General features: G+C 39.2%; 1 protein-coding gene across 1 annotated transcript; it reads right to left on the minus strand.

Moving 5' to 3' along the window:
• Nucleotides 1-17,339: 17,339 nt before the first annotated feature.
• LOC126095718 (U3 small nucleolar RNA-associated protein 15 homolog) lies at nt 17,340-60,408 on the minus strand. Its single transcript, XM_049910471.1, has 9 exons — nt 60,240-60,408; nt 59,938-60,030; nt 59,660-59,844; nt 55,527-55,650; nt 54,477-54,657; nt 54,136-54,356; nt 37,416-37,717; nt 24,936-25,069; nt 17,340-17,606 (listed from the first exon to the last, which is right to left on the minus strand). The coding sequence occupies exons 1-9, from the start codon at nt 60,327-60,329 to the stop codon at nt 17,362-17,364; spliced, it is 1,575 nt and encodes a 524-aa protein (XP_049766428.1). The 5' UTR covers nt 60,330-60,408; the 3' UTR covers nt 17,340-17,361.
• Nucleotides 60,409-60,948: the final 540 nt, after the last annotated feature.

Raw genomic sequence — 60,948 nt, forward strand, 5'->3', positions numbered from 1 at the left:
AGCAGAGTTCATTTTTCATTGTACCAGATATTAGGGATTCTTCCAGTTTTATTCACCTGCGGAACGTGTAGCGATGCATCGTTAAGACGCTGTGCTACTACGTATGTAGTTTCTGTCCGTCCGCGATAAGGTGATAAAAGTTTATAATCTATTTTTCCAGCATGTTAATGAATGTTGGGTTACTAAGTCCTATTAACAAAAAACACAAAATGTTTGCTGGTGCTTTTATTTGCTGAATGCTCCATGCTTGGGTTTGGCGTAAGCTGACTGATTAACTGAGCACAGTACGAAGTTTCCCAAGTTGTCTGATCGCATACGTCCTAGACGACATTTGTTCCCCAGGTGCGTTTCCTTAAGTTCTGTCAATAAATAGACTGTTCTTTGTTAAATTTCGCAAAAACAAAATATTAATATAACCTTTGTATAGGTTTTGATTGATCTACCATCCTGACTTAAAGTTTTTAATACTTGGCGTATGTTGTACTCAATGATGAAAAAAATTAAGCTGAAGTTATTTACGTTGCGAATTTTGAAAGCAAATAGCATTGAGAAGCTCTATTTTCATCTGTATCGTCATGGTTATTTGAATGACGATTAACTGACTCTGAATAAGGAAAAAAATGGGAATAATGACTATTACGGCAACTGAAAACTACTAATCTCTCGTCTTGCAATTTATTATAGACAATTTTTATAAGTGTGTACCGTCGAAAACTATTATACTTAATAATTTCGCAAGAGACGATTCTTAAAACCAAAAATGAAACAGAGAATTATTAATACGTATCCAGAGGTTAATGCAAGTTGCGGTGTGGCAGTGTCGTCTTATCTGCAGTTCCTACAGCAACAGATAATCAACTGCACAGCCGTTACGAAAGTCTTGAATTGGAATTTTTACTAGATAAAGACACGAATCATTTGTGCCCAAAATCCACCTACGAGGGCTTGCTAAGGAGTAATGCCTCTAAATTTTTTATTATGTTATCGGTACATGTAATGCATATTACTCAGTCGACTTTTCCAGTTTGTTGACGCCAGATGCAAATCTCTGTCTCTAGAGGGCTCTGAATTGTAGCGTGTAACACCGACAAGAACAAGCCATTTGGCATGTCCCTTTTCATATAATATGAGGACCACTCTACTTAGGAGACAATGAGGGGGCAGAATATGATGATAATGTTTATAAAAGTGAACTGAACTGCAGTGACTATATGTACTGACTTCTAATTTCATATCTGAACTACATCCTAGGTGGTAAAGGTTTTTTTTCTGTTTACTTTCTGAGAGTGAGTGGCAACAGAGACTACGCTGGATGTGGGGCGGGCAAGGCAGTGTCCAATGTAAAGAAAGAAGTGGGGCTCAGCACCCAGCGGTGCCTCTGGCATTCGCATAGACGAGCCCCGGGAGACGGTGCTCTATTATGGGTTTACACTTGCCTCCAGCCTACCAGCTGAACAGTGGCGAGGGGAGGAATTTTATCAGTAGGTGTCCCGTTCTCTCCCGTGTTCTGAAGGGTGCCTCCAGCAGGCAGCAATCTTACGCTTTCCTAAAGAAACACGGCATGCCAAAATATATGGGTCTAGCCTCGGGAACCGTTTTTTTTTTTTTTTTTTTTTTTTTTTTTTTTTTTTTTTTTTTTTTTCCCCTTCTGAGGACATCTGATGCGAGGCTAGTTACTGCGCGCAAAAACACGCGATTGGTAAAACTGTTCGTGAACTCAGGACGTCGTAGCATAAGCAGTAGTTTCGTGAAACAGAGGGATGGATCGGAAAGCCATTGGAGTTTTAACCCTACCCCATTTTCTTGGCGGGATATTTGCGGAAGAAACTATCATGCTATTGGTCAGAGGAGTGTTCTTATTCAGGGATTGGCAATCATGTCTTGTTTGGCAGTCTGTAGGAGCAGCTAAAAGAATTCGGAAGAGTTCATCCGGAGATGGAGACAAGAGCAGATCGTGAAGTTTCTTCTGAGTCAGAGAGGTGTTCACATTTGGTGAGGATGTTAATAGCTCATGGGGATCCAGAGTTCGTATCTGTGGAAGCATGACCAGCGCCCTATACTTCAGAGACATAGCCACAATGGTACTATTCTGCAGGTATCATGCTGATTATTGATGGCGAGCAACACTGGCACCTTACAACAACCCTTGGTCTATATTTAGTCAGATCATTACAGTTATCTGTCTCAAGGCTATAATTACTTTAGTGGATGCTTGTGTTTCTCAGTCAAACTGTCAGGCCATGAGTCAGTCACCGTATTCATTTGATTAGAAATGCGCGGGTTATTTTTTGAACGTCAGTTGCTTCTGAAGGACAAATCTTCATTCATCTTCAGGTAACTCTGAAAAACCAGGAGGTTCACGTTGCGTAATTCATGCGGGCACATCTGTAACATTAGTTGAAGTTCTTTCATGGTCAGATGCGTATTACGTTTGTGTTTTAACTGAACAAATTAATGTGCTTCTTCAAAACCTGTTTCTATTAACATCTTCACTTAATAACATATTTAATATTATGAAATTACACAGTTTAGGATCCACAGCTAGGACCATAAATTCTTCACGTTAGTCATTTTGTTGCGCACAGTAATTTCAGCTTGGGTCTTAAAAATGTGTCCAGCTCTTAATTAATTTTCTGGGTCAGGTTAACCATTTCAAATATACATTGGGTTTTACATAAATTGGCTGACCCTGCCAGGATGGTCACAATATTGGAAATATGTAAACCAATCAGGTGTCATCTTTTATGTTCACGTTAAGTGACTTGGCATTGATGAATACAATGAACCACGATAGTTTGTAGTACTTTCCAAGTGCAAATAAAAAAACATATAGAATTTTATTTTTGTTTTCAACTTCATATCTATGGTTTCATGGATTTTGTTCCACATCTGAGTGTTTATTGGCGTCGAAATTCAGAACTGAAAAAAGTTTGGAAAGGTTCAATATGTGAGCAAATTTTATGTGAGTGTGATTTATTGGGTGCAGAACTTGATAGCAGATGCTTACATTCGTGAGCATGTTAGACTTAAAAATATGTCACAATATATAATATTTTGAGTCAGTTTAATACCTGAGACTGCATTACTGGATTTGAACCAGTTGAAGGGGAGCATAAGCGGAGCAGACAATCTGTGTACTACAAAGTGCACTAAGATAGAGAAAGCTGTTGACATGAACGAGAAGCATGTCAGCCAACTAAAAGACAAATATTAAGGCACGAGTCCATGAATCGCTTAAGGTCAAGTATCAAGCAGAAGCAACATGAAAGACACACGAAGGCCCGAAAAACTCGCACACAGTGTCGAAAGTAGAATCCAGAGAAATAGTCAATGCCTACACCCAAACAACAGCAGCACAAAGTCAATCATGTTGTAAACAAAAAGGCAGAGAAGCAGGTTCAGGATGCAGTGAGGTTTGAAATAGTTGGGGTGTGTGTGTTAGACAACAGACCAGACACTTTTAGAGCACGAAATTGCAGACAGGCCACGAGTAAGAATGCGCACTCAGTTGACAGTGAAAAATTGACCATTAACGATGCACAGAATAGCGTTGTCCATGTCGATGAGCTGGGAACAGGCAGGGATTGCGAGTCAGATAGAAGGGGTATGTAGCGAAGAAATGAAGATGTGGACGTCGAGTACTTCAAGTTAACAATCCATTCAAAGACTTTAAACGAAATGGTGCATTGATACATCTGGTGGTCTTGGTGTGGCACTTTGACATTGCTTTCCTCCCAACTGGTCCGCACGTCATCATTTAGATTTTATAATGAGTCACATTTACACAGAGACAGAAAATGGACTGTTTCCATTCCATTAGAAAATTTTGTCAGTTGTGGTATCCAGACAGAAATTTTTATCGATGTACTGGTCACATGTGAAACAAGATGAGATTAAGCAAGAACTGTTAAATTTACCGGTGCTAAGAAAGACAGTTTCTATAACCTGGTCTGATTACATGACGAGCTGGAAGAGGATAATATGTATCTTGATTAACCTTTCTCTCCTACACAAATCATGTGGTGACATGACAAGCTGCCAGAGAAATATCATTGAGCGTTAGTTGGTCAGAAGAAGCGTGAATGAATTTAAGAGATGACTGGAGGGTATGTGACGTATAGAGTGCCAAGAGAGGGAAGGAAGATGGCGAAGGAGAACTGACACTCATCAGTATGGCCCACAAACTTGACCAAATAAACTGTTTGTGCATGCCAATCATCAATGGAGAGAGCAGCAGTATGGGAAACAAGATGTAAAGAGTAGTAGATAAAGATATAATGGAAACCAAAGTGCTCGGCTGAGCAGAGTAGGTGCCCACTGGGGCACATCAAGGATAAGTCAAAGAACCTTATTATAATGAGACAAGTCCTAACAATTATTTATTTTACCCATATCAAGAACACATGGTTATTGGTAGAGAAGGGAGAACAGAATGGTGTGTTTTGCTTAGGATTAGATTTAATGCATGAGCCGTTAGGATAAGTACTATTGGTTGCAAGAATTTACCTCTGATGCTATATACACCAGGGTGCAGAATTTGAGTACTGTTTGTTGTGTTTAATATTAAGTAGAATGTAAGTAGGTTATCATGGCCATGACTTAGTGTGTATGTTTACATTCTTCATTTCCCACGAACCTGTTCTTCTCTCATCCAGTATAATTTTAGAGTAAATCGTATAGTATATGAATGTGTAGGAAAAGAGCTCAGAGATAAGGGTATTGTCAGGAGTACCCCAGGGAAATGTGGTAGGACTGCTGTCATTCTCCATACATAAATGCTTTGGCGGACAGGGTGGGCAGCAATCTGCAGTTGTTTGCTGATGGTGCCATGGTGTATAGTAAGAAGTCAAATTTGAGTGACTGTAGGAAGATGCAAGACAACTTAGACAAAATTTCCAGTTGGTGTGATGAATGGCAGCTAGCCCTAAATGTGGAAAAATGTAAGTTGATGCAGATGAGTAATGCTCAGATACAGTATTGATTGTGTCCTGCTTAATACAGTCATGTCATTTAAATATCTGGATGTAACGTTGCAAAGCCATATCGGGTGAAACGAGCATGTGAGAACTGTAGTAGGGAAGGCAAATGGTTGACTTCAATTTATTGCGAGAATTTTAGGAAAGAGTGGTTCACCTATATAGGAGACTGCATATAGAATGCTTGTGCAACCTGTTCTTAAGTACTGCTCGAGTGTTTGGGATCTGTACCAGATCAGACTAAAGGAAGACATTGAACCAATTCAGATGCGGGCTGCTAGATCTGTTACCGGTGGGTTCGAACAACATGTAAGTGTTATGGAGATGCTTCAGGAACAAAAATGGGAATTTCTGGAGGGGAGGCAACATTCTTTTCGAGAAACACTATTGATAAAATTTAGAGAACTGACATTTGAAACTGACTGCTGAACAAATCTACTGCCACCAACACTCATTTTGCGTAAGGTCTATGAAGATAAGATACAAGAAATTAGGGCTTATACGGAGGCACATGGCAGTCGTTTTTCCCTTGATCTATTTGTCAGTGGAACAGGAAAGGAAATGGCTAATAGTGGTACAGGGTACGCTTCGTCATGCACCGTTCAGTGGCTTCCAGAATACCGATGTAGATGTAGATGTAGATGTAGAGCTGTGTTTGAGGCCAACTGAAAATTATGATGTATTTTGGTTCACCCTGATGTGAAGATAAAGGTATGCTGTTGCTCTTACACTTGTACAAGGTGTGTGAGAAAAGTAATGAGACTGACAACACTGTGAGTGATCAGGCAATGCTTTGTTGTTCTTCTTGTATAGACAGGTGTGTTCATCCCTTCCAGATGTTCAGTCTGAGTTTCAGCTCCATACAGCCATCACATGATTTTTAAGAGCACCATCAGTGAAGCTATGTTCCTGTTGTGTGTTACAAAAATGAAACAGCGGAATTCGGAGGAACATTATGCAATCAAGTTTTGTGTTAAACTTGGGGAATCCATGAGAGTAACCCTTGAAAAGTTGAACTAGGTCTATGTGGAACATTCCTATTCAAGAGCACAAGTTTCTTGTTGGCACAAATCATTTTTGGAAGGTCAAGAACATGTTGAAGATTAACCTTGCTCAGGGAGACCTTCAACTTCAAACTCAATGAAAATGTCAAATGTGTGCAGGTTCTTGTGAGATCAGATGGATATTTAACAATACAGATGATGGGTGACCCATTGGTGCTCAGGAAAAGCATGAATCGAGTGAAACTGGACATTGCAGACATGTATACACTACGTGATGAGAATGCCCCACGTCACACAGACACCTCCACTACAGAATTTATCATCTCAAAAGGCATTACCATTGTTTCAAAGCCCCCCTATTCATCTGATCTGAGTCCATGTGGCTTATTTCTTTTCCTGAAATTGAAAAATATCAAGGGTGTCATTTTGGGACTCAGAAGAACATTCAAAAGAAAGTAACCAACATGTTAAAGGCCCTACCAGTTGAAGCCTTTCAGCGTTGCTATCAAAACTGGGAACGACCACTCCGCTTGTGTATAGCTGCTGAAGGGAACTAGTTTGAAGAAGACAGTACTGTTTTTTGAAGAAAAAAAAAGCTTTGGTAGATAAAAATCAGCTTTATTACCTTTCCCACACACCTTTTACTTATGTGTCATTTGTTTGTTTTTAGTAGCCTACAGGTGAGAGAGGAAGCATGGCAGATGGAAAATGAATAATGAAACAGAATGAAGACAGAGACAGATTGTTGATCATGCTGGAGTTCTAGCACAGTGAGGAAAATAAACTAAAGTGATGATTGCACTTATACAGGTATGTACTTCGTGTGGATTACAAGGTAATATTGTGAGCATTTCAGCTCATCTTCACATCCAATTTTAAAAGGGATAAAACGATTTGATGTGTGCATAATATGCAGTGCAATATTGTTTTTCTGTGTCAGTACCATCAAACCTGTTTGTATACAATAATCTTGAATGTTCTATTTATTATGCTTGCAGGATCTACATAACTAATGGGATACAATAATCATGCAAATAACTAACATTGTTCCACTTAAGCCATGGCATGAGAGGAAGACAGGTACCAATACTAATCTTCAAACATCTCCCATTTATCTTGTACTAACTTTATATCTGCAACAAGAAACATTTCCATGAGGTACAATAAGCAGAATAACTGACCTCTTACAAAATGTTCTATTTGTGAATTTGATTCATTATAGAATATCAACAAGATAAAAGACAACTAGTAATAAGAGTAAACAGAGATTCTGGAGAAAAGGAACTTTTTCTATTTTTGTATTTTCATTATACTTAGGACTACACTTGTTGTTGTGGTCTCCAGTCCTGAGACTGGTTTGATGCAGCTCTCCATGCTACTCTATCCTGTGCAAGCTGCTTCATCTCCCAGTACGTACCGCAGCTTACATCCTTCTGAATCTGCTTAGTGTATTCATATCTTGGTCTCCCTCTACAATTTTTACCCTCCACGCTGCCCTCCAATACTAAATCGGTGCTCCCTTGAAGCCTCAGAACACGTCCTACTAACCGATCCCTTCTTCTAGTGAAGTTGTGCCACAAGTACTATACTGTGCCAAGGACTATACTTGTGAACATGTAATTCATTTTTATAATTCATTTTATATTACAATATTTTTATATTAGAATATTTTTATATTTCAATATTATATTGTAAAAGGTTCTACTGGAACTAGTCCTGATTATGGTGCAGAGACAAGCACACGGGGAGTGGGAGCACAACAGCACTGCGTGCCATGGCAATCTGTACCAAGGAAAGCATGCAAGCGGCGGCCACCCCAGCAGGTGGCAGCCCAGGCAAAGGTTGCCCAGTTACATCGGGCAGGACACTCTCACTGGTAACATAAACATGACTGGCAGACCAACGGGTTTGGAGTCTCAGTAGCAGCTCTCCGAGGGGACAGGGGCACATGGGCAGACGGCAGCTCAGCTGTCACCCTACAGGGCGACAAAGGCGTTAATGTAAACATAGGGGCCTCATGTGCTATGAGTACCCTAATAACTGGACTCACTGCTACAATATCACAAAAAGTGAACTCTTTATCTTGAGGAATCCATAACACGAATGATCTATATTAATGTGGTATATACTCACCTCTTTTTCTCCTCTTGGAGGGTCATATGCATTAGTCTGCACCACAATGCACTTCTGTACTAAATAACCACTACCCAGGATTGGATTTTCTGTTCTTCTTGTGAAATACCCAGACACTATTGGTCGTATTGTTCAGTACTGATCAGTAAACCCATTGTCAAACAAAACCCCTCGATAGCAAGGGCCGACTGTCCAAGCAACTCCACAACTTGTCACTGTTTAGTTCAAGGGAGTGAGTTGGCAACATGCTGTCCTGACATAATCAAGTTGACAATAAATGACCAGCACTATTAACTGCTCATTGATCTGGGGGAAGTACCACAAACTGTTAGTTCCTGGGTTGCCATTTAGATGCCACTACAAACTAGAAGAGCCATGTCATCATTGGAACAAGTGATGTCTCACCTACCATCACTGACACCCCTCTCCTGACTATGACGAGAGACCTGGAGAATGATGTATATGTTACCCACTGCTGTTCCTACAAGCCAGTTGTGTCATGTCCATGTTGCCAGTACCAAACACAGGGAGATGCAACAAACTGAACCACAGCTCTTCCAATGTACAATGTGCACCAATGAAAACACCAACTACACTCATGTGTCAAAGTGAACCCCACAAATGTGCAAATATAAAGTAACGCTACCCTCAGATCAGGATCATACGGTGTTGTTTTGGAGTCAAGACAGTGGATCGTTAAGTCAATGACTATGTTCTATTTTATTGTCATGTACTCTGTTCTACACTGTATTTGCACAACTCACATCTTTCATTTGTCTTGCAATTAATTTTGAATTACCAGATATATAGATGTTCAGTTTTAACAATTCAATAACAGTTTAAGATTTTCACACAAAAAACTAGTTTAGTAAATTGTAACATGCTTTATGTCAAGATTAGATATAAACAGCTCAGACCAGAAAATTACACTTCTCATGTAACTGAAAACTAGATTAGTCATTACTGGAATCTCATATTTGTTTTGGGTATGTTTTGGTGTTATCTACTTTATCTTTTGCATCATTGTGTACAGCATATTGTTCGTATGTGTCTCTCGTTGAACTTGTCAGTGAGTTCATCTGTAGGATTTTCCAGTTCTTCACTAAAGCTAAATTCTTATCATCATTTGAACAGATATCAGTAGATCATGTACCATCTGTACACTTTTGAGTAACTGTATAAATATTCTCATATGAAATTTGGTATGGGAGGACTACCTGTCACCAGATGTTATCCTGGCATGTAATGAATGGACAAGAAACCACATTTGATACTAGACAGAATACCAGACGTAACCTGGTAATAGAATCCTTGTGTGTGTTTGAACATTCGGTAAGTGATCATGGATTTGCCTTCGGTATTCAAGACAGCATTAAATAAACGTTAGGGTGGTTTCCTTGAAGCTCTTTGAGGCCACCTCTGGTTGTCAATTGGTCGTTATTTACATGCGGTTGTCAGTGTTTCTTGTTCTACCCTACTGACAGTTACCAATGTTGATTGTCAAACTTAACATTCTCTCTAAATCAGATACATTGTGGGTCGTAAATTTTGCTTATTGCTGCTTCTCTACCTATCTTAAGAGGATCACTACTGGTACAAAATTTAATTGCTAAGGGGATGTTATGAAAATCAGTAGGCCACTTGGTATTTTGATTTTCTTTGAATACAAGAATCACCCTGTACTTAGATAATGATGGCACAGAATATGACCGGAATGTTTCATGAAAGTGAACTGGACTGCCCTGACGGGATGTACTGTCTTCTAACTTTATGCATTAACTGCTTTTAACATAGTGAAAGTCTTATTTTTCTTTTTACTTTCTCAGAGTCCATGGCGACAGTGTGCACACTTTATCCGGGTCAGACAAGGCAATGTCAAATATAATGAAAAACGTGGGGCTCAGCAGCAGCAGTGCCCCTGGCATTAGCACAGGCAGGTAGGGTCAGGTGTTGTCTCTGTGCAGGTAGCCTCACCAAGGGGACCAGCACTGTTGTGTTTACAACTTACCTCCAGCAAACCAGCTGAACAGTGGCAAATAGAGAAATTTTATCAGCAGGTGTCCAGCACTCTGCCGTGTTCTGGAGAGTGCCTTCACCACGTAACAATCTTATGCTTTCCTAAAGAAACACAACATGCCAAAATATAAGATCCTAGCCTCAGGCACAGTTTTTTACTTTTTGAGGACCTCTGATGTGGAGCTCGTGCGACTGGTAAAACTCTTCATGGTGTTAGGAAGTCAGAGCACAAGCGGTTGTTTCTTGAAAAAAGGGGTTGGATCAGAAAGTCATTGCAGTTTTAGTATGATCCATTTTTCTTGACGGGATATTTGCAGAAGAAACTATCATGTCATTGGCCAGATGAGTGTTATTATTCAGCGACTGGTGGTCCTTTCATGTTCGGCAGGCTGTAGGAACAGTTAAAAGAAACTGAGAGAGTTCATATAGAGATGGAGACAAGGGCAGATTGAGAAGTTCTTTCTGAGGTGGAGAGGTGCACACATTTGGTGAGCACATTAACAGCTGATCAGGGTCCAGAGTTCATATCCGTGGAAACATGACCTGTGCCCTGTACTTCAGAGACATAGACACGGTGTTCTGAGCCCTTAATTAATTTTTGGGGTAACAATAACCATTTCAGACACATGCACAGTTTTGCAACGTGGCAGTGTATACAGTAACAATGTCAGTGCATGAGAAACAACATGCCATAATTGATTTTTTAACTGCAGAAAATAAATTGAAAGATATCTTCCACACCTGGAGCACCCTCTCCTTCAGCATGACAATGCCAGACCGTGCCCAAGCACTGTGACATTTGCAACAATCCAACACTTTGGGTTTACTGTCATCAATTATCCTCTGTACAGTCCTGATTTGGCCGCATCCTACTTCCAGCTGTTTCCTAAATTTAAAGAACTTCTTTCAGGACTTCACTTTGATATTGACGAAGTGGTGCAAGGAGAAGTGAGGTTGAGGCTGTGTCAACAAAGTCAAACATTCTGCAGTGGCAGTATCAACAAATTGGTCTCTTGCTTGGAGAAATGTGTTCACCACCAGAGTGACTACACTAAGAAATAAAAATGTAGACAAGCAGAATAAAGATGTTAATAATGTTTGTTTTATTTAAAGTGCTTTAAGAGTGTTCCAAAAAAATCAAAAAATCTGAGGTATGGCTTTTCAGCATGCCCTCATAATAATCATTTAAGGTGAATCTGTAATCACAAATACTTTGAAAACAAAATGATTCTATGATCCCAATGCAGTGAATCTATTTAATTTTGAACACTGAATGCTAACTCAGTGTGATGCATAGCTATGCTTGCGCTGCTTGTACAGGTCATAGCACTTTAAATGCATGACGAGCCATTGCTTAAATGCCACTGTGCATACTTTACATAATCTAATCTTGTTCTCTCAGTTTATACGGGAGTGCTACATAGAGAACTGTAGTATACTCCTGGATTAATCATTTATAGTTGATGCTTGAAAGTTTGCAAGGTGGCCCTCTCAGGACAGTTTGTGTCTACTGAAATGTGCCTGTTACTTCAGCAGTTTCATTTCTTGCCATTATGTCTGCAGTTTGTGGTCTAGTGGCTAGCGTTGCTACCTCTGGATCACGGGGTCCCGGGTTCAATTCCCAGCCGGGTTGTGGATTTTCTCCTTCTGGAGACTGTGTGTTTCTGTTGTCCTTATCATTTCATCATCAACATTCATGAATGTGGTGAGATTGGACTGAGTAAAGATTGGAAATTTGTATGGGTGCTGATAACCACACAGTTGAGCGCCCAACAAACCAAACGTCGCTTGTCATCATCATCATCATCATCATCATCATCATCTTGCCATTATATGTTGTTTCTAGTGAATCACCAGAAGTACCTTCAAAATTATGTCATTATATGACACATAGTTCAGGAGACATGATGTCAAAAACAATGAGCTGCATGAAAACAAAACTGCAGGGCAAAATTCATGATATGTACAGGCGATATATGTGTACAAATAAATGTGAGTTGTGTTAAATATATGTGATTGTGTATGTGGGCAAAGCCATAGGTAAAAAGGCACACATCTTACTTATTATCTGGAAAGAATTACTGTGGGGGTATCAACCAGCAAGCTCCTACTGGGATGAGAGTTGTAACATGATGAGAGAAGGGGGGACAAGGAGGAGATGGATAGAGGAGGAGGAGCAGATGGACAAATAGAATACTGGAGTAAATACAGTATGTACCTGGGTTACACTGGTTGCTCACCTGGTTTTAACTAAAGTGAGGTTTCTCTCCAAGTGAAATCCTGCAGACCAGATACCTATTGCACAAAAGAAACAATGCAGTTACAAATTGTGCTACGAATCACAAAGTATTGTATTTTATTTTTGATTGTCTTCAGTTTCTATCAAAACCGCAACACAAAAATAGACAGGTCAGGTAATGACAGATGTATAAAACAAAAATGGGGTGAAAACAGGAGTAGTTACTGTGAAATAATGCTGAGACTGAAGGAATTAAAGTCAATTAAGGCCAGGAACCAAGACCATGTTGTAGTGCTAGTTCCCACCTGTAGAGTTCTGAGAAACTGGTGTCTGGGGGAAGAATCCAGATGGTGCGTGTTGTGAAACAAGCACCAACTTCATGACTGTCATGTTGTACAGCATGCTCTGCGGTAGGATGTTGTGTCTTGCCACTACACACCCTCTGCCTCTGCCCATTCGTCCTGACCGATAACTGGGTAGTTGTCATGCCGATGTAAACGGCAGCATAACGGTTACATAACAGTTGGTATATGACCTGTAGTTTCACATGTGGCCCTCCATTTGGTAGTATAGCCAACTACAGGGCTGGAATAGATGGTGGTAGGTGGGTGCATAGGGCAAGTCTTGCAGTGGGGATGAGCTCAGGGGTAGGAGCCATAGGTTAGGGAGGTGAGTGCAGAAAGAGCATAGGATCTGACAAGAATATTACAGAGATTGGGAGGGTGATGAAAAGCTATTCTAGGTGGTGGGAAAAATCTCAGACACAGTGAATCTCACATGGCATGATTTTAGGAAGTCATGGCCTTGTTGAAGTAGCTGCATAATACATTCAAGACCAGGATAATACTGAGTGACTAACTATGTGCTCCAAGTTGTTTTTTGGAGGAATCAACGGTACCGGGATTGGATGTGATGGCCGAAGAAATCTGCTTTTGAACTAGGCTGTTGGTGTAATTACGTATGGTGAAGGCTGCGGTGAGAATGGTTGTGCACTGCTGTAAAGTGTCTGCACCCAAACAAATATGTTTGCCTCAAATGGCAAGGCTGTATGAGAGGGAACATTTGACATGGAAAGGATGGCAACTGTCAACATGTAAGTACTGTTGTTTGCTAGTAGGTTTAATGTTGATGGAAGTGTGTATCTGGCCTTAAGTGAGGATAAGATCAATATCGAGGAAAGTGGCAAGGGGTTCAGAATAGGACCACTCCAAACTGTCCCCTCTTGCCATGATGAATCCCATCACACATAAAATCCGTTCTTTATGAAAACATGTTTTTGCACTATCAAAACTGAGGTCTCACATTCTGTTTCTTGAAATCTGCTTGTCCTTTGGAGTTACTCCCAAAGGCCTAATATTGGAAGTCCCTGTTTCTGGATATAACCCTACTCTATGCCTGGCTCTTTTAAAGGTTCAAAAACAACAATCTCTTGCACTTACCTTACTACTTCATGACCTGTATTGCTCATCTGCCAGTTTCCACTCCACCAGACTTCTCTTCTTCTACGAAATCCTACAGTTGTCTGCCCCTCATGTTGCCTTGGATGATATCATCCACCAAGCTAACTTCAAACTGCAACACCTCAAAAAGCTATCCCACCTTCTCCTAAACACCTCAACAATGGTGTTTCCTTTCTTGTCCTTCTGCAGCTCCCCAAACAGCCACACCACCAACCACCACTCCTCTCCTACAAACCAAGCTTGGCCAACCTCCTTAATATCCTACAGTCTTCACCACTGCCTCGAAGACCAGTTGTAACTCAAAATTATGAGAACCAGTCACAACAGCACATTGTTCTCAACCTCTTGTCTAAAGCACTCTCCCATCTTGAATTATCTGTTTTATCCAAGGGTCTCACTTTCAGCCCTAAACCTGCATTTCATCATGCTACTTTCCTTTGCACTTGAAATATCACTTTGCAACCCAACCGCAAAACCTTTCCAACAGCAAACCTGACATTCAATCCTGTCTTGAACAGTTCCAACTTGATCCGCCACCACTATCTCAAAATCATCCCTTAAAAGCCTCCCAATAATTCCTCACAGCCAGCATTGCTTCACAACCCTTCCTCAGGTCCCTACAACATGACCTTAACCTGTCCTCTGCAGAACTCCTGGCTCTACATTCCCTAAAAGCTGATGACTCCATTCATAATCCTCCCAGAAGACAAATGATCTACCACTGTGGTACTGATCGACAGGAGTATGTTGGTAAGGTCTATGCCAGCTGCCTGACACCTCTACATAGAACATCTGCCATCAAGATCCCATCCCTGTGATTCAAACTGACCTGCAATCCCTCCTAAAAACCTCAGGCCACTCACAATCCGTACAACTTCTTACATCACACAACCCCACCTTTTACCTTCTTCCTAAGATCCACAAACCCAACTATCCCGACAATTCTACAGCTGCTGGCTTCAAAGCACCCACTCAAGATATATCTGCCTTAGGTGATCAACACCCACAATCCACATTACAAAGAATTCCCTCTTACATTAAAAATACAACCATTTTCTAGATCACCTGAAATCCAAGCCCTCCCACTTCCCACCACACACCTTGCTTGTCACTAGTGATGCCATTCCCTCTATACCAACATCCCTCACATACATGATCTGTCTGCTGCTGAACATTTTCTCAGTGAATGCCCACCTGATTCCAAACTGTGACATCCTTCTAGCTCATCTTAATCAACTCTATACTTACCAACAATCACTTCACCTTTGAGGGGTAACCATACAAACAGATCAGGGATGCAGCCAAGGGAACCAAGATGGCTCCTTCCTATGCCAACCTTTTCATGGGTCACTTGGTAGGGGCTTTCCTGGGACCCGTAAGCCTTCACAGCCCCTGTTTCTTAGATACAGTGATGCCAACTTTGCTGTATGGACTCATGGTGATGCTGACCTGTTAAAATTCCTGGAATTTCTAAATACCTTCTCCAAATTAAATTTCACAAGGTCCTATACCAAACCCCATGCCATTTTCCCTGTTGATCTCATCCTAATCGAAGGCCAGCTATTCACTTCTGCCAACATTAAACCTACTAACAAACAACAGCACTCATATTTTGACAGTTGCCATCCTTTCCATGTCAAACGTTCCCTCCCACACAGCCTTGGCAGCTGAGGCAAATGTATTTGTTTGGGTGCAGACACTTTACAGCAATACACCACCATTCTCACCTCAGCCTTCACTGGACATAATTACCCCAACAGCCTAGTTCCAAAGCAGATTTCTCAGGCCATAATATCCAATCCTGGTACTGTTGATCCCTTCACAAAACAACTTTGGAACATACAACTTGTCACTCAGTATTATCCTGGTCTTGAATGTATTACTCGGCTACTTCAACAAGGCCATGACTTGCTAAAATAATTCCAGGAAATGAGATCCACTGTGTCTGAGATTTTTCCCACCACACCTAGATTAGCTTTTTGTCGCCCTCCCAATCTCCTCAATACCCTTGTAAGATTCTATGCTCCTTCTGCACACATCTCCCTACCCTATGGCTCCTACCCCTGTGACCATCCCCACTGCAAGATCTGCCCTATGCACCCTCCTGCCACAACCTATTCCAGCACTGTAATTGGTAAAACATGTACTACCAAATGGAGAGCCACCTGTGAAATGACACATCATATACCAGCTGTTATGTAAACACTGTTTGGCCTTCTACATCAGCATGACTACCACACAGTTATCAGTAAGGATGAATGGACATGCTGCAGAGCATGCTGTACAACATGACAGTCATGACGTTGGTGCCTGTTTCACCACATACGCCATCTGGATTCTTCCACCAGATACCAGTTTCTCAGAAATCCCCAGGTGGGAACTCGCATTATAACATGTCATTGGTTCCCACCACCCACCTGACCTTAATTTACGTTAATTCCTTCAGTCTAAGCATTTATTCACAGTAACTACTCCTTTCTTCACTCTATTTTAGTTTTCTACATCTGTCATTTCCTGACCTGTCAATTTTTCGCTGTCCCTCTTCCACCTCTGTTACATACAATGCACTTAACTTTTCATTCTTATTAACTCATGCATGATGTTTTAGTGATTATATCTGTCTTGCATATTACCCCTGTCTTGCACCGTAAGCTCTCAAGTTTTCAAATCTCGTCCAGTGTAGTCCCCAGCAAACAGTCTTCCCTTCTCATTCCATCCAATAGACCCCCTGAACCTGGGTTTTGGGTGACTTTTCTGAACTCTGTCCCTTTTCCTAAACTTCTCCAGTTCTTTTCCTTCACCCCTCTTCCTTCCCCTTCAGCTCTTCTGCCAGGAGGACCCACTGGCTTCAAAGCTTGTAAAAGTTAAACTTTTTTGTGTCTAAGTGTTCTCCTGCCACCACTTGTCAAGTAGATTTTTTATCTATCCGTTTACATTATTTTGTGAATATTTGATTATTTTCGTAGTTATAAAACTAAAACAGAGTTACACAAGCTGTGATGATAATCTTGGATGTGATTGCTTCCTCTCTCTTAAGTATTCACCACCATTTTGTACAAGCATTGTCCACTACTGACGCATAAATTCCTATGTGGTGGCTTTAGCACCCAATGAGATATAAATTTTAAAAAAATGGAATTGCCTCTATGGTGTGGCCCTACTTTGTCAACTGAAAGAAAGACATCAGATAGTTGGTGCAATGTACATACACATTACAGGTTAAGGTTGTAAACACGAATCAACCCCTCCATATCCCAAAAGGCAAGAGCCACATATTTCCTTTTCAATGACATATTCTGGGTTTCTCCCTCCTTGAAAAACTTTATGAGATTCCCTAGGCATCATCTCAGTGTCAGATCCAAAGAAGTAAATCAAAGTCTCATAATGTATCTTAAGGATCAACAGTGCGGTCACTTTGGAGTTGCTTCAAAATGTTGGTCATGTTCCACACAGAAATAATATAAAGTTAAATTTTCTTTAAGAAAATTCATATATTGAAAATATGTACAAAAGTAATTTACAGCACAATGAAATTATTCAATTTTAACATTAACAACTGGGTTAACTTGGGCATTCTCAGATGGATACAATTTTTCTGTTGTGAAGCGGGTTTCGATGTTCTGCTCTCCAACACTTGCTGCTGAGAGAATAAGCTGAAGTGCTCCTTGCACTTCTAAGAGTTGTTTAGTCAGCTCCTCCTCTTTCCTAAGTTTCTCTGCAAGGACACTGCACATTTTGCTAACCTCAGGGTCCTGATCTATTACATCCTCATAGACATCTGCAAATAAGATGTATTTGAACTTATTTCTAACAAACCTTAATTAGTTTCATGTTTATTTGCTTCAACCTCTCCTAATTATCTCAGCATCAGTCTCTCTCAACATCTGAAGCACTAGTGATACTGTATACCATGTCTACTGAAAAAATGTTTGTATTTTGCAACATGTCGGTTTTATACTACTTTCAAATTATGCACTGAATTATGACTGCTCCACATGAACACTTCCTGGGCAACATAATGGTGTAAGTGGGTAGTAAAGTTTTAATTATCACCTCAAAAAATACAGTTACATAATTAGTTTTTTATTTGTTTACAGGTACATCTGCAGTCCCGGTACACTATGAAATCCCCACAACACAGCATGACAGCATACCCTTAGATCAGCCAAAAGGTATGGTGCTGCTCACTGATAAATTGATGTAGTATATAGCCATTGGATTTGCCTGCCACAGCAGCAACATTTCTATTGCTGCTGGAAACTAATTACTGATGTGCTGCACCATATTGTTATAGCTATAGCAGCATGCTACAGTACTGTGGCATGGGGATTATAATGTGTAACAGGGCTGCAGACACATCTGCAAAACATTAATCGTGTAACTTTATTTTTTTAAGTGATAATTAAAATTTTGTGCCTACATCTCATATTATGCCAAACCTAGTCATTTAGCAAGTGTTTAGTATTTGAATAAGTTGGAATACATTAGAATTTCTCAGTGTCTTACACAGAGCTAACTGTGTCAGATCCGGAAGACAGATTCCAGAATCTTTCAAAGCACTGCAGTTATGGTGCACCACAACTGAAGAGTTTTGGGATAAGTATCAATCTGGGACACACACACACACGAGCCAAAACATTATGAAACCAGCTTAAGAGCAAATCTGGTTCATCTTCAGAATTCAATACAGCAGTGCTTCTCTACAGTATGGGTTAAAAAAGTCCTTGGTAAGTTTCCAGAGGACATTGTTGTTGTTGTTGTTGTTGTTGTTGTTGCGGTCTTCAGTCCTGAGACTGGTTTGATGCAGCTCTCCATGCTACTCTACCCTGTGCAAGCTTCTTCATCTCCCAGTAACTACTGCAGCCTACATCCTTCTGAATCTGCTTAGTGTATTCATCTCTTGGTCTCCCTCTACGATTTTTACCCTTCACACTGCCCTCCAATACTAAATTGGTGATCCCTCGATGTCTCCGAACATGTCCTACCAACCGATCCCTTCTTTTAGTTAAGCTGTGCCACAAACATCTCTTCTCCCCAATCCTATTCAATACCTCCTCATTAGTTATGTGATCTACCCATCTAATCTTCAGCATTCTTCTGTAGCATCACATTTCGAAAGCTTCTATTCTCTTTTTGCCCAACTATTTATCATCCACGTTTCACTTCCATACACAGCTACACTCCATACAAATACTTACAGAAACGACTTCCTGACACTTAAATCTATACTCGATGTTAACAAATTTTTCTTCTTCAGAAACGCTTTCCTTGCCATTGCCAGTCTACATTTTGTATCTTCTCTACTTCGACCATCATCAGTTATTTTGCTCCCCAAATAGCAAAACTCCTTTACTACTTTAAGTGTCTCATTTCCTAATCTAATTCCCTCAGCATCACTCAAGTTAACTCGACTACATTCCATTATCCTTGTTTTGCTTTTGTTGGTGTTCATCTCATATTCTCGTTTCAAGACATTGTCCGTTGCGTTCAACTGCTCTTCCAAATCCTTTGCTGTCTCTGACAGAACTACAATGTCACTGGCAAACCTCAAAGTTTTTATTTCTTCTCCATGGATTTTAATACCTACTCTGAACTTTTCTTTTGTTTCCTTCACTGCTTGCTCAATATACAGATTGAATAACATCGGGGATAGGGTACAACCCTGTCTCATTCCCTTCCCAACCACTGCTTCCCTTTCATACCCCTCGACTCTAATAACTGCCATCTGCCACCTTCAGAATTTGAAAGAGAGTATTCCAGTCAACATTGTCAAAAGCTTTCTCTAAGTCTAGAAATGCTAGAAATGTAGGTTTGCCTTTCCTTAATCTTTCTTATAAAACAAGTCGTAGGGTCAGTATTGCTTCACGTGTTCCAACATTTCTACAGAATCCAAACTGATCTTCCCCGAGGTTGGCTTCTATCAGTTTTTCCATTCGTCTGTAAAGAATTTGCATCAGTATTTTGCAGCTGTGACTTATTAAACTTATAGTTCGGTAATTTTCACATCTGTCAACACCTGCTTTCTTTGGGATTGGAATTATTATATTCTTCTTGAAGTCTGAGGGTATTTCGCCTGTCTCATAAATCTTGCTCACCAGATGGTAGAGTTTTGTCAGTACTGGCTCTCCCAAGGCTGTCAGTAGTTCTAATGGAATGTTGTCTACTCGGGGGGCCTTGTTTCGACTCAGGTCCTTTAGTGCTCTATCAAACTCTTCACGCAGTATCATATCTCCCATTTTATCTTCATCTACATCCTCTTCCATTTCCATAATATTGTCCTCAAGTACATCGCCCTTGTATAGACCCTCTACATACTCCTTCCACCTTTCTGCTTTCCCTTCTTTGCTTAGAACTGGGTTTCCATCAAAGCTCTTGATATTCATGCAAGTGGTTCTCCTTTCTCCTGTAGGTAGTATCTATCTAACCCCTAATGAGATAAGCCTCTACATCCTTACATTTGTCCTCTAGCAATCCCGGATTAGCCATTTTGCACTTCCTGTCGATCTCATTTTTGAGATGTTTGTATTCCTTTTTGCCTGCTTCATTTACTGCATTTTTATATTTTCCCCTTTCCTTTCATCAATTAAATTCAATATTTCTTCTGTTACCAAAGGGTTTCCACTAGCCCTCGTCTTTTTACCTATTTGATCCTCTGCTGCCTTCAATATTTCATCCCTCAAAGCTACCCATTCTTCTTCTCTTGTATAACTTTCCCCCTTTCCTGCCATTTGTTCCCTTACGCTCTCCCTGAAACTTTGTACAACCTCTGGTTTAGTCAGTTTATCCGGGTCCCATCTCCTTAAATTCCCACCTTTTTACAGTTTCTTCAGTTTTAATCTACAGTTCATAACCAATAGACTGTGGTCAGACTCCACATCTACCCCTGGAAATGTCTTACAATTTAAAACCTTGTTCTTAAATCTCTGTGTTACCATTATATAATCTATCTGATACCTTTTAGTATCTCCAGGGTTCTTCCATGTATACAACCTTCTTTCATGATTCTTGAACCAAGTGTTAGCTATGATTAAGTTATGCTCTGTGCAAAATTCTACCAGGCGGCTTCCTCTTTCATTTCTTCCCCCCAATCCATATTCACCTACTATGTTTCCTTCTCTCCCTTTTCCTACTCTCGAATTCCAGTCACCCATCACTATTAAATTTTCATCTCCATTCACTACCTGAATAATTTCTTTCATCTCATCATACATTTCATCAATTTCTTCGTCATCTGCAGAGCTAGTTGGCATATAAACTTGTACTACTGTAGTAGGTGTGAGCTTCGTGTCTATCTTGGCCACAATAATGTGTTCACTATGCTGTTTGTAGTAACTTACCCGTACTCCTATTTTTCTATTCATTATTAAACCTACTCTTGCATTACCCCTACTTGATTTTGTATTTATAACCCTCTATTCACCTGACCAAAAGTCCTGTTCCTCCTGCCACCAAACTTCACTAATTCCCACTATATGTAACATTAACCTATCCATTTCCCTTTTTAAATTTTCTAACCTACCTGCCAGATTAAGGGATCTGACATTCCACACTCCAATCCGTAAAACGCCAGTTTTCTTTCTCCTGATAACGACATCCTCTTGTGTAGTCCCCGCCCGGAGATCCAAATGGGGGACTATCTTACCTCTGGGATATTTTACCCAAGAGGACGCCATCATCATTTAATCATATAGTAAAGCTGCATACCCTCGGGAAAAATTACGGCTGTAGTTTCACCTTGCTTTCAGCCATTCGCAGTACCAGAACAGCAAGGCCATTTTGGTTAGTGTTACAAGGCCAGATCAGTCAATCACCCAGACTGTTGCCCCTGCAACTACTGAAAAGGCTGCTGCCCCTCTTCAGGAACCACACGTTTGTCTGACCTCTCAACAGATATCCCTCCATTGTGGTTGCACCTACAGTACGGCTATATGTATCGTTGAGGCACGGAAGCCTCCCCACCAATGGCAAGGTCCATGGTTCATGGGAGGGGGGGGGGGGGGCAGAGGACATGGGCTGCAATAATATACACATAGTCCACAGCTATCATGGTGTCTTAATTCCTACAACAGATCCCATGGAAGACCAGGTGAATCTCCCCCCATCAAGCATCCACAATTCAGTGCATGTTTCAAGCTGCTGTTCACATGGATAACAGTGTATTCGGGCATGACCATTAACCTGGTGTAACTGTGATTCACCTGACTGACACATTTCCACTAACGCATGGTCAAATCTCGAAGATCCTGAGCCTATTAAAATTGCAACAGACAATGTTGTTGGCTCATTATGGGAATATGCAGAGATCATCTGATGTGGAGCCTCATGTTCAACAATGTGTGCTGAAAGGTGTGCTCCAAAATACCTCTGCCATTTTACTGTGTTACTGGATCAGCCACAGATCACAGCCTGTCCTGCTTTACAGAGTGAGCAAGCATACACTCTCATACACTATGTGTCAATGTCCAACTACTTGTAGTCATAGATTCACTGTCCTTCAACAACTTTCCAGAACTTCTCATGCCAGTGGTAAGTGAACAACTAACCATTTTTGCCACATCTGAGATGCTTGTACCCAGGCACGGAACCTTAAGAATTTACCCTTGGTCAAAGTCCATTATGTCAATGGAATTCCTGATTTGCTGCACACATTGTCACTAGAATGATTCCTCATTCATCTCTCTGCTCAGTTTATACGCATTGCTTACCCAGTCAGATGCCCTCTACATCACCATGCATCATTCAGTCTTGCAGCGAGAAGTGGTTTAATATTTTGGCTTATCATTGTGTGTGTGTGTGTGGGGGGGGGGGGGGGGGGTTATGTGGAATGCTGTACACTGTCGTCTCATCAGCAAGTACAGCTCTCTAATGCAGCAGCTACTGTAAAAAAGTTATGTTCATTATTCATTTGTCTTATGGTATATCTTCCTACACACAAACATGGAGGACCTTACAGTCTGTGAACACATTATTTCTGTCCTCAAACAACTGAAACTTCTGGTTGTAATATCAACAATGTAAGGAAAATACAGACTGCTATTTACCTTAAGGACGACACATTAAATTGCAGGCAGGCACAATTAAGAGACACTTAAATATTAGCTGGCAGCCACAGCCTTCATCAGAAAAAAAAACACACACACACACACACACACACACACACACACACACACACACTCTTTCATCTTTCACTCATTCACACAAGCAAGCACTCTGTGCACACACACACGACCCCACCTCGAACAGTTTGGACCAGAATGCAACTGTCACGTGGAACGGAAGTAGCAATCCAAAGGGGGAGGGGGAGGGGGAGGGTGTGGTGACTAGACTGCCAACAGGTGCAGCATTGGAAGATTGTGGGTCAGAGAGATTGGAGGCGGGGGGGGGGGGGGGTGCAGTGAAAAAGGATGGAAGGATGCACTGGCAGAGCGTGGCACACAAAAAGGGTAGGAGACAAGAATAGGGAGGAGGTGGAAACTGTTGGGTGGAGGACGTGCAGACAGTATGTTACCATAGGTTGAGGACAGGATCATTTCAGGAGCAGAGAATAGGTTGTAAGGAGAACTCCCATCCATGCCTTTCAGAAAAGCTGGTGGTGGAGAGAGGATCCAGATGGCTCCAGCAGTGAAGCAGTCATTGGAAGCAAGCATGTTATGTCCAGCTGCATATTGTGCCGATGGGTAATCTACTTTGCTCTATGCCACAGTTTAGCAGTGGCTTCAGCCTGGTGGAGAGCTGGTTGATAATTATACCAGTATAAAACGCCATACATGGTTGCAGCAGAGCTGGTATATGAGATAGCTGCTTTCACAGGTGGTCCGGCCTCTGATTTGGATCTTCCACAGGAATATGACTGTTGTGGCAAGAGTCCCAGTAGCATAGGGATGACTGTTGTGGCAAGAGTCCCAGTGGCATAGGGATAGACTAGGATGTTGTGGAGACTGGAACATCACTTTCGGAGGGGGGGGGGGGGGTCTTGGGTAGGACATCACTCATTTCAGCTTTTGATAATAGGTAATCAAAGTCCTGGCAAATGATGTGGTTCAGTTGTTCCAGTCTAGGGTGCTAGGGTGATAATGGCTGACAAAGGGAGGCACTCCTTTGTAGCTAGCTGGTTCTTGGAGGGTGGTGGGAGGATAGGGAGTGTAAGGGGAAACGGAACAGGAGATCTGTTTGTGGACTATGTCTGGGGGTAGTGCCTGTGTGTAAATGCTTTGGTGAGACTCTCAACACACTGTGCAAGGATGTTCTTGTTGCTGCAGATACACAATCTCCAGATGGAAAGGCAGTATGGGAGTGATTTTTTGGTGTGAAAGGGATGATAGCTGTTGAAATGCATGTATTGTTGGTGGTTGGTGCATTTAATGTGGACAGAGGCGTGGATGGAGCCACCAGAGAGGAGATGGTCAACATCCACGAAGGTGGCATGCTGGACTGAGGAGGAGCAGATGAAGCAGATGAGAGAGAAGGTGTTGAGGTTGTGAAAGAATGAAGATAGGGTGCCTTGGGCCTGATTTCAGATCATGAAGATTTCATCAATGAATGTGAACCAGACTAGGGGTTTGGCATTTTGGAAAGCTAAGAAGGTTCTCCTCTAGATGGCCCACAAACAGGTTGGCATAAAAGGGTGCCTGCAGGTGCCCATGACTGTGCTGCAGATTCATTGGTATACCATCCCTTCAAAGGAGAAGCAGTAGTGAGTTAGGACAGAGTTAGTAGGATGAATGAGGTATTATGTAGTGAGTTTGTGTCTGAAGGACATTGGGAAAGGTTGTGTTCAGTAGGTCTAAGACCATGGGTACGAGGAATGTTGGTGTACAGGGAGGGGTGTCAACAGTGACAACTGCATTCTTGTCCAAGCTGCTGCAGACAGCAGTCATGAGCACGTGAGATGTGCATGAATGTGTGTGTAAGAATCTTTTAATTGTACCTGTATGCAGGTTAACAGGTCATCTTTACAGTATGTAGCAAGGCATGAGATTGTTGTTATTTTTGTCTTCATCATTTACTTCTAATATTTTAAAAGCTACAATGTAATATACTCAGAAAATCTCTAATATCTGATATAACAACTATAGTCAGCATATAAAATATTATATTAAGTACTAACCCATGAATATGTTGGTAACATCAATTAGTATCCTTGTAAATTTGTAGTCTCCTATATACTTAATCAGAAATCTTAGAATGGTTAGCAAAGATCTCCCTTCTCTTCCAGCAATTGCACTCCGCAAGGCCTTCCGCCTAAAAAGATGGTAAAAACAAATTGATTAAAAGATTTTTATACTGGTAACTAATGCACAGAACAAAAATTAGAAATTGGAGTGTTACAATAAAAGGATGTCAGACAGAGAACGTTGCCTTTTGCTGGGAATACTGAGCTGAGCTAGACAAGAGTGCCCGTCCTCACAGTTTAACCTATGTAAGCTCACAGGAGCTTTATAGCATACCTTAATGGACTAGCACTCCTGGAAGAAAGATACTATGGGGAAAAGGCTTAGAGAATTGTTTTTAGAATGAGGCTCATCACTCTGCTGCAGAGTGTGCACTGTTTTCAAACTTTCTGGAGGTAAACCCAGTTCACCAGTCCAGGATTCAAATTCAAAACCTCACCCTTTAGGGGAAATGCTTTCACTGAGTCATCCAGGCATTAGGACCTGACCCAGCTGCCCCAGACCAACACATAGTAAACTACCAGGAAATTCCAAAAAAGCACTCTGCTTAGATTGCAGCTAAGCCATTTCTCTGCAACATCATATCTTTCCAGACAGACAGTCAAATAATGTACGCAGGAGAGATTCTTACAAGTCTGGAAAGTAGAAGAGTGGTAGTGAGTCACAACTGAATAACTCAGTGATAGCATTGCCCATAAAAGGTAAGATACTAGGTTCAGGCCCCAGTCCACACAATTCCAGTCTGCCATGAAATTTTAATGTAATGTTGTCTCACTCAGCTGGCCGGTGTGGCTGAGCGGTTCTAGGCGCTTCAGTATGGAACCGCGCAACCGCTACGGTCGCAGGTTCGAATCCTGCCTCGGGCATGGGTGTGTGTGATGTCCTTAGGTGAGTTAGGTTTAAGTAGTTCTAAGTTCTAGGGGACTGATGACCTCAGCAGTTAAGTCCCATAGTGCTCGGAGCCATTTGAACCATTTGTCTCACTCAGTACATTTTTATGACCATTTCAATCACTTGTGGATGGACACTAACGGACAAGCCATCAAGAGCAAAACTCAGAACCAGCCCATCCCATTAACATCACAAAATCAATATTCTCCAAGCCAAGAAAGGCCAGGACATACTGAACACAGTGCAAAGTTTTCTGATAGAAAATCAGCTGTACAGTATGATGTGATCATGTATCTCAGCATAGTTTCTAGTCTTGAATGGTCATTATTCAACAACAGCAGTTCACATTGTCTGATACATCAGTGACAATAAGAAGGAGAACAACCAACAAGTGGCAACTATCCATCAAAAAGGCTGGTTAGTTTATTTGGGGGAAGGGACACCAAGAGCGAGGTCATCAGTCCCATAGGATTTGGGAAGTATGGGGAAGAAAGACAGACATGCCCTTTCAAAGGAACCATTCCGGCATTTGCCTGAAGGAATTTAGGGAAATCACGGAAAACCTAAATCAGGATAGCTGGACTGTTTTGAACCATCATCTTCCCAGATGCAATCCCAGTGTGCTAACCACTGTGCCACCTCACTCAGTCCATCAAAATGTGCTCAATATATTATTCTATGAAATCTCTACAGCATATTTGCAACATTGCATAATAAAAAGCAGTATTCACTGGTCAATAAGTAATTCATTACACATTAAATGGAAGGACTATATTCCTATGGATACTGAACATATTTATCAATTTAATTAAATAATGAAGGCATCAGGGTGAGAATCACATTTTTAGTTTTAGCATTACTATGGGTGTTCATTTCCTTCTCATTCTGTAATGTGGCATAGCTTATCAGTCCCTCAGCAGTGTACTCCCTCCAGTTCTTTCCTCTCTCTTAGTGACTACCAGTATCTGGTGTTGAAATTCTGCTGCTTCATACGCAGAAGTGAAATAAAATGGCAATATATGAAACTAACTGTTGCAATTATTTGTCATTTCCAATGCAGCCTCCCCGTGCAATCATCACAGTTTTGTTTCAAAATGTACTGGCAGATTCTTGCATCCCATCTGTCAGTGATGACTAAGAAAGATCTTCAAGTGAGCACATACATGTATCACATTCATGGAGATCTTGAATCACATTTTCTGTAATATCTGAATGTTTCTTCTGCCGCCTAAATGTTTTCCTTCAGTCCCTCACAAAAGGCTTGGTCATGTGCATGCATTACTTAGCAAGTAAATGGATTATAATAGGGTGGTAGTATCAGCATTACACCAACAATTATGTAATATCTTGCCACAACTGACATCCATCTTCCAGTAAAGACTCTTTTATAGTATCACTTAAGAAAAGTAAACATATTATTATTATTTTTTCTTTACTTTCTCAGACGTTAAGTCTGGTTAAAAATGGAAAGTGACGCGGACCTTGATCAAGCGTCACTTCCTTTTAACTGTACGGTGTATGTTATATTGCATTTAGGAACTTTCGGGTAATTGAATATGTATCAATAATTACGGATTTCTGTAATTGGATATATAAGTTTGGATGTAGCTGTATTGCATTGATGTACTGGTGGATATTGTGTGGTATGACTCCTGTAGTTGATAGTATAATTGGTATAATGTCAACTTTATCTTGATGCCACATGTCCTTCACTTCCTCAGCCAGTTGGATGTATTTTTCAATTTTTTCTCCTGTTTTCTTTTGTATATTTGTTGTATTGGGTATGGATATTTCGATTAGTTGTGTTAATTTCTTCTTTTTATCGGTGAGTATGATGTCAGGTTTGTTATGTGGTGTTGTTTTATCTGTTATAATGGTTCTGTTCCAGTATAATTTGTATTCATCATTCTCCAGTACATTTTGTGGTGCATGCTTGTATGTGGGAGCGTGTTGTTTTATAAGTTTATGTTGTAAGGCAAGCTGTTGATGTATTATTTTTGCTACATTGTCATGTCTTCTGGGGTATTCTGTATTTGCTAGTACTGTACATCCACTTGTGATGTGATCTACCGTTTCTATTTGTTGTTTGCAAAGTCTGCATTTATCTGTTGTGGTGTTGGGATCTTTAATAATATGCTTGCTGTAATATCTGGTGTTTATTGTTTGATCCTGTATTGCAATCATGAATCCTTCCATCTCACTGTATATATTGCCTTTTCTTAGCCATGTGTTGGATGCGTCTTGATCGATGTGTGGCTGTGTTAGATGATACGGGTGCTTGCCATGTAGTGTTTTCTTTTTCCAATTTACTTTCTTCGTATCTGTTGATGTTATGTGATCTAAAGGATTGTAGAAGTGGTTATGAAATTGCAGTGGTGTAGCCGATGTATTTATATGAGTGACTGCTTTGTGTATTTTGCTAGTTTCTGCTCATTCTAGAAAGAATTTTCTTAAATTATCTACCTGTCCATAATGTAGGTTTTTTATGTCGATGAATCCCCTTCCTCCTTCCTTTCTGCTTAATGTGAATCTTTCTGTTGCTGAATGTATGCGATGTATTCTATATTTGTGGCACTGTGAACGTGTAAGTGTATTGAGTGCTTCTAGGTCTGTGTCACTCCATTTCACTACTCCAAATGAGTAGGTCAATATTGGTATAGCGTAAGTATTTATAGCTTTTGTCTTGTTTCTTGCTGCCAATTCTATTTTCAGTATTTTTGTTAGTCTTTGTCTATACTTTTCTTTTAGTTCTTCTTTAATATTTGCATTATCTATTCCTATTTTTTGTCTGTATCCTAGATATTTATAGGCATCTGTTTTTTCCATTGCTTCTATGCAGTCGCTGTGGTTATCCAATATGTATTCTTCTTGTTTAGTGTGTTTTCCCTTGACTATGCTATTTTTCTTACATTTGTCTGTTCCAAAAGCCATATTTATATCATTGCTGAATACTTCTGTTATCTTTAGTAATTGGTTGAGTGGTTGATTGGTTGCTGCCAGTAGTTTTAGATCATCCATGTATAGCAAATGTGTGATTTTGTGTGGGTATGTTCCAGTAATATTACATCCATAATTTGTATTATTTAGCATGTTGGATAGTGGGTTCAGAGCAAGACAGAACCAGAAAGGACTTAATGAGTCTCCTTGGCATATTCCACGCTTAATCTGTATTGGCTGTGATGTGATATTATTAGAGTTTGTTTGGATATTAAGTGTGATTTTCCAGTTTTTCATAACTATGTTTAGGAGCTGTATCAATTTAGGATCTACTTTGTATATTTCCAATATCTGTAGTAACCATGAGGGGGGTACACTATCAAAAGCTTTTTGGTAATCAATGTATGCGTAGTGTAGTGACCTTTGTTTAGTTTTAGCTTGATATGTCACCTCTGTATCTATTATCAGTTGCTCTTTACATCCTCGTGCTCCTTTGCAGCAGCCTTTTTGTTCTTCATTTATAATTTTGTTCTGTGTTGTATGTGTCATTAATTTTATTATTATTATTATTATTATTATTATTATTATCTTATTATTATCATTACTGTGGTCATCATCTTCAGTCTGAAGACTAGTTTGATGAAGTTCCCCACACTAACCAATTCAGTGCAAGACTCCTCATTTCCGACACCTCCAAGTGTCTACTACAACCTATCACCATTTGAATTTGCTTACTGCATTTGCCCCTTGGTCTCCCCCTAGCATTTTAGCCCTTACACTTCCCTCCAATGCCAAACTGACAATTCCTTGATGCCTCAGAATATGCTCTATCACAATCTTGAGCATCACTATTAACAGCAACTGTGACTAAACTGCAGCTAATGAAGTAACCGGCCAGTCAGCTGCAGGAAGTCTATTCATTTAAATTTGACCTAGGTTTTAATATTACAATGAATATCTTCTTCAGAAGTACATGAAGTTACTTAAAAAATGTTGCAACACAAACAATAATTTCTAGCTACCAATTATAGAGTAAAATAATTAAAATCCCCAGCTGGACAATGAAACCATTACTTACTTGGCAACATATGAAAAATGAAAAAGTACCAAATAGACTTAAATGAAGTAACTATATTTTTTTGCAACATATCAGTATAAAAAGTCTTATTACTAAGTTACAGGTTTCTCTTGCGAAGAATTGAAAACAATGCTTTCGAAGAGAAAGTGATGTTGACAACGAGGTAATGTGGCAAAATATTTACACATGCACAAGTAACAGTTTGAAACCATCAAAGAAGTCTCTATTTCACAACTGTAGCTGTTATTTAAAAGATGATCCTCTATTCTTATATTGTACCTAAAAATCTCTAATTCTTTCTAATATATCTAATCTTCTTTATGCTAGATCTCAATTTATTCGACTATTTCTGGATTATCACCCAACAATAGTAAGTTTTCTGTGAATGTAGAATTATGCACATTAGTACCTTTTTCACCTAAAAGATGTTCTTCATATCTTATTTTGAATGCCCCTGCAGTTTGTCTGATATAAAATACTGGACATCTATCAGGTCACCTTATAAACACCTGAACTGCATAAAGGTTAGTTTGCTGCCTTAATACTATGAATTAAGAGGCTACTGTCAGCAGAGAAAGTTAATTTGCAGTTATATTTGTTAACCACATGTGGTCTAATCCTATAAGATACTGCATATTGCCTACAAAAGGCAGCAAAATGTACCACTCATTTTCACTCTTCTCATTTTTACAGTCACTTGAGGTGGTACCTAGATATCTTGTTTTCTTTTAAAAATTGTCTACTACAGATGCAACTACTGTCTACTATAGATGATGTATATCCATTATTATAGGCTACATCATCTCTTTCACTATTTTTTCTGTATTTAAAGGTGTTACTATTGCAGGATTTATGAATGAGTGAAAAATGCCATCTAGTGAGACTCAAGGTTTGTTGAGTCACGTGGTATAATATGATCTGTACTAGGGTTTTGTGAAAAATACTGAAAGTTATTCTGGCACCTATAATCACAGGTTTGAAATCTAAACAAATTAGTTCATAATTTACATTTTGTAACTCACTAGTAAATGTAATTTTTTCAACATACCACAAGCAAAATTGATCACTTAATTTTGTTTGTACCTGGCTTTTAAAAAAAATTTCTTCTAACACTTTTACAAAAATACACACCAGAATGCTGGCTAATGGGTTACCCGTTGTGAAGTCATCTGACTGTTGAAAAAGGTTTCCACTAAAGACAAAATAATTATGTTTTACTACTACTTTCAGCAGCTGTATTAATCCTGTAATCTATTCAGCTGTTACTTTGTTTTTATTAGCCTTCAGGTTCTATTCCACTATTTCTAAACCAATGTGAACTGTAACATTGGTGTAAATGTTCATAATGTCAACCTGTCTGTGACTGATACTTACTGAAACATTATTCTGAGAAACATGTGATTTTTCAACCTGATTGCATAAAATTTTGCTAAATCGTGGTATCCGCTATTTATACTGTCATCTATAAAATGAATTGGCCACCCTATTTTATGCACTTTAAACTGGGATTGTACCTTTGGAGACTTTGGGTTCATGTTAATAAATTGCTTTCTTTTTGAATAGTCTTTATCAAATGCTTCCTCAATTCACCTATAAAATCCTAATTTGTTTTTGCATATTTATAGTCGGAACTTCCTCTCATTTGGAAACATTATTCTCCTCAAAGAATTCTTTGGTTGGGCTACATATTCATTCTGACTGAGGATAACCACTGTATTTCCTTTACCTGATTTTGTTACAAGAGCCTCCCCTTTTCTACGTCTTTATTAATATTTTTAATCACCTGTAGATCTTTATTTTGTGAGTTATAAATTTCATGAGATACTCTGACCACTTTTGGAACTTCACATTCTTGTATTATCTAAAGCTGTTTTAAGGTCTAAAATTAAATTTTCTACTATAAATGAATATTTAATATTAGACATTGCATCATACTCAAGCCCTTTCCTCAAGAGTATCTTCCTCTTCTGTGAAATTTATTCAGACTTTACTAAACACTCCGTTGAAGAATATGTGGTCAGATTTTTGAAAACTATTTAAATTACGATATTGTACTGTACGGAATATATTTTCAACTTTTGCTAGTTTCCTCTTATGTCTTTCACAAATTTCGTCTTTGCAATCACTTAGCTATTCATTAATGAAGGCCCATAGCATGTCTATTTGAAAATTAAAATTCACATAAATACTGTAGTTACTTCTAAAAATAAATGATATGCCTCTTCAGTCATATTGTCTTTCTTTCTGTATAGCACATGTATTCTATCTGATATTTTTTGTTGATCTCATCTTTTGAATGGTTTTCGCATACACTGTTTAACGCCGATGAAAGATTTTATGCAGTTCAGTAGCAGTTCCATTTCTTCACATTTACTGAATTGGATAGCCATACCTATGTTAAGTATTTTTCTTCTGATGTTTTTTATAATTTGTTACAGCCTTGGATACTTGGGCAGGTAGGAATTTCACAATCTTGAATGTGCTCCATACTACTGTGAGTACATTCTCCAGAAATACATGATGTTACCAAAAAATTGTGACAAGACAAACACTCATTTATAGCAACCAGTTATAAAATAATTAAACTTCTCAACTGAAAAATAAAACTATTTCTAACTTGGTAACATTAATCAAAACATGTTACAAAAATCATGTGCTAACTAGCTCAGTACACATACAGTGACTGTAATTAATATTGGGAATTTTAATTGTTTTACATCATAATTTGTAATTAGATATTACTGTTTCTTTTGCCTCAACTTTTAGGTAACATCATCTGCTTCTGCAGAACACACTCACTCATAGTAGTATCAAAACGTAGGTCAAGTTTAAATAAATAAACTTTCTACAACTGATCAGCTGGATATTTTATTGATTGATGTGCACTATCAAATAACCCCTTCTTTTAGGCAAGTTGTGGCATGTATTCATTCCCCCTCCTCCTCCCCCCCCCCCCCCTGATTCAGTACCATCTCGTTAATTACTCAGTCTACCCATCTAAACCCCAGCATTCTTCTGTGGCACCACATTTCAAGAGTTTACATTCTCTTCTTTTTGTGCTGTTTGCTGTTCACACTTCACTTTCATCTACGGCTACGGTTAAGGCTACACTCCAGCCAAGTGAGTTCGCGATGTGCGTGAACAGATTCACGATGCTTGAGATAGCCACACTTGATGGTCTTTGGGGCTGAAACCAGTCACATATAAAATAAAAGTGCAACTGGTGACGGATCTCTTTCAAATTACAATATCTCTCTCCTCCAGCAAAGATTCTTTTGTTTATATTCATCTTATTACTTCTTTTCAACACATTAAACTGTTCAAGTGATTTTTCTTGTCCTTTGATTCCTCTCACCAGAAGACAGTGTCATCAGCAAACCAAAGAAGTTTTTATTTTTGCCACCTGAACTTAAATTCCTTTACCAAATATCTCATAGGTTTCTTTTACTGTTAGCTCTATGTACAGACTGAATAACATCCAGTCTAGGCTACAAACCTGTCACAAACTCTTTTCAATGGCTGCTTCCCTTTCACATCCTTTGAATCTCAGAAAGTTGAACCTAACTTATTACTCTCTGTATTCTATGCCTGCTAACATCAGGACTTCAAAGCACCTATTTTAGTCAACACTGTTAAGTGTTTTCAACATCTACAAATACCATAAAGGGAGGGTTTGGTTTCCTTCAACCTGTCTTGTAACGTACATTGTAGCATCAGTAATGCACTACGTTTGTCCAGTTATCTGAAACCCAAGCGAATCTTCCCCCAAGCAGGCTTCTAACAGTCCTGATCCTTTCTTCCACGTATAATATATGTTAGTAATTTTACATCATGGCTTATTAAATTAATGGTTTGCTACTTACTGTAAAGACGACACATTAAGTTGTAAACAGGAACAACTAAAAGAAACTTCACTCATTAGCTTCCAGCCACAGCCTTCATATGAAAAGGGAACTCACACATTCAGTCACACAAGCAAGCACACCTCACACATTCATGGCCACCAACACTATCAGCTTGTACTGGAATGCAAGTGTCACGTAGAATAGAAGCAGCAATCTGGAGTGCATGGGGAAAGGGAAGGGATAGCAGTGTATAGTGGGTGGTAGGGGAGGGGGGTGAGAAAAGTGCTGTCTTACAGATTGAGCAGGGGCTAGACTGTCATCAAGTGAACCGTCAGGAGGTTGTGGGACACAGATGTGTGGAGAGAGGGCAGCATACAAAGAGATCTGGGAGACATGAATAGGGAGGAGGTGACAGGATGGGTAGGGTGGACAGTGTTTTGTGGAGACTGCAGGGCCAACATGTTACCGAAGGCTGATGTAGGGATAATTTTGGGTTGCGGAGAATGTGTTGTGAAGATAACTTCCATCTGCACAGTTCAGAAAAGCTAGTGGTGAATGGAAAGATGTGGATGACTCCAGCACAATGACAGCCATTGAAATCCAGCACATTATGTTCAGCTGCATGTTGTGCCACAGGGTGGTCTGCTTTGCTCTTGGTCAAAGTTTGATGGTGGCTATTAACACTAGTGAATAGTACTTCCTACTCCAGTCCTGTCACAGGCTTATCCTAGCCCATCAGAGGTCAAGCCACCTGTGAAAGTAGGATGTCATATATCACCTCTGCCACAACCACAGCACAGCTTTTAATATTGGTATGACTAGTAGGATGAACAGCCACCACAAAACTGTGGCCAAGAGCAAAGTAGACCAACCTGTGCATAACATGCAGCTGAACATAACATGCTTAATTTCAATGACTGCTTCACTACCCGAGCCATCTAGATTCTTCCCTCCACCACTAGCTTTTCTGAACTGCAGAGATGGGGTTATCCTTACCACAAAAAGTGTTCTCTGCTCCAGAAATTATCCTGGCCTCAACTTTCGATGACATACTGTGAACACACTCACCAAATAATAGTTTCCATCCCATCTGTCCTATCACCTCCTCCCTATTCATGTTTCTCACTGTCTTTGTGTGCCACCCTCTACCAACACACCTGCCCATCTTTCCCTGCTCCTTTCCTTTTTCGCTCCCTGCTCCTGCCGAACCAACCCCCCCCCCCCCCCCACCGCCCCGCTCCCCCAACTTTCCTGCCCCACAACCTCCTGACGCTGTGCCTATTGGCAGTTTAGTCCCTGCTCACTCTGCCAGACAGCAATATTCTCTACCCCGACCCATACATTGTTACTCCTTCCCCTTCCCCATCCCGTCCAGATTGCTGTTTCCATTCTATGTGACTGTTACATTCCGGTCCAAGCTGCCAGAGATGGTGGTCGCATGTGCACGGGCGGTGCTTGCTTGTGTGAATGAATGTATGTGTGTTTCCTTTTCTGACAAAGGCTATGCCTGAAAGCTAATATGTAAGTGTCTTTTAGTTGTGCCTGTCAGCAATTTAATGTGTCATCTTTACAGTAAGTTGTAATCTTTCTTTTTCCTACATTGTTGATATTCCTACCTGGAGTTTCCCTTTGTTTAACAATTCCAGACCCAATTCTTTTCTGGAGGAAGGAAAATTTTTCTTTATGCTGTAATGTTCTTAGGTGACCTTTTTAATGATGTTAGACACAAGATTATTCAAAAACCTGTAACCATTTTCAAAACACACTTTGTAAACTTGGCTTCTTTGTATGGTCTAAAATAAACCATTCTGATATATTCACTGTTGTGACAAATAAACTGACCATTCAATAATTACACTGAAGAGCCAAAGAAACTAGTACATCTGCCCAATGATGTGTAGGGCCCCTGTGAGCACGATGAAGTGCTGCAGCATGACGTGGCATGGACTCAACTTATGTCTGAAGAAGTGCTGGAGGGAACTGACATCATCAATCCTGCAGGGCTGTCCATAAATCCATGAAAGTACAAGGGAGTTGAGATCCTTCTGAATAGCATGTTGCAAGACATCCCAGATATACACAAGAATGTTCATGTCTATGGAGTTTGGTGGCCAGCAGAAGTATTTAAACTCAGAAGAGTGTTTCTGGAGCCACTCTGTAGCAAGTCTGGGTGTGTGGGATGTCGCACTGTGCTACTGGAATCACCGAAGTCCATCATAACGCACAATGGACATTAATGGATGCAGGTGATCAGACAAGATGCCTATGTATGTGTCATCTCTCAGAGTCGTATCTAGATGTACCAGGAGTCCCATATCACTCCAACTGCACCATTATAGAGCCTCCCCCAGCTTGAACAGTCCGCTGCTGACATGCAGGGTCCCTGGATTCATGAGGTTGTCTCCATACCCATACACATCCATCCACTCGATACAATTTGAAATGAGACTCGTCCGACTAGGGAACACGTTTCCAGTCATCAACAGTCAAATGTCGGTGTTGATGAACCCAAGTGAGGTGTAAAGCTTTGTGTCGTGCAGTCACCAAGGGTATACGAGCAGGCCTTCAGCACCAAACGACCATATTAATTATGTTTTGTTGAATGGTTTACATGCTGCCACTTGTGCATTGAAATCTGCAGCAATTTGGGGAAGCGTTGTACTTTTGTCACATTGAACAATTCTCTTCAGTTGTCATTGATCCCATTCTTACAGGATATTTTTCCGGCCGCAGTGATGTCAGAGATTTGATGTTTTACCGGATTCTTGATATTCACGGTACACTCATGGAATGGTCGTAAACAAAAATCCCCACTTCGCCGCTACCTCGGAGATGTTTTCTCTCACCGCTCGTGCCCCGATGATAATACCATGTTCAAACTCGCTCAAATCTTGATTACCTGCCATTGTAGCAGCAGTAACCAATCTATCAACTGCACCAGACACTTGTCTTATACAGGCGATGCCGATCTCAGTGCCATATTCTGCCTGTTTACATACCTCTGTATTTGAATATGCATGCCTATATAAGTTTCTTTGGTGCTTCAGTGTGTAATGCAATATAACAATATTAATAATATTCATTTATATAGCAGAATATAACTAACCAGCCACTTCTGTGTATTCTGGGGATCACAAGCTCTGTGCACTGTTACAGCGACTTGATATTTTTCTATAATGCCCAACAGGTGGCATCACCTGAACATGTAAAATGTTTGAACATTCATAAATGTGTACATGAAGTTTCCAATGGGGAAAAATATTTCTGTTGCAACTAAAAGAGAGTAAAATTTAATGTGTACAGTTGTAGCCAGTGGGTCTAAAAGGGTTAAATTAATGGTTTGATACACTCATACCCATTAGATCTTCCATCTTTGATATTCAGATCGTTACATTCTTCCTTAATTATACATTTCTTCTCAGTGAACTTCAATGTCTCTTTTCCTGAGTCCTAAGTGAATGTCCCCTCTCCTCTTCACCCCAACCCCCTCCAAACATTCCTCTATTCTCCACAATGAATATTGTTGTTCTAGGAGTTAGCAATGTCATTATTTACTTTTTAGCGTTACTGTGGAGTGGGCTGAAGTTGCAACCCTCTGACTCTATCTGTCTCCCTCTCCATCCATCCATCCACAAACATAAAACATATCCAAGGTAGTACATTACCTCATTAACTCCAGAAGCACACTCACTGTTACATGAGGAGTCTTGTTGACAACGTATGGTTTAAGAACGCAGTCCAGTGCCTTTGAGTATTGGAATTTTCTTAAATGTACATCATGGTTCGACATCTGCACAAGTTTCTTTTCAGGTACAACAACATCCACAGACGCTGGCTGGTAGTTATCTGGAGCATAACGATATGAGACTTTGCGTCTTTCTTGTCTGGATGGTTGAATTTCATCTTCCCGTCTAGATATTGATATCAAACCATCCACCATACCAGCTACAACTGTTTCATCCTTGGCCTGAAATTTTGGAAATTATATACATACTTATCTGCAACTCACAACAAGTAACTCAGCTATAACTGTTTCATCATTGGTCTAAAATTGTGAAATAATATACAGGATGAACCGGAATTCCAGCAACAGACTTTTAGAGGGGTAGGGACCAAAACAAGAAAAAAGGTCAAATAAACACAATATCTGAAATGCATACATTAACAGTCATGAGCATCTCTTTGTCTTCATTACTGTGAGACATATCTCTTCTACTGAAAGCTCTTTGCTTCACGTATTTTGAGAGGTGGTAGTATGGACCAAACCAAGAAAAAATATCCACTAAACATGGACTCTAAAGCGCATTCATGAAGAACTGTCAGCATTTGTTCATCTTCACTGGCATGAAACATACCTCTTCTACTGAAAACATGCTCTCAACTCTTACATTTACTGGGAATCTTTTTCTTGTTTTGGTCCATACTATCGCATCTGAAAGTTTGTTGGTAGAGTTCTGGTTCACCCTATATGTACTTCTCAGACACTTACAACAAATAAACTTACAAAATAATGCAGTATGTAATAGTAATGGTAATAACTGTCATGTACATGCACCTTGCTCAACCAAATGCAACTATACAAGCAAAAGAGCTTTAAATTTCTTGAAGTTGATACTATAATTGCTACACATCAGTTTATAATCCAGTGTTAACAGGCAGTCTTTTAACCAGAACATACTTTCATCCAGTGAAATTTCACTGGGCATCACTATCCATCCATCTGTCCGTACATCCATCAATCAATCCACCCATCCATTCACTCACCACAATCTGTAAACCTCATCCTGAGAGACAATGAAACATCAGAAATGTAGAACAAGTCAAATGACAAGGGGTATTCAGAAAGTAAGTTCTGATTGGCCACAAAATGAAAACCACAGTAAAAATCAGTTAGCTACAACTTCCAGCTACTTATCTACATCTACATCTACACTTCGACTTAGACACCTGTCGTAGTGTTGTACCAGCTTTCCAATACCCTCCTCACAAAAGGCAGCCACCAGCGCTTTCTGTCTCTACATTGGTCTACAGCTTACTGTCTGTGCCAGAAAGTTGTCTTCGTAGCCAGTGGTTCATGCGAGCAGAGATGAAACTCAGAGGGAGTCAATTACGGAATGTATTGTGTGTGATCAAACACTTCCCATTGAAAATGCTGCAGGAGCATCTTCATTGCCCCTGCAGAATGCGGCTGAGAATTGTCTTGAAGAAGGAAATGCATGACAGTTTTGTTATTTGAGCTGTATTGCTTCAGGCGCAATTTTTCACCAGGCCCTCATGCTTGATTCGATACCTTATTTTCTGGTAACCTTTATGTGCTCACTGTGTGCACAGACCTGGAAAGATAAACATGATGCAATCGACAGGTGTACTAAAGACACTTTCCAACACTTGTGTGTAAAGCTTCTTCGGATTTTCACAGCGGTTTCCATTTCGTGGGCAATCAGAACTTACGTTCCGAATAGCCCTCGTATGTATCTCTACAGGGATGCAAGAATGATAAACAGCTTCTATGGACTAATTTAACAAGCAACTAGCATTAATGAGTGACGACACATTCATTATTGAGGGCATTTACCACTCTCTAGTATCACTTAAAAGTGCTGTAAATTAATGTCCTACAAATCTAGTAGAACAGCCACTACACTGAAAATCTGCTGCTATTCTCATTATATTAGTTAGCTGTGCTTCTCTACTTTCCATAAACATAAAAATTATACTGATTATTACAGTAGGCTAACTGAATGTAGTCTCATTTACAATGCCTACAATCCCCTAAAGTGCTAGGAAGAATCTGAAAATAACATTAGTCAGCAAGGTTTTGCCACACTGGTACTATGAAGCTATTATTTTTCCCCGAGAGCATGGAACTCTACTGAATGGTTAAATGACGGTAGTCTCTTGGGTAAAATATTCTGGAGATGAGATAGTCCACCATTTGGCTCTTCATGTGGGCATATGCAAGAGAATGCCATCAGGAAAAACAAAACTCGCACTGGAGCAGGAATGTTAAATCCTTTAACTGTGTAGATATACTAGAGAATTTAAGAAGAGAAATGGACAGACTGGGTTAAATGATGGTAGTCTCTTGGGTAAAATATTCTGGAGATGAGATAGTCCACCATTTGGCTCTTCATGTGGGCATATGGAAGAGAATGCCATCAGGAAAAACAAAACTCGCACTGGAGCAGGAATGTTAAATCCTTTAACTGGGTAGATATACTAGAGAATTTAAAAAGAGAAATGGACAGACTGAAGTTAGATATAGTGGAATTAGCAAAGCGCCTCAGCAGGAATAACAGGACATCTGGTTATGTGAGCGCAAGGTTATAAATACAAAATCAGATAGGGGTAATCCAGAAGTATGTCTAATAATGACTAACAAAATGGGAATGCAGGTAAGCTTCTATAAATGGCACAGTGAATGCATTTTCACAGACAAGAGAGACACAGTGCCATTGCTCACCACACTAGTGACTCAGTTTATATGGCAAGTAACTGTGGAGTTGTAGAGGGAGACTAAGGAATGAATATAGAAATCAAATTCAAATGTATGTAGGTTGCAATGGTTATTCTGAGATAATGAGACGTGCACAGGATAGGCTACTGTGAACAGTTTCATCAAATCAGTCTTCAGACTGAAGACCACAAAAACACGCTCAAATATTCAAATGGTATGTACAGAATGTGTTGCTAACAAGACATCATTTAATTCAGTTTCAAATTTCCAGTAACTTACTTAATACATGTGATAAGGTTCTTAAAAATTTTGCTGCTAAATAAGAATTTTACCCTATACCTACGGGCCTAAAAAATTCACGTCTGTGATGAATGCAGGTATAGATATGAATTCTGCCTCAAAAGGGTGAATATATGTACAAATTCTATTTCATAGCAGTTTGTAATCTGAGTAAATATTTTATCACAAAGTAAATACCAAAAAATAAACAATTTTTTGGTTAAGGAACTATAAAACATCTGGCGAAGCCCACTGTGGAAAGAGAGAGTGTGTATAAATGCATGTGCAAAATAAAGAGTGGATCTATGCATGAACATAACAACATATCAGTGAGCTTGTAAGTTATGCTCTGGGCAGCTGAGTGGTCTCTGAGATACACACTGTGTATGACAACAGCTGTGGGGCATAGCATTGTATAACACAGAAATGCCTACATTTGTCTGTTAGGTAACACTGGAATCAAGCGAAATTGTGGACAATTTAACATGGCAGTTTTACGTGCAGGATGTTTGCAACTGTGGTTAAATAAGACATCACTAAAGGTCAGGCCTGAACTGCTTCACTTACGATGCAGCCAATCTCAGCAAACAATTGCACAGTAGCCATTAACAAATGCTTTGTGCACTCTGCTTTACTTTGAATTGTGCATAGCTCATTATTTTCTTTCCTTATTTTGAAATGAATGAAGAGACTAATCCTGATCCATCATGTGGCTCAAGCATGAATTTTGAGACACCAGAAGGGTCCAGCCACCCTATGACCATGTGGCAGTTCTACTTTCACAGAAACACAGAACACATGTGTACTATGGCTGCCATGTGAGAGAGAGGCAGAGCTTGTTCCCCTGCACAGCTCCTTGCTCCTAGGGTGACCAAGTTTCTCGTTACTTTATGCTCGCAGCTGCCTGTTACATTGTAGTCTCTGCACCCGCAAGCGCGCGCGCGCCCACACACACACACACACACACACACACACACACACACACACACACATGGGAATTCATCCTGTAAAGTGTGAATAGATCTTTTCGGTTCTACTTCTACTCTTAAGTATTGGGTTTGTATATAAGTTCATAGTGTTTTTCCATAAGTTTAATAAAAACAACAGACACACATAACAGGGACTTTAGTCATCAATAATATATTCTCCTTCACTATTTGCAACAGTCTGCCAATGCTAGGAAAACTTTTGGATTCTGTGACTGCACAAATCATGCAATTTTCAGAAGAACTCATAGAGCCATGTTCACAGTGCATTTTCATCCAGAAAGGATGTTCCTTGAAGACTGTTCAACAGAGTGTGGAAAAGGTGAAAAGCTGAAGGTACACGATCAGGTGAATAACGTGCATGCGGAATGACTTCCAAACCCACTCTTATATAGTGCTTTTTGTCGGTCTAGCAGAATGTAGGCAGTAGTTATTATGGAGTAGCTTCACTTCACGCACTCTTCCTGGTCCTTGTTCTCAGACTGCATCTGCAAGGCATCTCAGTTGTTCACAATAAATGTCAGCAGTGATGGTTACGCCTCAGGGAAGCTATTCATAGTACATTACACCACCGCTGTTCCATGAGATGCCTGACATTACCTTTTGGGATATGCACAGGTCTTTGTATGTGGAGATGCTGCTTTGTGTGGGCTCAACTATTCCCTTCTTTACCTTATGTTAGCATAAAGACACCATTTCTCATCATCAGTAATGGTACAGGGTAGGAATGGTTGGTATTACTCATGAGCCAACTGATGACAAGCAAGCAGCAACCATACACCTGATTTTTGAACCTTACTCTTTGCACTCAAATGTCACACAATGGTGGAATGATCACAGCCCATGACATTTGCCAGTTCTTGAGTACACTGATGTGGATAATTGTGATTAATGCATTTAAACAATCTTCATCAAACCTTGAAGGTCTCCCTGAACATGGAGAATCATTCATGACAAAGTGATCCTCCTTAAAATAAGCCATCTATGTTGAAAATGTTTAGATTTCTTCACTTGGCACTCCATTTTGTAGCATCCTCAGCTCCACTAATTATCTCTAAATGACAAAATGACAACATTCAAACTTAAACATAGCAACAGTGAACTACAAATAAAAAAAAAATAAAAAAAACAACTGATAAATAAAACCACAGCAAGCAGAATACCAACATGCAAAACAAAAATGCTACAAACTTATGCACCAACCTAAACTTTGTTTGTTCTGTCTGTAGTATGGTTAACTATGGGTCACATAGTCCGTGAAAGAGCTCTACAATAAGGTAATTAGTGCTGATATGCTACAGATTTGAAATCATTGTTCTATGGATTTTGTAGTTATCAAGACGTGTAGGAAATGAAAGATAATGCCAAGATGCACGTCAAATCAGAGGAGCACTCTGTTCACCTGTGAGAAAATACTGCTGCTTCTCAACAGAAACATACATTATCTGAAAGTCTAAATAGGGCCAAAAGAAGCAAAGATTATTTTGGAAAAAGCACTTGAAGTTTTCCTAAAGCAAATACTATTTAATTCCTATTATTATTATTATTTAATCCCCAATCAATGTCTCTTTTCTTTTGTGTTCATTTTAGACTTCAGGCATGTAATGAGGCAAACTTTTAAATCTATATGTCCAATTACTTACAAAAACTGCTGCTTACTTTTGCAAAATAGCTGCTACATTTTCAGGTCCCTACCCTATATCACTGACAAGAATGTAAAATCTGCACAGAAATGTCCACAACAGATCAACAATTTTTATATCTTTTAGTATGGCTGCCACTGTTATTCGAAAATGTCTTTTATTATTGCCATAAATTAAGTAGTTAATGTAATAACATGTAAGAATAAGTATTCGAAGGTCAATAGTGCTGTTATTGATTCTATGTAATATTCTTTGTTTATTTTTGCAGATTTAATACTTTATTGATCTCAGCTGCATTCTTAGGGATGACTATTCCATAAGGCACCCAGAGAAAAAATGTGAAACATCAGTTAGCATTCAATGGTAGAGATGATGACTATGAGTGATACCTTGAAGAGTCAATCATGTTTAACTGAGATGTGTGTTCAGTTGATTAATACATTCATTTCTTTTTCATTTATTGTTCTTCTTGGCCAGAAGGTATAACATTCCCAGGAGAGTTAAATGTTCCTGTGATGAAATGTTCCATTGTCTGTTGGATCTTGCCTATCAGTATCATAACCCATATTCAGGCTCTGCAATATACACAACATGCAAGGAAAGCTCCATGTTCTACCCAGGGCAAACAGGCACAGGTTTCCATGCCAGCTATACAGAGCAGATTATAGAATACACACACTTCATCAACAATAGCCACAAACATACACAATTCCCATTTGAAAATCTAAAACAAAAAGCTGAACTACTCCAGCAAGTAAATCAATATCGTTAAACAGATCTGTTAGAAGAATTGGAGATTTATTCACATCACAAAAACATGAAGACAAAATATCAAATGAAAACCTAGAAAGTGTCTGAGCTTCTTCACACGCTTCGATAGTATCCTTAAGCAAGCAAACAAAATAGTTATAATAATAGAAGTACCTTTGTATAAAACAAATAGTTATTCAAACAATGGAAAATCCAGGATGGAATGTAACAATACCAGAGAAGGAAAGTTGCAACTCACCATATAGCGGAGATGTTGAGTAGCGATAGGCACAACAAAAAGATTCACACAATTATAGCTTTCGGCCATTAAGGCCTTTGTCAGCAGTAGACACACATCTGTAGTCTCAGAGAACTGAAACCACACTGTGAGCAGCAGCACCAATGCATGATGGGAATGGGGACTGGGTGGGGGTAAGGAAGAGGCTGGGGTGGGGAGGGGGAGGGATAGTATGGTGGGTGTGGCGGACAGTGAAGTGTTGCAGTTTAGACGGAGGGCAGGAGAGAAGGTGCAGAGGGGGGAGGGGGTAAGTAGTGGAAAGGAGAGAAATAAAGAGAAATTAAAAGACTGGGTGTGGCAGTGCTGGAATGGGAACAGGGAGGGGGCTGGATGGGTGAGGACAGTGACTAACGAAGGTTGAGGCCGGAGGGTTACAGGAACATAGGATGTATTGCAGGGAAAGTTCCCACCTGTGCAATTCAGAAAAGCTGGTGTTGGTGGGAAGGATCCATATGGTACAGGTGAGGGGTTTAGGATTCTGGGTTTTGCTAACCTAATCTAGAGGAAATCTTTCTAAAAACCCAGAATACTAAACCCCTCATCTGGTTCAGATTCACTGATGACATCTTTGCTATCTGGATTGAACATGAGGACACCTTATTCACATTCCTCCAGAACCTCAACAACTTCTCCCCCATTTGCATCACCTGGTCCTACTCAACCCAATAAGCCAGCTTCCTAGATACTGACCACCTCAGAGAACAGTACATCAGTACCTCCATCCATATAAAACCTACTAACCACCAGCAATACCTCCACTTCAACAGCTGCCACCCATTCCATACCGAGAAGTCCCTTCCGTACAGCCTAGCCACCCGTGGTCGTTGCATCTGCAGTGACGAGCACTCCCTCTCAAAATATACCGAGGGTCTCACTGAAGCCTTCACTGACCGTAATTATCCTCCCCTCCTTGTACAAAAACAAATCTCTCGTGCCTTATCTTTCCAGTCTCCCACCACCTCCCAAAGTCTCACAGTTTGGCCACACAGGAGCATTCCCCTCATAACTCAGTACCATCCGAGACTGGAGCAACTGAATTACAATCTCTGCCAGGGTTTCGATTACCTCTCATCATGGCCTGAAATGAGAAATGTCCTGCCCACTATCCTCCTCACCCCTCCTACCGTGGTATTCTGCCGTCCACCGAACCTACAAACTATACTCGTCCATCCTTACGCAACCCCCTCTCCCAATCCCTTACCTCATGGCTCATACCCCTGTAATAGATGCAAGACCTGTTCCATACATCCTCCTACCACCACCTACTCCAATCCGGTCATTAACATCACCTATCCCATCAAAGGCAGGGCTACCTGTGAAACCAGTCATGCGATTTAAAAGCTAATCTGCAATCACTGTGCTGCATTCTATGTAGGCATGACAACCAACAAGCTGTCTGTCCGCATGAACGGCCACCGACAAACTGTGGCCACAAAACAAGTGGACCACCCTGTTGCTGAACACACTGCCAAACATGATACCCCTCATCTCAATGACTGCTTCACAGCCTGTGCCATATGGATTCTTCCCACCAACACCAGCTTTTCAGAATTGCACAGGTGGGAACTTTCCCTGCAATACATCCTATGTTCCTGTAACCCTCCTGGCCTCAACCTTCGTTAGTCACTGTCCTCACCCATCCAGCCCCCTCCCTGTTCCCATTCCAGCACTACACAGCTGTCATTTTACCACCACACCCAGTCTTTTAATTTCTTTTTATTTCTCACCTTTCCGCTACTTACCCCCTCCCCCCTCTGCACCTTCTCTCCCGCCCTCCGTCTAAACTGCAACACTTCACTGTCCGCCACACCCACCATACTATCCCTCCCCGCCCCAGCCTCCTCCTTACCCGCACCCAGTCCCCACTCCCATCATGCACTGGTGCTGCTGCGCGCAGTGTGGTTTTAGCTATCTGAGACCGCATATGTGTGTGTAAGTTGCATATTTGTGTGTGTGTGTGTGTGTGTGTGTGTGTGTGTGTGTGTGTGTGTGTGTGTGTGTGTGTGTGTCTACTGCTGACAAAGGCCTTAATGGCCAAAAGCTATAACTGTGTGAATCTTTTTGTTGTGCCTATCGCGACTCAGCATCTCGGCTATATGGTGAGTAGCAACTTTCCTTCTCTGGTACTGTTACAAATAGTTATTCAACTTACAGAAGAAAAAGTACTCTTGGCATGAAAGAATATTATATCACAATGTATGGATGACATGTAGCATTGTATCTACTATGTGTCAAAATATCTTTGCAACTATTTTGTTTTTGTACTTTTGCTATTTTCAATATGTACTATGCAATGAAAATTATGTGAGTGACATTTAAAATGCGACAGTTTTGGCGTAAGTGGACTACAGGAAAATAATAAGTAAGAGTTTTTTCAAATTTGCCACTAACTCTATATAAAGACTGATCATTAATTACAGAATTGTGTGTGTAAATATTACACCAAAGGTAGCAACACAATGTAGCACCTCACATATTGGAAACAAATGAAAAGTGAGAAAACGTGAAAAATGTACTTGAAAATGGGAATCATTTCTTGAAAAAGGACATGCAAGAGATAAATAAAAATAAAATCTTGACCAATAGCAGAAAAAATTTAGTTTATAAACACACCCATTATAAAATTTTAGCTCTTTGACAGTTTCACTTTGAAGCTCAAATATGGCTCTCCTTGTAGAAAAATATTTACATAGGGCAAATTGCAAGTTGCTCTCAGAAGAGTAGAAATGTATCCTATGACAAGTCAGCTTCTCAGAATCTTTGAGGAAAACAGAAGTATGGAGATGGTCATGAAATTAAATTTCCTTGAGAAAAAAAAAAAAAAAAAAACAGTTTATGAATGGGTATTCTTACAGTATAATAAAAACTTTGGATTATTGACCGACTGCATTTCTAGAGACGTCTAACCAAGTCAGCTCACAGTTTCGGTACTCTGCTGGACAGACACACATAATACGAATAATGGGTACTTTTCAGCAATTTAATGGTTTTTCAAATTAAACAACTTACGAAGTGAGGCTATTTAGAAAAGCATAAAAGTACAGTTATTTAAAAAAGGTATTTGTGTAAACAGCAATAGATGTTGTACGCACAGAGAAAGCAAAACAAAAAGAAAACCTCAAATGAAACTAAGAAATTAAGAATACAGTGAGAGTTTCAATCAAGCAATGATAGAATATGCTGAGTGAAGCAAAACTATTTCAAAATAGCTCTGAAAGTATGTGGGTTGAGGCAGCAAAATTTTGGTAACTTAACATGCCAAAAACAAACAAACAACCTGAGTAGACAATGTGTTTCATCAGTTAAGATGGCAGGTAGCATGGCACCAGACTACAGGGTGAAAACTGTACAAGCAATGAAAGATATCCTTAAATCAGAAGAACAGAAATTATAAATACTAAAAATAATGAAATCCAAAAGTAATGCTAAATGAGATAGATAAAGCCACTGCGTGAAATGTATATGGATGTGAACAATAGAAAGGTTTAACATGGGAGAAAAGGAATTTTTTAATTATTTACAGAGTTTTTGTGGAAGGATACAGAAACAATTAAGTAATTCTTGTTCACAAAAAAAGAACTATACACCTAATAGCCTCTTCATTGTAATATACAATACTGAGGTGATCAAAGTCATCAGATAGTGAATATAATAGAGGGAAACATTCCATGCGGGAAAAATATATTTAAAAAGAAAGATGATGAGACTTACCAAACAAAAGCGCTGGCAGAGTTTGGGCAGAGATTTGCCTTTACAAATGTCTGCTTGTGTCTGTGTATATGCGGATGGATATGTGTGTGTGTGTGCGCGAGTGTATACCTGTCCTTTTTTCCCCCTAAGGTAAGTCTTTCCGCTCCCGGGATTGGAATGACTCCTTACCCTCTCCCTTAAAACCCATATCCTTTTGTCTTTCCTTCTCCTTCCCTCTTTCCTGACGAGGCAACCGTTGGTTGCGAAAGCTAGAATTTTGTGTGTATGTTTGTGTGTCTATCGACCTGCCAGCGCTTTTGTTTGGTAAGTCTCATCATCTTTCTTTTTAAATATATTCATCAGATAGTGATACGCATATACACAAGAGGGCAGTAATATCACATATACAAGGTATAAAAGGACAGTGCATTGGCAGAGCTGTGATCCGTGGTAATGTGATACTCAGATATGCAATTCAAACAGTGGAAAATCCAGAGTGGAATATCAACACTTATGAAACAGTAAGTAATCTATATTTCTCATAATTGTTCACATATGTAATTGTTGACCAAAAAAATTCTGCCTTAATGGTCAGGAATAAATTATTGAGGACTGAATTTGAGAGTAGAAAGAGGGAGGGGGAAGGGAGAGGATGAGAAATGATAGAAACAGGTTGAGGTGAGGGAAAACCAACAGATGTTCATATTTGACCCAGAATTTTCTATTATCAAAGGGATGTCAGTAAATCATAGCCATCAGCACACTTTTACAGAGAGACTAAAGTATGTTAGTGTTAGATCCCTCTAGAAGAAGGCATTATAGACAACTGTCAGCCAGTATAATCACCAACACTCTTTTAAAACAATCCAGAACTAGTAATGTGAGTTCGAGGGTGGCGCAGGCCCCACGAAGGCATGGGCCCATGTTGTCAACAAGGCACTGTGCAAGCTGGTGGTGGCTACATAATGGTGTGAGCTGTGTTTGCATGGAATGGACTGGATGCTCTGGTCCAACTGAACCAATCACTGACAGGGAATGGTTATGTTCGGCTACTTATTCCCAAACAACAATGGAATTTTTATGGATGATAACTGGCCACGTCACTGCACCACAAACATTCGTAACTGGTTAGAAGAACATTCTGGACAATTCGCGCGAATGATTTTGCTGCCCAGATTGTCTGACATGAATCCCATCGAACATTTATATCAAGAGGCCAATGCACAAAATCCTGCACCAGCAACACTTTCGCAATTATGGATGGCTACAAAGGAAGCACGGCTTAATATTTCTGCAAGAGACTTCCAATGACTTGTTGAGTCCATACCACATCGAGTTGCTGCACTAGGTCAAGCAAAAGGAGGTCTGACACAATATTAGGAGGTATCTGCAGACTTTTGTCACCTCTGCATATACTAACTAAAACTGTTGCCACATACAGAGAAAATATATGGGTTTTCAATCAAGCAAATGGAGGAGCTTCTTTTACAGGTGGATGTATGGCAATGTACCACTTGCAAATTACAATCAAGATGATTAAAAGGAGCGAGGAGTGTGATGTACCACATGTATTGAATTCACAATCATTTTAAAACTTTTGAGTCAGCTTTGGTGTAATCTGTACTAAAAGAACCTATAGAAACAAAGTATAGATGAACTTAAGCTAGTATACTGAAGAACACGCACATCATTGTTACAGATTCCATCAGTCTTTAGCAGTGTAGCAAACAATACAGAAATTACACAGGAGAGAGTGTGAATGAATGACTCTATTTACTAGTTAATGTCCATGATCAAGGTGCCACACACTAGTCAGGCATACATAGGCCAGACATCAAAAATGCAATCCCTGCAGACACAGGAGGCCTATGACAGAGAGAGTACATGAGATGACCTTTGTAAGCATACTGAAGCATCGCTCATATCGATATTTACAGTTGAGAGTGTGAATAGTAAACATTATTATTATTATTATTATTATTATTATCCTTTTCTCAGACGTTATGTCTAGTTAAAAATGGAAAGTGACGCGGACCTTGATCAAGCGTGACTTCCTTTTAACTGTATGGTATATGTTACATTGCATTTAGGAACTTTCGGGTAATTGAACATGTACCAATAATTACAGATTTCTGTAGTTGTATATACAAGTTTGGATGTAGCTGTATTGTGTTGATGTACTGGTGGATATTGCATGGTATGACTCCTGTAGTTGAAAGTATAATTGGTATAATGTCAACTTTATCCTGATGCCACATGTCCTTGACTTCCTCAGCCAATTGGATGTATTTTTCAATTTTTTCTCCTGTTTTCTTCTGTATATTTGTTGTATTGGGTATGGATATATCTATTAGTTGTGTTAATTTCTTCTTTTTATTGGTGAGTATGATGTCAGGTTTGTTATGTGGTGGTGTTTTATCTGTTATAATGGTTCAGTTCCAGTACAATTTGTATTCATCATTCTCCAGTACATTTTGTGGTACATACTTGTATGTGGGAACATGTTGCTTTATTAGTTTATGTTGTATGGCAAGTTGTTGATGTATTATTTTTGCTACATTGTCATGTCTTCTGGGGTATTCTGTATTTGCTAGTATTGTACATCCACTTGTAATGTGATCTGCTGTTTCTATTTGTTGTTTGCAAAGTCTGCATTTATCTGTTGTGGTATTGGGATCTTTAACAATATGCTTGCTGTAATATCTGGTGTTTATTGTTTGATCCTGTATTGTAATCATGAATCCTTCCGTCTCACTGTATATATTGCCTTTTCTTAGCCAAGTGTTGGATGCATCTTGATCGATGTGTGGCTGTGTTAGATGATACGGGTGCTTGCCATGTAGTGTTTTCTTTTTCCAATTTACTTTCTTCGTATCTGTTGATGTTATGTGATCTAAAGGATTGTAGAAGTGGTTATGAAATTGCAGTGGTGTGGCAGATGTATTTATATGAGTGTTTGCTTTGTGTATTTTGCTAGTTTCTGCTCGTTCTATAAAGAATTTTCTTAAATTGTCTACCTGTCCATAATGTAGGTTTTTTTTGTCGATAAATCCCCTTCCTTTCTGCTTATTGTGAATCTTTCTGTTGATGAATATATGTGATGTATTCTATATTTGTGGCATTGTGATCGTGTAAGTGTATTGAGTGCTTCTAGGTCTGTGTTACTCCATTTCAATACTCCAAATAAGTAGGTCAATATTGGTATAGCGTAAGTATTTATAGCTTTTGTCTTGTTTCTTGCTGCCAATTCTATTTTCAGTATTTTTGTTAGTCTTTGTCTATACTTTTCTTTTAGTTCTTCTTTAATATTTGCATTATCTATTCCTATTTTTTGTCTGTATCCTAGATATTTATAGGCATCTGTTTTTTCCATTGCTTCTGTGCAGTCGCTGTGGTTATCCAATATGTATTCTTCTTGTTTAGTGTGTTTTCCCTTGACTATGCTATTTTTCTTACATTTGTCTGTTCCAAAAGCCATATTTATATCATTGCTGAATACTTCCGTTATCTTTAGTAATTGGTTGAGTTGTTGATTTGTTGCTGCCAGTAGTTTTAGATCATCCATGTATAGTAAATGTGTGATTTTGTGTGAGTATGTTCCAGTAGTATTACATCAATAATTTGTTCAGATCAAGGCAGAACCAGAAAGGACTTAATGAGTCTCCTTGGTATATTCCATGCTTAATCTGTACTGGCTGTGATGTGATATTATTTGAATTTTTCATTACTGTGTTTAGGAACTGTATTAATTTAAGATCTACTTTGTATATTTCCAATATCTGTAGTAACCATAAGTGGGGTACACTATCAAAAGCTTTTTGGTAATCAATGTATGCATAGTGCAGCAACCTTTGTTTAGTTTTAGCTTTATATGTCACCTCTGCATCTATTATCAGTTGCTCTTTACATTCTCGTGCTCCTTTGCAGCAGCCTTTTTGTTCTTCATTTATAATTTTGTTCTGTGTTGTATGTGTCATTAATTTCTGTGTAATGACTGAAGTTAATATTTTGTATATTGTTGGTAGACATGTTATGGGGCGATATTTTGCTGGGTTTGCTGTGTCTGCTTAATCTTTAGGTTTCAGATAAGTTATTCCTTGTGTAAGTGTATCAGGGACTGTGTATGGGTCTGCAATGTAATTGTTAAATAATTTAGTTAGATGTGAATGTGTTGAGGTGAACTTCTTTAGCCAGAAATTTGCTATTTTATCAATTCCAGGGGCTTTCCAATTGTGCGTAGAATTAATTGCTCGGGTGACTTCATGTTGCAAAATTATCACTTCAGGCATTTGTGGTATCATCTTGTATGAGTCTGTTTCTGCTTGTATCCACCGTGCATGTCTGTTATGTTGTACCGGGTTTGACCATATGTTGCTCCAGAAGTGTTCCATGTCTGTTATGTTTGGTGGAATGTCTATTTTAATGTGTGTGTTATATGTTATGTTTGGTGGAATGTCTATTTTAATGTGTGTGTTATCTATTGTCTGGTAAAATTTCTTTTGGTTTGTGTTGAATGTTTGGTTTTGTTTCCTTATATTTTCACTTTTTTTGTATCTTCTAAGTCGTTTGGCCAATGCTTGTAATTTCTGCTTCTTTTCATCTAATTGCTCTATCGCTTCTTGTTGTGAGATTTTACCTAACCTTTTTCATTTTTTGTCTGATATTTCATTTCTTATAAATTGTGTTAGCTGTCCGATGTCTTTTCTCAGTTTTACTATTCTGATCTGTAGCCTGTGTTGCCATGCTGGTTTTGTGGGTTTCTTCTGTGTGTTGGTTGGTTCTGATCTCTGCCTAGTGTGCATATTTAGTGTAGCGAGTGCTCCTACATAAACCAGTAGTTGTAACTCTTCCATAGTTGTATTTTCATTGATTTTGTTGTGTATGACTGTGTTGATAGTTGTTATTGTTGTTTCGACTTGTGGGTTATTTGGTGGTCTATGCAAGAATGGTCTAATGTACGTATTTGTGTCTTTGTATTCTATGTATGTCAATTGAAATTTTTCTTCTATATATAACATGTGTGTTACTTCATGTTCTATTTGTGCTTGTTCTGGTGGCTGTCTTAAGATTTAGTTTTCCTCTGATTGTTTAATTGATGCATGTTGTTCTTTGTTTGTTTGCTCTGGGATGTTTGAGTCCATTACTGTATTTTCTTCTTCTTCTGATTGCACATTATTTTGTTCCAGTATTTGTTGTACTTGTTGTTTGATGATTTCTAATTCTGACTAGGGTATCCTGTTATTTTTGATTATTACACGAATCTGATCAGCTAGTCATTGTTCTGTTAAAAATGTTAATTCTGGGTATCTGGTAATAAATGTTGTGTATACTTGTGATCTGTATCCAGTTGTGTTGGTTCCTAAGTTTGTTGTTTGGTAATAACAGAACATGAGGTGTCGGTTAACTTCATCTGTCCATCTCATCCTCTGTCTTTGTTTTCCTTCTAGAGTGGTTGCAGGAAGCATATCCTGCAAAACACCTCTATTTGGATTTAAATCATTTGCCGTGTGGCTAGCAGTGTCGTTACCATTGTGGACAGGCACAGGGTTCAAGTGTCGCCCCCGACCATGACAGCGCTTGTCCGAGGCTTCATTAGTTCTGTCCTGAACCAACTAATCACACTAAACGGGGGGCTAGCCCTATTAGTGGTTTGTTCTTTTCATCGCCTTTTACGACTGGCAGAACATACCAGAGGCCTATTCTTTTCCCGGGCCTCCACAGGTTTTTCTTCTTCTTATTATTATTTGTTATTGTTTTCTATTTTTTAACAGAGTTGAGAATTTTACAGTATAACTTGTATTACAGTTTCATTCCTTAGTCACAAACGGTCTTCTAAATTTCTCGAAAGTGTTTCCTTTTGGTACACAATAGTTGTATTCCAGATAATTCACTTTTGATTGAATTTAAACTCAATATTTTTAATTGGAATCTACAACTACAGAACCATAAAAATATGTTCAAAATATAATTAAATCTCTTCTCTGAAATGTTATTGGGCATGTCATCCTGGATATGACGAACTACTAGTGAACATCCTGAAGGACACACTTCTTGTACAAATTTTAATAATGACTAAATCAGTGGCACCAAAGGACAAAAGACATACAAAGGGGGCATTTACTTTGCATGTACAGAAGCCAATATACCCATTTCTACAATGACAAAAGAAAACACCCACAAATGTTGGAAATACTTAACAAACAAGTGCAATCAAAAACTTAAATCTCAGAAAGGATAATATCAATCTGCATAACTATTTATATATATGTACTGTACACTTACACTGACTCCAAAGCTTAATACAGCATTGGGGTAATCAAGGGTATGAACAACCTGGTATGTTGCAACATCATATATTTTGACATGGCGATCTAGAGAGCTTGAAAGAAGTCTCTTATTTTCAGAACACAATTTCAAACATGTAATTGTCTTGTGGTGCTGCGACACTTTTGCTAGCAACTTTCCTCCAGCAAGAGCATCCCAGACACGAATTTCTGTTCCTCCTGTAAAATATTATTTAAGTTTATTAGTAAACTCTGATTTGCCAGTAGGCCATTCAAAAATAATAATGAACATATGAGCATAATATCTGCACCATGGCAACAATAATCTAATTTAATTACCAGCAGATAGAAACACTCCTCCACTTGGGAGAAATAATGTACTTTCAACAGGTGCACCATGGTCCACTTGGAACACAGCAGTTTTTGCGCGTGTATCATACATGCGCACAATATTATCATATCCTCCAGACAGTATTATGTCTGCAGATACCGGTGAGACAGTCCCAGCTCTAACATAATCCTGCACAAATTAGATAATGAATTAACATGCCATTAGAACTTTAAATAATTTTCAGAAACACATTTGCAGTAATTGGTTACAATGTGTTATACATTGGGTAGGTATCCTGCAGTAACAAATCGTAAGTAATAAATATGAGATTAGCATACATGTTAAAGTTGCCTCACATATAAGCTAATCTCATGTTCTGGATTAATTTAATTATGATGGGACAACTCTGACATTAAAAGTTCTGAGGCAACTCAGAATACTTCAAGGAATTTCCGCCAGTAAAGCAGAAAGTCAGCAGACATACCTCTTGAGAAACTGTGCCTTGCAGCAGATAATGCACTTAAATTTTGTTTAAATACGACAAAAGAGAAACAGATGTGCTCATATGGCATAAAAGTAAATGGTAAGGTACTTCTTGATAATTAAGAAAATGGGAAAAAAGAAAACAGATATTACGTCATTTATAGTAATGGAAACTTGATTAGTGGGTATGAAACTGGGTTTAAATATTATACTCTTGGTGAAATCATGACAGATGACAGAAAAATTAATGAAACTTGCAAAATGCTCAGGCAGACTTAAACTGCAAAGTATAAAGAAGAAACCAATTAATCGCTTCATAACATTCTTTTCAGAAAATTAATATACATTACTTCAGTTACAATATCAATCATACTAAATGTTTTCAAGTATTAGAAATGCAAAGATACATAAATAAGCCATGTTACACAATCTGTCTGAATTAAGAGCAGAGGATCTGCTAACACATCATATCATGGCACTGCGTGATTCTTTGTATCACCTATACTAAAAAATGTTCAACTGTAAAGGTCATAGTATCCACTTTATTAATGATTTTATCAAGTTTTAAAACTAACCGTGTGCTCACTGAAGCTGATAACTTCCTTCTCACTAGGAATATCCCACAAGCAAACACTTTTGTCATCGGAGAAGCTAGCAATATGCGTTTTATCTGCTGTAAAGAAACAGCGATGCACAGCACTGGAATAAATATTAGGAACAACATTATAGAAAAAAAGCAAACACTTAATCAAAATAAAATTTAAAAAACTTTATTACAATGAAATTTAACTGCATTAAATTTATAGGTTAATCAGTATACTTTTGAGGAATTTTCATGTTGACTGAATAGTAGCAAATTGTATTTTTATAATACATCACAAAATATGAGTAGGAAAAAACATCAAAAATATGAGGAAAATGCAACACAGCAAACTGTAATGAAGTATCAACATATCACCAAAAAAAGAAATTAATAATGAATAGAAACCTAAAGGAGATGCTAATCGTCACTGAGGTTTCTTTTCCACCTTTACTATTAATCTTTTAATATCTGCTGCCAGTTAAAGTTTCATTTGATAGTTAAACAAAGTAAGCACTTAATCACTACATTATTGCCTGTCACACTAAGACAACACTTAGACACAGTTTTTCAGTGACTATGTTCCAATCATTCTTTGAGCACAATAATGTATTTTTGCTATAGAGAGATTCTATTGTCCATTACATTACAAAGGACACAGCAGCTCAACTTATGAACTTGTATTCTGCAGCGCACATAAACTGATGCTGGGAAGTCTTTCATGGAATAAATATAACAGAGGAGTACAGGTAATCACTGACAAAACAATTGAGATGTTGGACAGGTAAGGTCTTGAAGAGTTTTAACTATTATAATTCCTTCAATAGTTTCAGTGATAAAACGGTTTTTTTCATCAATCCAAAGGGAATTCACAATTGAAAATACCCTTTCCACGACAGCATTTGTGCCTGGTAAAGCAAGAGCAAAACTCACCAGTGTCTCTATATCTTTACATGAACTGCCTGTACTTTTGAGTATACGGAATACATCACACCATCTCTATCTGTTTCCAAATTAGCTTATCCCTATTCCTCAAGAATACTCAACAAAATGTTGTTCACGCACCCTATCTCATCAACAATTCATCTTCATCTATTTGAAATGCTGCACCTGAATCTACTGTCTTAAGAGGTTTCAAACAATTTAAAAGTTCAGAGTAAGAAACAGAATTTTTCAATGTTATATAATGAACTGATTTTCAGAGGTTGTAATGGAGAAATCCACTTTTCCAAATAAGGCACAAAAGTGTCCTAAAATAAGTTGGTAATTGTCTTGCATTTTGACTGATTGAAACTATCTACGTTTTCCAAGTTAATTAAAATTAAAGACATAAGTGAAGCTTTAAATTTACTGAATTTCCTGTTACTGATTTTTTTTCTTTAAGGAGCTCTAACTCTTCAGCTGATTCTGTAGCTGAAAACGTGGTTCTTTCCAACTTTTGGATTGAATTTGAAAATTTTTTCAAGTTTTGTGTGAAACGAAGCCAAGTGACTGTTGCTTCTCAAAAAACTGTTTCAGAAATGTAGGACACTTACCCTGAGACAGAAAATAAGATTTCAAAGGTTCATAAATACTGATAACTCTTGTAATTCCTGGCAACAATGACAACCATGTAGTTTTAATACTACCTAGAACTTACTTGTATTCTGTAGCAACAAAATCACAGAATGATTTCAGTTCCTACACATGCACAGTGTAAATGTGAAAATATTTAAAAAATTTATTCACTATTGTTTCTATGTCAATAAGAATGTCTGCCCTTGTTTGAACTCCATTATTACCACATGCCTTGAATGTTCATCTTGAGAGCACTGTTCAGTTTGGAATAAACATCGCTTGTTCCTGCCTCTTGTACTCACCAAAGTTGGTATTACAGTTATCTGCACAAGCTGCGACAATCTCATTAACTATCTCTTGCTTTTTTAAAAATACTCACAATATAGCTTGCTAACAATTCTGTCGTTTGTCCACCTGTGTTCTGAAGATAGATTACTTTGCACTGAACACCTTTGGTCGGAATAAAATACCTACATAGAATCAGTACTAGCTTTAAGCTTTTGTGATTTGATGCATCAACCATCACAGACACATATTTAGCATCTTTAAGTTCTGACTGAACTTCATGCATTGCATACACAGATAACACATTCACTCAAATTGACTCACATTTTGTCCTACATGTGAATTTCTTCTCAGATAGGAGAGTCATGCAGACCATTGGACAGAAAGAATGATTGTGTTTTGTGGCGTGTAATGCAAACAGCCCTACTTCTGTAGTGATATGTTTATCCTCATCTATTTTTATTTATTCATACATACAAAGGAAGTTACACTGCTAGAGTTTTCACTGAAAATGCCAACAGGCACTTCTTTTTCTTTACGTGCTGTGTTGTATCGGCATGTCCTCCGTGTTCAATAGCAAAAACTGAATGACAATGCACATTCTATCTTCGTGCTCGTGGTTTCCTTCAAGAAAGGGGACTCTCCTTTATTGTTTTTCGAGGAAGAAAACTTTCTTTTCCCTATATTAACGGGCGTGTGTTAGTTTCAAAAAGATCAAACAACAGACAATGGACTGCACTAAAGCAACTGATAACGATGTCCTCTTGAGTAGCCCCACCTGGAGATCCGAATGGGGGACTATTTTACCTCTGGAATATTTTACCCAAGAGGACACCATCATCATTTAATCATACAGTAATGCTGCATGCCCTCGGGAAAAATTACGGCTGTAGTTTCACCTTGCTTTCAGCCGTTCGCAGTACCACAACAGCAAGGCTGTTTTGGTTAGTGTTACAGGGCCAGATCAGTCAATCATCCAGACTGTTGCCCCTGCAACTACTGAAAAGGCTACTGCCCCTCTTCAGGAACCACACGTTTGTCTGGCCTCTCAACAGATACCCCTCCATTGTGGTTGCACCTACGGTACGGCTATCTGTATCGTTGAGGCACGGAAGCCTCCCCACCAACGGCAAGGCCCATGGTTCATGGGGGGGGGGGGGGGGGGGGGGGGGGGGGGGGGGGGGGGAGGATTTACAATTATGTAAACTGAAGATGGAGGGGGCAGAATGGGAAGGAAATACTGATGTCAACTACATTGGGAATCAGTGGCGATAACTGAAAATATGTGCCTGAATGGGATTCGAGCCTGGCATCTCCTGCTTACTTGGCAGTTACGTTAACCACTGCACTATCTGGACACAGTATTTATCAGAACTGCACGGATAACCTCGCATACCCCATGGCCAACGCTCATTACCACCTCATGTTACCTATCCGCTGTCTCCATCTGTGTCCTCCATGTTTGCTACTTTGAGATTCCTGCAGGATGTTGAACACAATTATGCATCTGCACTGAAGAAGGTGGATTCATTGACCATCAAGATGACTCTGTTTTACGAATGTGAGGTGTTGTTACGGGTATGTCCAAAATAACAGGCACTGTGCATTCATAAAATAGTAATAATGCCAAGAATAATACTTTAATGGTTGTATCACACAAGTGGCAATGAGTACCAGTAATGCAAGTAAGTGTGTATGCTAATAAGAACAAATTTTCACACAATATATAGTCATGATAGTGCACAAATGAATGTTAAATTTTATCTCCTCTAAATTACTGAAACCCACTTATAGTTATGTATCTTCCACAATGACTTACATGTTAAAATATTGAGAACAGTGTGTAGTCTTAGCTAGACATCATGCACTATGCTATGAACTGACTTGCAAGTCAACAGAACTGTCTGTGGGTGTGTATAACCACTCAAAACCGCCATGGCTTCAATAAAATAGTGATTTTATAAATGAGTAACTGTCCATATTCCATCATAATTCATAATGAGATTTCTATTCCATCGAATATTGTAAACAAAACAGCTAAAGCAACAAGCTGCAATCTTCACTAATACTCTAACAGTGCCAGAACCACATCATCACTCATTCACATTTACAAAAAACGCTACATGCCGTGATTCTAGGTGATTACGGCCATGAGAACTTACATTCGAACCAAATTATCAAACGAGAAAAGCATACGCTCAAACATGGCTACAACAACACCAGCTCTCCTTCAAGTTTGGTGTTTATAGCGATATTTGCAACAGGTGACTACTTAAAATATCTTACCTCTTATGCCCTTTAAACACCCTTAAAAGTGACTTCGATGACACGTCAAACAGTTTCACATGTGCCTCTTCACCTCCAGCACAGAGAAGTCTTCCATCCGACCTGAATGATCCACCGTAAGCGGTTTCACGAAAACGACTCAAATTCTTGTACACTTGCCTTGTGATCGCATTATAAACCTGGACCTGTTGATGCAATTAAAGAATTTACTTTCAAATTCCTAAAGCAGGTCTTAAGTGAATGTCAGTCAATGTAAATAACTTAAATTGCAAACTTACTTTCACGGAACAAGTAACTGCAAAATAGTGAGGTTCGACAGGTGAAAAATCAATGAAGTCTACAGGACCAAATTCTTTCAACAGCACAGGGACCTACAACACAAACAAACTGCATCAACATAATAATAACCATTTTAGAGTTACCGTACCAAGCCACATCACTTAAAAAAGTATTATTTATGCATTAGGCGGTACAATTAAGACCGTTATGTCACTGTCATAAGCAGACTAACAAATAACAGTTCCGAGGAACAGTAAAAATCGAAGAGTAATACTGTATGCATGTCAAATGTAAACGTTACCCCCAATTTTTTCCAGTATATGGTGTCGGGAGTAGTTTTAACTCCCGGTTTCGTGTATATTTTTACATTTGTTTTCTTGAAGGAAGCCATAACCTACAAAGCATCACCACACACGCTGTAAACATAAACCTTACCAAACCTGTTGCAAACAACGTCCCAAAGATTGTCGTTGCTGCAGAGCTATCACACACCCCCAATAACTGGTGCCATTTAACTTGCGACTTGAAGACGATTTTCGGATTTTTCTTTCAATATAGCAGGCCTAAAGAGTGTGAAACTTAATCATCAGTTGAAATCGTAAATTTATGGTACTATATGATGAATATAAAAACATATCAAAATTGTTTCAAAATCATCTGTACAAGACTCGAAGAGGAACATTATACAAATACGCCTCCACATCAAACCAGTTAAAAGATTTAACACCATCTCTCTGGGAAATAATAGAGTAAAAAAGAAGTCCACATCAATCGTCATATCGCAGATGTTACAGTGAAGTTACTAGAATCCCTATTGCCAATTAACTAAAAAAAATGCAATCGTTAGACAATATTAAATGATCAATTGGCAAAATTTCTCTACAGTGCTGTTAGATATGGGAAAGCAGTGTCAGTTATGGTGTAAATCTGACTCCCTCCACATTGTTATGGTTCATCAAAATATGGATTCACAGCACTCATAATAAAAAAAATTAAACAAATAATACATT

The sequence above is a fragment of the Schistocerca cancellata genome, chromosome 8 (genome assembly GCF_023864275.1).
Source record: "Schistocerca cancellata isolate TAMUIC-IGC-003103 chromosome 8, iqSchCanc2.1, whole genome shotgun sequence".
NCBI lineage: Eukaryota > Metazoa > Arthropoda > Insecta > Orthoptera > Acrididae > Schistocerca > Schistocerca cancellata.

What these genes read in the sequence shown, in the direction of transcription:
- LOC126095718 (XM_049910471.1), bottom strand. Translation starts at nt 60,329, where the DNA reads ATGGCTTCCTTCAAGAAAACAAATGTAAAAATATACACGAAACCGGGA. An exon ending in CAGTTACTTGTTCCGTGAAA is followed by an intron (nt 59,845 to 59,937) that starts GTAAGTTTGCAA and finishes TTGCATCAACAG; the next exon opens with GTCCAGGTTTATAATGCGAT. An exon ending in TATTAAGCTTTGGAGTCAGT is followed by an intron (nt 37,718 to 54,135) that starts GTAAGTGTACAG and finishes CCAAAATTTCAG; the next exon opens with GCCAAGGATGAAACAGTTGT.